This window comes from Ruditapes philippinarum, unplaced genomic scaffold (assembly GCF_026571515.1).
Source record: "Ruditapes philippinarum isolate M1 unplaced genomic scaffold, ASM2657151v2 ctg5364_1_1_1_1, whole genome shotgun sequence".
Classification (NCBI taxonomy): domain Eukaryota; kingdom Metazoa; phylum Mollusca; class Bivalvia; order Venerida; family Veneridae; genus Ruditapes; species Ruditapes philippinarum.
Window position 1 is genome coordinate 589 of NW_026852511.1, and position 72,089 is coordinate 72,677.

The 72,089-nt window shown below is 32.0% G+C and overlaps 3 protein-coding genes across 3 annotated transcripts in view; 2 read left to right on the forward strand and 1 right to left on the reverse strand.

The window, feature by feature from the left end:
* The window catches only part of LOC132715374 (E3 ubiquitin-protein ligase TRIM33-like), a 4,482-nt gene extending 478 nt beyond the window's left edge, over window positions 1-4,004 (forward strand). Inside the window, exon 2 of the mRNA XM_060698368.1 lies at window positions 2,216-4,004. Within this exon, the coding sequence (XP_060554351.1) occupies window positions 2,223-4,004 (1,782 nt within the window). The 5' untranslated portion in view covers window positions 2,216-2,222. The remainder of the gene's footprint in view (window positions 1-2,215) is intronic.
* Window positions 4,005-12,046: 8,042 nt separating this feature from the next.
* On the reverse strand, window positions 12,047-19,842 carry LOC132715352 (autophagy-related protein 13-like). The gene is given in 6 exon segments (XM_060698346.1): window positions 12,047-13,445; window positions 13,742-13,907; window positions 15,193-15,327; window positions 16,352-16,546; window positions 18,020-18,570; window positions 19,467-19,842. Coding segments are annotated over 6 exon segments (1,440 nt in total). The 5' UTR covers window positions 19,617-19,842; the 3' UTR covers window positions 12,047-13,202.
* Window positions 19,843-58,873: 39,031 nt separating this feature from the next.
* Window positions 58,874-72,089, forward strand: part of LOC132715362 (tripartite motif-containing protein 2-like) — a gene marked incomplete at its 3' end in the record, with an annotated part of 16,658 nt that continues 3,442 nt past the window's right edge. The window contains 1 exon segment of the mRNA XM_060698356.1: window positions 58,874-59,346. Within this exon segment, the coding sequence (XP_060554339.1) occupies window positions 59,263-59,346 (84 nt within the window).

Consider the following 72,089-nt stretch of genomic DNA (forward strand, 5'->3'; position numbering starts at 1 on the left):
AAAATGTGCCGTTTTAAACTTTTTATCTGTACATCTCATCTTTTAATTAACTCATAGTTTGAGATTTCTCACAAATACATTTTTATATAATGAACATTTCTTCTTTTATTTGTTTGTACAAACTTTCTCAAAGTATGATGGTAGGTGAGTAGGTAGGTAGACACAACACAGCACAACACAACACAAATTTCAATACTGCTTCGTTATTGCAGTATATGTTACCAAATGGTAAACAATGCAGACACTGTAGATTCTTTATTTTGGTAGTATTTAAATAAATATCCCTTTAGTTGGAAAATGTCACATCCCCGGGGTGTTTATTAGAGGATATACTTACCTACCTATCCTCTTCATGCCAGGTGGCACATAAGGCTGAAGTTGGTTTGTGTCTGGTTTGCAGTTTCCGTAACTTAAGTTGTTTTTACAGGGTGAAGCAGTTAACACCACGCATAACCTCCACACTGTTGGGCCGGGTTTTCTTTCAGGGTTTTCCTTCCCTTAGATGGCCGTAGTTCCCACTACGATAACATCCATCTCCCCAGATTTTCTGTTTGGATTTTCTTCCATAGCCTTTTACTTTCCCAAGTCATCTACAAGGCAGTGGGGCTATTTGACCCATAGTTGGGGTAAGAATGATGAGTGCTAGGGCATATCCACACGCCGGTGGGCCTACACACTGCATCTCTGGGGCCCTTTCTGCTCCGAGATTTCCTTCAATTTAGCCTGAGACACTAAGGCTGAGTTACCGTGCATTTCGACTAGGAGACATTGAAGGAGTCTTGGTAGTGTAGAGGCTATGTACTGGCAGGAAAATATTAACGCACTCGACTCTCCTTTTCACCTACAAGTAGGTTAGCCAGCGACAACAAAGATCTAGAGACGTTCGATCCATGCCGTACTAGACGCATATCACTAGCCTGTGGTGTTACCACCACCGATGCACATTAGAGGATATATAGTATTATTAATCGAAACATCAATGACAGTTAAAAATGTTCTATGCATTACAGATAATAAAATTATTAGCTTTGAACATCTCTGTGTATAATGCTCATTTCTACACAATATACACCTATTTTGCCGATCAAAGAGATTTTGTAATGAAGATATCCTGAAAACATGCCTTTTTTACAGCTGCTACATATAAATCATTTTAAATTTTATCATTTAAAACACAGCATGGATCTCAAAACTCAAAGAAACTATATGTACATTTTGTATATTATTCTTGTCATGTGATGAGCTATACAGCAAGGTTTTGAAAGGGTGGTGGTTCTACTCTTGTCTTGCAAAGATGGACGTTGATTTTGTTCTTGTATGGTAAAGCTGGAGGTTTTCCATGTGATATAAACCATTATGATATGATTTCAACTCACTCCATTGATATTATCACAGGCTAGCAAATGTTTGCATTTCCAAATAGTTTCTTATGGTTGCTGACATGTGCCATACGTGTTTTCGTCCAGCGACCCCGCCAAGCGAAAGTCGGGAATTAACAAGTTAAAATGGCGATGGCTCGAAGCAAAAACACGCTAATTAGCGGGTGCGCGAGGTGAAGTTAAAAAGATAAACTTCGCCCCGCGCTCCCGCTAATTAGTACGTTTTCGTCCCGCCACCCCGCCAAGTTTATTGCGGGGGCACGGAGGGAAAAGAAGCTAATTAGCCAGTCCGCGGCGCTACGTTAATAAGTTAATAAATAAAACGTCAACCCACAGGGGCGCAGAGCGAGATATAACAATTTAAAAGGCGCGGTCGCAGGTCGAAAACAAGGAAATTAGCGGGGTCCCGGGGAGAAGTTTAATAAATAAAACTTTGCCCCGGCCCCCACTAATTAGCGTGTTTTCGACTCAGAACCCTGTCGAGCGAAAACTCGAAAATTATCAAGTTAAAATGGAAGAAACGCATAGCGAGGGCGCTTATAAGCGTGTTTTCGCTCTGCGCCCACCTCCCTGGTTTAATTCTTTAATCTTGCTTCGCTTTCCCAATGGGGAGCAGTTTTATTTATTAAATTCGGCTCGCCTCCGCTAAAAAGCATGTTTTCGCTCCGCGCCCCCGCCATTTTAACTTGTTTATTCTGGACTTTTCGCTTGGCGGGGTCGCGGGGCGAAAATACGAATGACACAAATCAGCCACCATAGTTTCTTGTTTTTGTTCTTGACATACTAGTATCAAGAAACAAATATACAAATACTTAACTTGTTTATGCTACATTTAGGTAAAACATGGCAGTCCCAGGAAAGAAAGGATCAAAACAGTTTTCATCATCGACAACATCCATGGCATCAGATGAAGATCTTCAAGTGTACTGCCAGCCTTGTGATGAGGAAGGAACCCGACTCCCTGCCCATGGTTTCTGCACTGATTGCAAGGAACACCTTTGCAAGACATGTTTTGCAGTCCACAAAAAACTTAAATCTACCAAACATCATACAGTTCTAGACGCTTCAATTATGCCTAAAGCTTTGCAGCAACCCTCAACATCCATTCATACAAGCCAGTCTGATGATCTTACAACACCCTGTTGTAAACATCCACAAGAAATTATCAAGTTCTACTGCAATGACCATAAAAAATTACTTTGCAGTGTTTGTGTTACCCTTGAACACCAAGGCACTATCTGCAAAGTTGATTATATACCTGATATTTCTGGTAATATAATAGACAGCAAAGAATATCAAGTTATCTTAAAAGCACTAAATTCCACTTTTGATCATTATCAACAGACGGTAAAAGATGTCAAGGAAATGACGGCGAAATCCAACAGATCACTTAAAGATGCACTAGAAGATATTAAAAAGTTTCGGAAAGAAATTAACCAGAGACTTGATAAACTGGAGAGACATATTGTTCATTTAGTCAAGGTCACAGAACAAGAAAATAACTCAAATATCACATCAGTAGAAACAGCGTGTGAAGAAATTACCAAACCTTGGAAGATCTCTTCAGAAAAAATCAACCAGCTCAACACATCAAAACAAGCTAATGCACTCTTTATGGAGCTTAAGCTTGCAGAAAAAATGATGGAAGATGTTGAGAAAACTGCACCACAGCTTTCAACATATGATGTCAAAGAGCACCATTTTGAAGCAAATGAAACAATATTAACCAAGCTCAAAACAGAGAGGTCATTAGGTACATTGACACAGAAAACATTAAATAAAGAATGTCAACCTGTACAAATAAAGTCTAGACAATCTTCACATGAGGGAGAAATCTGTGTGAGGACATCAAAAGATCAATACAGCTGCTATATAACAGGAATGATTTTGCTGACTCCTGATCTTCTTATCATCACTGACTACCATAACAATGCTGTAAAGATGGTGGATACCAGCAGTCAATCTGTGTCTGATCAACTACAACTAGATGATAAACCATGGGATATCACCACAGTAGCCAGTACTGAACTTGCTGTCACACTTCCTGACATACAAACAATACAATTTATATCAATCTCATCAAACACACTCAAAATGAGACACACTGTGAAGGTTGGTGGGAAATGTTATGGTATAAGCTGTTATCAAGGTAAACTTGTTGTGTCATTCTACAATCCTGCAAAACTTCAGATCCTTGATATGAATGGCACTATACTGACAACAATTGATGGAAAAAATATTTTCAAAGATCCAGAGTATATCACATGTAACAGAAGTTCTATCTATGTATCTGACTGGAAGATGAAGACAGTAACAAGATTAAACTGGCAAGGTGATGTGATAGGTAGTTATAGTGGTATGAGTAAGTCTAGGGGAATGTCACTGTCAGATGATGGTACTGTCTTTGTGTGTGATAATGAGAGAAATGTTATAGAAGAGATATCAGAAGACTGTTCTACAGGAAAAGTTGTGTTGGAGAATCTGAATGATCCCTATACTGTTTGTTGGTGTGGTGAAACAAAGAAGCTGTATTACAGTTGTAACACAGTTATGAAAAAGATGCCAACTTTCTATACATTTATAAACTGTCATAAAACTTACACCAAGGTATTATATGAAAGGTGAAAAATCATGTTGTCCTGTAAAGTTTGCATTCAAGCTGCTGAAAACAGCCAATATGCATTTACCTTTTTCTACAAAAAGAAAAACTAAACTTGCAAACACTAAGCCATACACACTGAGTGAAAACAATGATTATTATCCTTCATATATCAAGAAAAATGTGTAGAACATGTCTCAAAACTGTAAATATGAAAGTGACAGATATTCCAAAATCACATTTGTATGGCAATTTGTATAATATTTCATATTTTAGTGCCATTTACACTGTAAATATGTAAATGTGTTTTATTTCATTCTTCTTTATTAAGTACATGTTGATTATTATTATTATTATTATTATAAATTTCATGCTGTTTTTTGTTGTTGTTTTTTTTATTGTTTTTTTTATATTAAAAAAATGTATTTATATATTTCCTCATCAAAATGCTTTATTTAAACTGTTCTTATTATTTAAGCATTTAGTCATTTTGTAAGACGTAAGTAATATTCATTCTTTAAATACTTAATTTTGATAAAAATGCATTTGTAAATACTTTATGAAATAAGTATCAAGTGACAATAAAAAAACAACATTAAAACTATATTAATCTGACTAAACTGCGGTAACTTTTGAGAAGATTTACATTTGAAATAAGCTATTTTGACACGTTTGAAAAAAGCTATTTTGACAATATTTGAACTTATTTTGGCATATTTTTGAGTGAAGTAAATTCATGTAGATATACATTCATTATTTGGTGTCCTTTCACACAGAAATGAGTTGTTATCTTTTGTACGTACCATAGAATTAAACAAATATTACCCATTTTATAAAAATGTATTATTTAAAGGCCCATTCAAACTCAGAAATGCTTTCATTTGTATTCTTCAAAAGCTTTATAATTTTGGTGTACTTTCATAGTATTCAAAATGTAATTCATCGGCCAATTACCTAAAACATCTTTTTTCATCTCTTGCTTTCTGACAACAAGAACAGCTAAAGTGATTTAGTGTTTTGTATGGAAGTCAAAATACATGAAGTTCTTTGGTTACATACAGCTACTTTTATCAAAAATTATTTCACTTTTTTTTCTCTGTTTTCTTCTAATATTCTCTAAAACCAATATATAAGTAATATGAAATCCATGTTTGACCTATCTTAAAAGGAACTATGTGTTCACCTTAATAAATGTTTTGTAAAATAATGAGATGATCTGATTATTAATAATATATTAATAATGATAGATTTTTAGTTAATTATTAATAATCTGTCATCATTTAAATAATGATCAAGCTCTGTTTATTGGATGAATGCAGCTAAAGTACAGCAAAACTTTCGATTAGACTCAAGTTCGTGATCTGTTTGCGTTTTTGCTTAGTCCATATTCAATTAAAAGCAAATGATAACAAAAAAGCGTCACAAATTAAAATTTGCATTCAAAATCCTACTAAAAATAGCAATAATAATATTTTGCTTTAGAACGTTTTAATTTGTTAACAAAATACATGCAATATTTATGTTTCTTAAATAGCAGAGATATTCTATGTTTCAAATGTTTCAAGAACCAACCACAACATTATGGAAACAACCTAACTTAAATGTTTATAAATTTTATAAAAAGAAACATTTTTATTAGATTTAGATTTATAACCTTTTTCAATTTTTTGCGTGGATTTGTGTTCATAAATGGTTATAAATCTGTTCTCTATTTTTGTTCAGCTAGGGTCTATTTTTGTTCAGCTAGGGAATTATATATCGGATTTGTTTTCAGATGAAAAAAACCAACATTGTAAAATTGATGCTAATTTTAAAAATCTATTATCTTGTACAGTTAATTGTTATGTATTAACTCGTATTTTTGAGTACTTATATCTGATGACTGTATATTCTCTGAATTTTGCCAAAACAAGCCATTGACAAGTGTGAACAATGCCCGACGTTTTCGTATTTCGAAAGTCAAACACATTGAGGGAAGAATATTGTAGGAAGAATTGTTCAAGGAAGCATAATGTCTTGTATAAAATAAGAATTCTATATTTAAGAAAAGGTTATTTATCCTTAAATTATTCTACATGTTGATGTTGTTATAAAATATGTTTAGACTCAGTATGTTTCACATTTTTCAAACAATATTCATTATTCATAATTAAGTTATGACTATTAAAGCAGCACGCCTCCAGATTCATGGTTATTTTCAGTAAATTATTTTGAGATTAACAAATAAAGCAATTTATTGGAAATGTATTTAAAAGTAAATTATTTTGAGATTAACAAATAAAGCAATTTACATATTGCAATCGGAACTTATAATCCAAGAAAATTACCAAAAAGTGGTCAACATATGCAAAAACAGTCCTTACTGCGTTAGTAACGCAGTAGAAATATGGTGATAAAATACTGCAAAAGCAGTCTTAAACCACATATAACATGTAAAATATCCATTGGATCTTTAATTTTTCTTATCTTTCTTTAAATTCTAGTACATTTTTCTCAATATCGTTTTTCTAGAAATGTTTTGGCTCATCTGGAGGTGTGCAGCTTTAAAGCTAAATTTAATAATTTGACCTTGATGATCAAGGTGGTTCAAAGGTCAAGGACACATTTAAGTAAATCATAATGTCAGTTGTGTCATAAGTAATCTTTTGTCTAAAAATGAAGCAAATATATTAACTTAGCAAAATGCAATGATTTTACTTTGTATGAATACGGTATGTTTCATTTACAGGTCGAGGTCATTTATTCGTTAAAGTATGAATCAAGTCCGTAAATTAAGTTATGGCAATTTCTGATGAATTTCATACATTGATAATCAATTTCATTTGAAGGACAAGGATTTATTTACAGAATTCAACATGTTGGTTTTATCATATTCTTATTTTTATAACTTTTGATTTTGATTTGGATCTATTATTTGGTCCGAATTACTCTCCTAAGGAATATTGAAATTACAAAAACAAAAATAACCGCCAGAATTTTTTAAAATATAACTGTTAAAACCAATTCTCCTAAAATGTGTTAAAACTGAAATGCTTATTTTTTTCCACCTAGATGTATATATTTTTTCGGGATTATGGTGTTTAAAGCAATGAATTAATTAAAACCAGTATATGTCAGATCTTATCCTGTTACTTCAGAATAAAACGTATTTACTAAGATCATCGCAGAATTAAAAACTCAATGCATAAACGACCTAAAACAAATCATTTGAAACATACTTATTATTATGCTTGTATGAAGTTCGAGAACAAATAAGAAATTTTTCAAGTCTACAATTGTTAAAAATAAAATATTGCATTATATATGTTTTCTTTGACGCTTTGATGTATTGTCTTAATAAGCTATACTTGTTAAATAAAGAGTATTATTATCATTTTTATTCTTATTTAAGCAAATTATTGCAAAGTCAAGCAAAATTAAAGAATTCTAACAAAAGCTGGTTTGTCGCCAAATGTTCTTCACTGTGTTAAGATCAACTCACTATAGAAAATTATGTGACATGTAAATGTTCAGCTTTATGTATGGTGGCTGATTTGTGCCATTCGTGTTTTCGCCCCGCGACCCCGCTAAGCGAAAAGTCGAGAATAACAAGTTAAAACGGCAGGGGTGCTGAACTTTTTGTACTGTTAAACAGTCACAATTGTCAAAAACTTCAAAGTCACTTGTCACTCGACATTTTGTAAATTTAACACAAAGGAATAACACATACCACAAGACTTTTATGCAAGTTTCATGTAATTTATTTACGAGAATAAACATGAGATTTTATCACATACAACAGCTCACAGGAATCATGCGAAGTAAATGAATGTAGCTGACTATAAGATATATGCAAGGCTTACTTTTACAAAGATTATCTTTCAACATATTTTAAACTCTTGTCTTTATAGACAGTACAGGAAAAAACAAAGTGTATATGAAGTGATGGGTTGTTAAAGAAATTTGTTGACAAATTCTGGATAAACAAAGCATGAATTTATGAAAATCAAGTTTCTAAAATGGAATAATTTAGATAAACCAATGAAAAAAATATGTGAAATAAAGGAAAGTTCTTGATCAAAATAGCTTGATAAATCTATCACTTTAAAAGCAACCCAGAATTAAGTAAATGAACACAAAAGAATATGTTAACTAAGTCTTAGTCATAATTAACATAGATTAAGAAGAAAATCTAGTTTAAAAATGATGAAGTAATTAACGGTGATCAAAACTTCATGACAAAATAACATTAATTTACTTAAGTATTATTTCAGGTGATGGAAAAAAATGAACCACTGCAATAACCTTTTCAGATATGTTTGTACGAGGGTTGTCCAAAAAATTTGTGCACTGCAGTTATTGTCGTGAGAGTTATCGATAGAAAACATGAATTATATATCACTTGAAGGTATAAAATTAAAAGGGCACGCGGGACAAGTTCAGTGTCACAAAGGCTGGTTTTTAAATTCTGGTTTAAAATTGCACAAACGCTCTGTAGAGGGACGAGAGTTGGTAGCCGATGACAACCGGTCAGGCAGACGTCCGGCTGTAATGCCGGTTGGGATGTCCAATATATTCGTGCATTGGTGGAATATGTTACATGGACGTTGCATAAGAACAATAAAAACTACAAATTTCTTTGCATCAATCATTCCTCTATTTACAGTAAACAAATAATAACATAAAAAGCAAATGCCACTTTACAAGCAACAAACAATTAATACAATTACAGTAATGAACTAACCCAATTCTTTTTCGTGCGCCGGTATTACTTTACTAAGTATATGTTAGTGTTCATCCGTGCTGTTCTACAGAAATTAGAAACTTCGACGGGAGCGATAGCGACAGGAGAATGTTTCTAATTTCTGTAGAACAGCACGGATGAATACTAACATATTTAGTGTCAAACTTTATTTGGCCTCATTATCATTCACTTTATTACGTCACTATGCGGTTTTATGAAGTACTATGAAAAAAAGAAGTCGACTATGGACGTAATTCGATATAGTATCGACTTTTGTACTTCTATGAAAATTAACGCACAAAATTTTGAAGAAGTACAGCGTTTTCATTGGATGACAAATAAAGTTGGACACTAAGGTAACTTAATGACCATTCTTTATCACGACACGCCGGTTACTCGGCTTTTTCTTTTGTTTTTTTATTTGAGATGGATTTTCCCTTCAAGTGATATATAATTCATATTTTTCTATCAATAACTCTCACAACAATAAATGCAGTGCATGAATTTTTTGGACAACCCTCGTAACTAATACATAATGATCAGAGGTTAACAAAACAATGTAATAATTATAACAAGAGCTGTCGGTAGGACAGCAACGCTCGACTATTCTTAGTGCTTGATAGTAAAAAAAATGCTTGATAGAGTTACCTCCTCCTGTCTACAGGTTGGGGTCATGATGGTGAACAAGTGTGCAAAGTTTCAAAGCCATATGTCAATGGACTTTGAAAATATTTGAACTATTACAAAAACTTTAACGTAAATTCTAAGTCGAAAAAGGGGCATAATTCTGTCAAAATGCTTGATAGAGTTACCTCCTCCTGTCTACAGGTTGGGGTCATGATGTTGAACAAGTGTGCAAAGTTTCAAAGCCATATGTCAATGGACTTTGAAAATATTTGAACTATTACAAAAACTTTAACGTAAATTCTAAGTCGAAAAAGGAGCATAATTCTGTCAAAATGCTTGATAGAGTTACCTCCTCTTGTCTACAAGTTGGGGTCATGATGGTGAACAAGTGTGCAAAGTTTCAAAGCCATATGTCAATGGACTTTGAAAATATTTGAACTATTACAAAAACTTTAACGTAAATTCTAAGTCGAAAAAGGAGCATAATTCTGTCAAAATGCTTGATAGAGTTACCTCCTCCTGTCTACAAGTTGGGGTCATGATGGTGAACAAGTGTGCAAAGTTTCAAAGCCATATGTCAATGGACTTTGAAAATATTTGAACTATTACAAAAACTTTAACGTAAATTCTAAGTCGAAAAAGGGGCATAATTCTGTCAAAATGCTTGATAGAGTTACCTCCTCTTGTCTACAGGTTGGGGTCATGATGGTGAACAAGTGTGCAAAGTTTCAAAGCTATATGTCAATGGACTTTGAAAATATTTGAACTATTACAAAAACTTTAACGTAAATTCTAAGTCGAAAAAGGGGCATAATTCTGTCAAAATGCTTGATAGAGTTACCTCCTCTTGTCTACAAGTTGGGGTCATGATGGTGAACAAGTGTGCAAAGTTTCAAAGCCATATGTCTATGGACTTTGAAAATATTTGAACTATTACAAAAACTTTAACATAAGTGGTTACGCCGACGCCGACGCTCGGGTGACTGCAATAGCTCTACTTATTCTTATCGAATAGTCGAGCTAAAAATGAATAAGATATATATTAAATTAAATTTCACAAATAACTAATACTAAAGGAGTATGAATAACTTTGTCAACTCCGAACTAAGATATTTATTACATTTCAAGTCTTATGTATAACAATATGGAATAAGGGAGATCACTCAAATTCAGTGAAACAAAATTATTTGATAATTGCAGACTTGGTTTGATATTATCTGTTCATAAGCTTGCATTAATTTCACAACCTCAAGGACTGGTTCTTTATAAAAAAAACATTAATTTACAAATATGGTAGCATTATAATAAATCATTATATAGTGTCATAAAAAATCTGATAAATGAAAAATCACTTGTACGAAAACAGTTAGTTTTATAATGCGCAAATTCTGTTTAACTTATTCTATCAAAGAAAAATTTAGACAGATGTTTTGCTATTCTTGATTATTTATTATATCTTATTTAAATTTTTACTATGAATTATAATAACCAAAGTGCCACATGGCAACCCTTAACCTTCAGAATTTTGAAATTGGTCATGTTATAGCATAAAATGTATTCAACAAAACCACTAATCTTGACGTTAGCCCCCTCTTTAACTGAAATTCTTTGAACCTACATCCCTAATTTTCACACATAAAACATATTTTACTTTAACAAAAAAAAAGTGTAAATGAAGAAACAGAATCTGGTCACACAGAGAAAATCTAGCAGTTCATTTAATACATGTGTACAACTCATTCATAATTTCTTCTGCACTTATCTTACAAATAATTATATTCTAACATGCACATTTCTACTTAAAGAGCTTTATTCAGTTCAACATTTTCATACGGAAGACATAACCAAGCAACATCTAAATGAAACCTTACTATTTTTTCATGTCGAATAAATTCTTCATGATGGTGTAGTACTTCCTCTTTTTATCACAGCTTCAAACGAAAACAGACAAAACTGTACATTAACTGTATATTTCATAAAACAGAATACAGTCAACTCCGCTTATAACGAACTCAATGGGACATTTAAATATCGTTCGCTATATCCAAAGTTCGCTATAAGCGAAGTAGCAACAACTTGCTGACTTGTTTAGGTGGGCGAATTTGCCGTGAAAAAGGCATACCTGTCGCTGGTTACCGGTTTAATCTGTATTTTAGGCAGCGGTAATTTAATGCGGGTCATTTAATTAAACAATGTATTATGAACATGGTGCATGTATTTAGACATGTAGTACTTGGCTATAAAGTGCTTACCATTTGTATTATTTTACTATTTGTTTGTTGTTGTTTGTTTAATATTGCAAACAAAAGATCTGTAATTTTGGTTATTATCGGGTATTTACAGCAATTTATCAACTGATGGTGCGAAATACAAATTTTCTGTAACAAGTAGGAAATTATGTTGTAAGAACATTTTAACAAAATCTTTATTCTTAACCTTGCTTACACCCGATTGAATAATTATCGGATAGCGGTATGCATGTACTGATCATAATCGACAGCATCCCGATATTTCAATTATAACAGTATGTTTTAACCGAGAAAATTTACATGTTTTTCGCCGTTTGGGACCTGAAAAATGGTTCGCTATAGCCGAAAATTCGTTATAAGCGAGTACGTATTAAGCGATGTTATTTAATATAAAATAAAGAAGGAATCGGCTGGGGATATCAGATTTAGTTCGCTATTTACGATAATTTGTTATAAGCGAGTTCGTTATAAGTGGAGTGGACTGTAAATTGATTCTGCCAAGACACCGTGAACTTATCCACATAAATCAACTAACTCGTATATAAAATGTTTAAGAGAGATCGAGCCAGCGATCTTTATCATAAAACATTTGCCGTTTTATTTTACTTAAAATGTTTCAAAGGTGAGACTTGTTTTTTATTGAGGAAATATAAAACACCCATAACACATGAAAGTACGATAATAATAATCTATAATCTGACTGAATAATCAACTGAGGATTTCTACAGAATGTGTTTGTTTTTATCAGATTTGCATTATATTGGTTCATGAAATAATAAATCTGACAACATGAAGTTTGCAAAATTAAATTAATAACGTACTGCAATTTTATGTACATTGTATTTTAAAACTATGCTTCGATAAGGAAAGAGTAAAACACAACATTTCAACTACAAAAAAGTCATTTTTGGATTCAAAACCAAAATAAAAAAGATCCCATAATAAACTTTTCTTTATCACATCAAACATAATGAACAGAAATACTGGATATGAGAAAAAGCTTTTTTCTTTATACAAAACAGAATGAAAAATACAATTGTTAACTAATGTAAGTTATGGGTCAAAAACTTTATTACATATGTCATGAGTTCCCTTTTTTATATTAAAATACTTCAACATTACAGCTCTAAAGGAACAAAAAAAGGAATCAATTTTTTTAATACAGAAGTGCAGAGCACCAAAATGTGTTCAATCCCTTTCAAATGCAGCACATATTCATCCATGTGGACTAAATAAAACACAACCTTACAGAGCTGTCTTTCCTTACATAAACTTTTCTATTGATTGCATGTATTATAAATAATCTTAATGTGGAAATGGACCAAAGATTTTGAAGTACATGTACAGGTGCTATATTATTTCTTAGAAGCAAATTTTGTGTAATGGAATTTTGAAATGTACTTATAAATATATAACCACTAAAGATTTTATCATACTGGTTAAAAACACAACCGTATATACCTGGTACCCAAAGTGTTTAATTATAAAAAATACTGTATTTTATGCTGTTATTTTACTTATTCCTTTCTCTCCCAGCAAAAGACATAAAAATAACACTACAAAAATGAAATGTAAGACAAAGCAACTCTGTATTACAAACCAGTAAACCCATATCTTTCACAGTTTCACGTTTCAAAAACAGCTTTAGCTTCAAAACCCATAGATTCATTGTCAATATTCAGTTCTGACACAAAGTTATCAAAGTCTTTCATATGAGTCTCAAATGATTCTAGCTGGTTAGTTAACTGCTCCAAAGCTTCCGGTACTGACTGCTCCTCGTCACAGTTTGTCAATGCCGGTGCACTCTGACATTCACGATAAAACCGTCCTAAATCACTATTGGCATCTGCTCCAGCAAATGGTGTTTTCTAAAGAATAAGAATGCAATATCTTTTTGTAACATCTATTTATATCAAAGAATGTATGGACTTTATTTTCATTTAAAAGGAAGACTGTTGAGTGATGAACAATCCATCAGATCTTATTTGAGAAAAGAAATCTTCTAAAAAAGCAAGATATTATTAATTGACGAAGCACACTTTTATTTTGTATATTTGTACATTTACAAGTAATATGTCATCAAGTGTGACAAAGAAAGTTTCCTCTCCCTAATCATTATTTTTTTCAGAAAGTAAAATTGTCTGAGAAACTTTAGATAACTTACCAACTCCACCATAACAAAGTCATCTGGTGCTGACACCTGGCTACTGGTACTTGTTTTTGACTCGCTTAGTGCAGATTCACTTGTTTCCCGTGAACTTTCAGTTTTCGAGCTGGACGTGCCTTTTGATGCCTCTAACTTTGTACCATCTGTCTTGTCCTTGTCTTGCCTGTAATTTAATTTTTTGTGTTTAATTTTCTTTTATCTTGTGCACAAGCTGATACCAGAATAGAACCACCAACCTTCCATACACTAGTTGGATAGCTTCATTATAACAATAGATTAGAAATCACAATTCTTTCAAGATTTAAATCCAAACCTATGTCAAGCGTTTAAACAAGCAAGCCTTATTAAGCAACTATATCCACTAGACCTCGGATGTTCCACTGAATACATGACTTAGTGCAACAATGCAGATTCCTTGATATAAGAAACTTCAGCAGTAAAAGTTTGTGGTTTTAATTGTACACCACCTTAAAGCAGTTTATAAATCAATACTTTGAGGAATAAAATACATATACATATATGTCTTCCTACAAAAGTAAAGCTCTGAGTACATGTACAAGGGCATAGAAAAGCAATTATTTCCAAGCATTCCATGGTAAAATTCTGTAAATGATTAACCTTTAGCAGGCTAGCGACAACTGAATCTTCCAATCATCATGAATGTGACCAGTGCACATTCTGTGCAATCTGATCATATTCTGCACGGTGCTTATTTTAAAATATTCTCTAAAACTGGTTTTGTTTGTTTGATTGGGTTTTATATCGCACAAACACAGTATAGGTCATATGGCAATGTTGCAGCTTAAAATGTGGAGGAACACCCCCAAGGTGCCCTTCTGTGCATTATTTCAGGCATGGACAGGCACCTGAGTAGAACCACCAACGTTCCTTCAGCTAGCCGGATAGCTTCCTCACATGATTGAATCCAAAGTCCCTATCAGGAAACGAAGCCACAGCCGTGAAGGGCAAGTGGTTTGAAGTCAATGACCATTGATTGATTGATTGATTTCTTTAGACCGGGTGGTCAAGGATAACCTCCGAAAGTGCAAGCACTTATTTCCAGTAGGGTCCTTACCTCAGCAGACTCTAGAGACAGCTATGAGATACAAGGGAGTCCGGGAACCAGTCCCTAGCTCTTATTGAATAGATCCCTTGGTTCTTTTACATGCCCAGTGTATAGCACTGATACATGTGAGGATTACCTGGGTTTCATACCAGTAAACCTCTAGGTAGGTGGGAAACACTGAAAGTGTCTCTGAAAAATCCCAAGGGTGTTACCCAGGATTGAACCCGGAACCTCAGGAGTGACAGTCAGTGGTCTAACCAATTGAGCTATCGCGCCACCTTAACCATTCTGCCACTGACACCCCTGAAATTGGTTGTTTTTGTTTAGATAAAAGGATTGAAAAGTTTATTTAAGACATTTAAAGTGGTCAGTGTAAGCATACCTATCAAGTTTGACCTGCTGTAAGAGAGATAGGAATGGCACATCATCATCGCTGTTGTGTTTATTGTCTGTAAAATGTTGAACAAATGCTCCAACTCTATGACAATCTTGGTATGTGAAAGGTTTTTCTGGAGCACTGTAATTGATATACATACATTTGTATACAATTAAAGAAATATTTTGATGATTATCAGAAATGTAAAAAGAAAGTAGAAAATTAATAAACAATGCATCTATGTAATATAATTTGATTGTGGTTGATAAAATGTCAGTCTGATGAACTTAGCTTTATCAATCACCTCAATATTTAATCTTTTAACATTTTGACCTTGACATCTCCTTTCATGGGTCACTACAATTTGTTTTGTTTACAATAAAATTGTAAATACTTTATACATGTATATATTTTTTTTAGGATTAACTAACTCATTTGGGACTTCAGTTTATTCACATATATAATAGTGTGAATTGAAACTTGCAAGGTTCTTATTAATAACAAGTCTTTTGTCTGATTTTAAATAAATAACATGGGAGAACTCAGAAGTTGGGGTTGGCTTTAAGTCAGGCACAGACACAGTAGAGGTCATATGACAACCTTCCAGCTTTAGTAGTGGAGGGAAGATCTCAGGTGCCCCTCAGCATATGCCGGCACTAGAGTAGAACCACGGAGCTGGTAATCTTCCTCACATGAAAGAAACCAAAGTCTCTGGCAGTATTGAAGCTAACAGTTGTGAGAGCCAAGTTATTTGAAGTGAAAAACCTTAACCACTTAGCAAAATGAATAACACAACATCACAGCTTATTTAGTGTTATTTTCAGATACAAATGTATGATATCAAGAATGTCAATACCAATTTCTTTATCTTATAACATGGAAATTATCTTGTTTGCAATTTATAGCCATAAATCATTTACCTGGTAGCTTGTAAAGAAAATTGTCTTAGAAATATGCATCATCATTGAAACTTCCCATTTCTAAGGATATCTGATCAAATTTAGTGAATCTAAGAAAAACATTCCTCAGCTATGAAATATGCAGCTTAAGCTAGTTTATATCCATAAAGAATTGATAAATTCTTATCATAATAATGAATTTTTATCAATAAAAAATAAGCGTCAATGAGAACCCTGTGTGTTTTTAATTCTTATAAAGTATGTACCTCTGTGGCCTTAAATCAGGGAACTTGTCAGTCACAGGAGAACTGCCCTGTATGTTGATCTTTATTGGCTGCGACTGATGATGAGAGGCGGGACTTCCTTTAGTTCTTAGGGGCTCACCACAGGGACTGGTAGAAAATGTTGTTGTACATGACTCCTCACTCTGACCTGTAGAGTCAGAATCACAAGTGCTTTGCCTGAAATACATAAACAATTATCAAATCAATGCAGTAAAGATAAATAAAGAAAGACTAGAACTCCGCGAGTCGGATGTGTCGCCTTGTGAACAATGTAGTTTAGGAGAAATGGCCAGGACAAAAATGAAATATGAAAAATAACAAAGGGCAATAACTAAAAAAATAATAAGTGCAGAGCAGCATATCTGTGCACTGCACTTCTTATCAATAAGATCTATCATTCTATAATGTTTCAAGTCCATAGCTTTCATACTTGAGGAGAAATGACCAGGACAAAAATAAAGTAAGAAAATCAACAAAGGGCAATAACTCAAAAAATAAGAAATGCTGCATTTCTTATTTTTATGCAGAGTATCAGTTCTTATGCACTGCACTTTTTCTTAATGAGATCTATCATCCTATGAAGTTTCAAGTCCATAACTTTTATACTTTCGGAAAAATGGCCTGGACAAAAATTAAGTATGAAAATTAACAAAGGGTCATAACTCAAAAATTAAGAAATGCAGAGTACCGATTCTTGTGCACTGCACTTCTTCTTAATGAGATCTATCATCCTATGAAGTTTCAAGTCCATAGCTTTTATACTTAAGGAGAAATGGCCCGGACAAAATTAAAGTATGAAAATAAAACAAAGGGCAATAACTCAAAAAATAAGAAATGCAGAGTACATGTTCTTGTGCACTGCACTTCTTCTTAATGAGACCTATCATCCTATGAAGTTTCAAGTCCATGGCTTTTATACATTAGGAGAAATGGCCCGGACAAAAAATAAAGTATGAAAATTAACAAAGGGCAATAACTCAAAAATTAGGAAGTGCAGAGTACCGATTCTTGTGCTCTGCACTTCTTCTTAATGAGATCTATCATCCTATGAAGTTTCAAGTCCATAGCTTTTTTAGTTGAAGAGAAATGGCCCGGACAAAATTAAAGTATGAAAATTAACAAAGGGCAATAACTCAAAAAATAAGAACTGCAGAGTACCGGTCCTTGTGCACTGCACTTGGGGTTATTGAAAGAAGCATGCATAGCAAGTTTGAAGTCAATCAGACTTATAGTGACTGAGTTATGCTCCGGACAAGCTTTAGGGGACGCCGACGCCGACAACGACACAGACGTCGCCGCCACACCGCCGACAAAAGTAACCCCTATATGTCACCTTTTCAAGGCGACACAATAAAATCACATAAAGAAGGGTAAAATCCCTTTCACTTGGGGGATATATGACTATGTATGGCTTATCAATTTATTTTGCATATCTTAAAAAAAATAAGTTTTTTTTTTAAAAAATGTTCAACTACATTTTCTACAAATAGGAAACTGTATTGCTATTTATTTAAATTTGCCTTATTAGTATACATTGCAAGTAAAGATATTGTATTGTAATGATTTTTAAATTATAGTTTATATGTATGTAATTTGATTTGAAAAATATATTTTCATTATTAACAGAAGGTTTTATGAAAATTATGCTACCTTCTGTAACCAGATACACAAGGTTTTGGTGTTGTTGGTCTTACAGGACTACTATCTTGTTTAAAATGATCATCCTTCACCTCAAATGGCACCTCTTTTGTAGTGTTCTGTGGAGATATCAACAACTTTGTTCTGTAGCCTAAATGAATTCCTATGGTCCCATATGGAGTTGGCACAGACCCTACTTTTGATTTTTGATGGTTCTCACCAAGAATATAAAACTGTGGTTCGCCAAGATATATTCTATAGCAAATTATGTAGTCACTGCTTGTCTGCCTTCGAGAACGTTTGTAAGCAGGTGTTTAAAAACATTTAATAATGATTTTAATGCTAAGCTCAACCAAATAACCTGTCTGTGACATTTTAGCACTTATATCACACAGATTTATATCAAGACTTATGTACCAAAGTTCAAGCACCATCGTATCACCATCGGCAGTCCTAAGTGAGATCTCCACACAGACATTCTGTGCAAGTGTTGATGTCTGATTTGACACAACTTTTTTGGCTTCTGTGTGAACTTCATTATTGTCTGTTATTGCTATGTTAAACTGAAATCATAAAACATTAATACACATTTTAATTGCCCTCTAAATACAAATTACAATATGTACTTCCTTTTTTTTACTTTCTAAATAATGGTATTTAAAACTTCTCATTTAATAGTCTGCCGAATTTTATAAACATTGCATGAATTCTTCAGACTTGATATGTCTCCTATACTAGCAGGTACATTATATTTTAAGATCTATCTACTGGTATGTCCCTGAACTAGCAGTAAAATATTTTTGTCGCCAAACATTGTAATACAGGAGGCGCTATTTAAAGTAACAAATTGAATATTTGGATTATCAGAATCAGCAACAAATTATGCAATTTGCTAAATTGGTTCCTAAATCATTTTATTTTCCTATAAACAGACTAGTTTACAACATTTATAATATACAACATAATGATGACTGTGCTGTGACTGTTCTCAGAATGAGGGGAATTTATAAATAATCCTTGTAATGAGAGGTAAGATCTTATAAAATTGTTTAAAAAAATAACTATTTGTATCAGTACCAAGTAATCATGTTGCTTTTCTTGTTTACTTAATATTATATTGATGTAAATGTAATTATTTTAATAATAACATGACTGTACAGTACTGTATTTTGGCAAATTTATTCTTATTATTGCTATGCTTTTACCATGGGACAGGGTTAAATTTCACAGAGCTCTGTGGCTATCAAAATACGGTCTACTTTGCTGGCCAACATCACTTTACAACTCTATTGTTCATTCACTTTAAAATACTTTCAGTAAAACAAAAAATGATTTGATAAACTGATGCAATATTGACATATTCACAATAATGTAAAATTTTAAAAGAATCTACATGTTAATTGTGATTACACATGTTTAGATTTAAAAACAGCTTGCAACTTGATCCTAACTTGCTTACCCAATCGGCACCAGAAGAAAATGGCTTTGATTTTGTTTTAATCTTCTCTCCAAGTCTGGACTGAACAATTATTTGAATACTTTTGTACACAAAAAATTTGGTAAATTTGTCAAAGTCTTTCCTGTCCTGAGCATTTGACTTGGCTGTCATTTTGAGATGTAGGTCAACTTTGTTTACATGTCTTTTAACCGCGTATTTTATGCTTAGTCATCTAAACTACACCAACTTATGTCGCATCAAATTAATTTGTCAAAATAAAAGAATGCTGCTGTCAATACAACACATCAAAACGATACTAATTTAGAAATAAACAGTAACACTTTGTCTTCCATCATGTTGGCAAGAAGCCGGAAGTACGTTGAACGTGGGTTAAGGATTAAATTCCGTTTGCTCCCGTGCCGTACCGTACATGACAAAGTTGGAGTGACAGATTGGCGGGAAAAAATATTTGTTAAAGTAAGTTTATTATTTTGGTGTAAGCAAGCAACAGATAGAAAAATAATACTTTTCATACAATATATTATTAACAGGAGAATTCCATATTCTTTTCCTTCTATATATACAAAATTTGTATCAAAAAATAAAAAATGCTGCTCTTATCCTGGTATGCACTGGGAGCTAGTCATTTCTTCTGGTCATTGGGACAAGTTCATGTCACTAGATATTTAGTGATGTTGTTAAGGATTGTTCATCTTGTCATTTAAATCTTTTAATGACTAATCAAAATCTCTAACATGAAATAAATGAGAGCATCTTGATTTTACTTAGGCCTGTATCTGGATTTTTCTAGGCCAGGATCTGGATTTTGCAGGCCTTGATCTGGATGTTGCTAGGCCTGGATCTGGATTTTGCTATGCCTTTATCTGGATGTTGCTAGGCCTGGTTCTGGATGTTGCTAGGCCTGGATCTGGATTTTGCTAGGCCTGGATCTGAATTTTGCTAGTCTAAGATCTGGATTTTGCTAGGCCAGGACCTGGATTTTGCCAGGCCAGGATTTCACAAAGTGAGAACAGACTAAGTGTGATACATTCTTGTGAGTAAATAAGTACCAACTTTATTAAATGTGGCTTATATTACACATTTAGGCTCTGAAATTCCTTGTGGGCCTGACAGCACATACAGGGCTTTTTTTCACAGTTTGGGGAAGCAGCCCAGCCCTTAATTTTGGGGAAAAAATACAAGGTATATTTGCAAAAGGGGAAGAAAAAACTTGATGTTAATTCAATTTTTGGGGAAAACTGCATGATTTTAAAGAAATTTTCTTTGGGGAAGCAGCCCTATACCGGCCCCTGTTATAGAAGGTAAAAAGGCCCTGACATACATAACATAATCAAAGTTAGCTGTTAGACAACAAATATGTACATGTAAGTAAAGCCTTTATTATTGAGGCTACACATTTGGTTACCGAAACTGCCATGTAGGCCTCAAAAACATAAATGAGCCGCGTCAAAACCAACATAATGGGTTTGCGACCAGCATGGATCCAGACCAGCCTGCGCATCCGCGCAGTCTGATCAGGATCCATGCTGTTCGCTATCTGAGTTTCTCTACTTGTAAAAGAGTTGGTAAGCGAACAGCATGGATCCTGATCAGACTGCGTGGATGCGCAGGCTGGTCTGGATCCATGCTGGTCGCAAACCCATTATGTTGGTTTTGTCGTGACACGGCTCAAATATACATAAAATATACATAATTTACATCATGGTTATACAGTGAAATTTTCAAAATACATATACATGAAAACACAAAATATAATAATATATTACTTTATAAAAACAATGCATAAATAATTAAAACACAATACATATTCAAGTACAATGCATGAACATACATTACTTTACACTAAATCTATGTAAGTTCAAGGCACTTAAAAGAGATTCCAACTGATATAGGATACTTGGAATTTTCCAACAGTTTCAGATTTACGAATTTATATGTACAATTTACATGTATATACACAAATAGTCATTCATGTAAATGAGCTGGGATAGAAAACAGAAACAATGACTTTTTAACAGAGAAGGTACTTGTTCACAATTAAGTTAATTAAAATCCAAGAAAATAGATTCTCTTAAAGTAACCCTTTTATTATAATAACCACTTTGACTTTACAACTATTTAGTAAATCAAAATTAATTTAATGACATTACTATACATACTTATGCTCTTTCTGTTCAATGTTATTTATGAATGAGATACAGCAAAATTTTAACATTTATTTTATTCTCTTTAATCCCCTTGATGCAAGCACAGTGTTGAGAGTGCATCAACAGAAGATTCAGAGCTTGGTGGAAATTTGTTTTACCAAGGACACCAACTGACTGATTACAGTTCAAACTTTATTTTGTACCCTAGAGATCAAACAATCACTTATAATTGGGTTGGAATTTAAGCTGCTCTCGCAATCTGCAATTCAGCTGCCAATGTCCTGAGTGAAACTAAGGGGTCCTTCAGTGTAGGCAGGGATGACAAGGAAGTTGTAATAGGCTACATGAGCACAAGGTATGAGTGACAGCTTGAAAGGTAGACCATTTGCTTGGCACCAAGAACCCTAAATGATATGGGATTCCTCTTTCATTATTGTCGATGGTTACTGTTTGTTGTAAGTCTTATTGGCCGTTGTACAATGACCTACATTTCAGCTCAAAATTCATCTCTTTGGCTAAATGCTATAGAAACTGCATGATGGTAAATATTACCACACTGACTGCTTCAAAATTAAACTTTTACAGATCCTATAACTCATTTTTTTTATGGTTTTATATCATAAAAATAATGGTCAAAATTAATGAAGATTTCTCAATATTGTAAGTTCCAAAAAGCATTATTTCTAAAGATACTACCGAATTTACATTTCATGTTAATGAAGGGAGGTAATTAGAAATTTATTTTCTATAAAGTCTAAGACAAATTTTTCAATAAGAAATAAATGCATATATTTCAATGATTACATATAGTGTGGACAAATATTTGCAGTACATATTTTACATATTCTTCGATGTTTGAAAATTGTTTTAGAAGCATAATTGTGGTAACAATCTTACTTACAAGTTACACACAGGATCTTTAAGGGCATAACTGGTGACATGTTTGGTGTCCGTGCTTGATAGGGAAAGCTACTTGTGTGCCCTAACAGGTGGATGGACCGTCATTAAACATGTACATGTACAACATACATGTACATGATAAATGATAAATGGCTTATATTGTAAGCGACTGTAAACTTTACCAAATAAAGACTTAAAATTTGGTAAAATTTTTTAAATGTCAAACACAAGATTTGTTTTGCATGAGGAAATGAGGAAACACTTTACACTTATCTTTTGGAATTCCTGAACTTGCCTCAACCATTCATACTTTTATGTGTTTAATATAATTTTCTGTTAAATGAAAACATAATATCATTTATTACAAGACATTTTGTGGCTATAGGACAATATAAGACGAGGATAGAAGGTATATACTTCAAGAAATAATAGATTTATATCTGGCATCAAAATGACTTTAAAAGAGTTGTTTACCTTTAGTCAAAAAATGAAGAGTTATCTACCTTGAGTCAAAACTTATAAATGCCTTTTACCATAAACATATACTAACTATTTGATATGTAAGAAAAGAGAATCTTTATAAACAATTAAGACTAAATTAACTTATTTTCGTGTTTAAATTTTGGGTTCTGTTTAAGCCGCTGCTTAGATGGCATGCATGGTATCTTACACTATCCAGTACCGCTGTGAACCGATGCCTGCAATATTTTCAATTTTGTCGTTTTGAGTGTTCTTTAAGGATTTTGTTTTTCTCTATTTTATACAGAGTAGATTTTGCTGTATTTTATAATAATAATCTTAATGACTATGTATGATTTTATCTCAATAGTTCATTTTTCTCTAAGCTCAAACCTTGATTGTGTTTGGTTTAGATTTTTTATTCAATTATTTAAACTGAGAGGCCTGCTTGTGACTGAAATATAATGTACAGAGGGAGGCATTAGGTCATTCGCAACTAGTAATGCTCCAGGGAAGTTGCAATATGTCTTTTACAATGTTGGGACTGACTTAGAATCAGAGAGTATAACTAATACAGTGTATATTATATTGAATCATGCCGTCAACATTATCTGTCATACAAATGGGAGCAAAATCATGTCATAATATACTGGTAAGATATTCATAATTTATTTAGTGTTATCCATAATTATCGTAGCTGTAGTCTCATAATATATTCACAACGTCAATTACAGTGCCATGTACATGATGAATATAATTGCCATGAATCATTTGTTATTGACTGTTCATTATACTAAGCCTATTGAAAACCACACTGTTTCTGGCAAATACTAAGAAATGGATAAATGACAATATTGCTTCTTAGATAATATTTTAGGCATTGTTGGGGACCGGCAAATATTGATACTTAAAGATCAAAATTAAATTGTTTTTATTTATATTCATCAGAAATGAAGTGTCAATTATCAGTAATGATATTTGTCTGGCAATGTTACACATTCCTCTTCCCAACCCTACACACTGCCAGCCCCTCCCCACAAAAAAAGAACAAAAAACAAATTAAAAACACACCTGTATGCTGAAAAAAAAAATCACTGATTTCTTATAGGTATTGTCAATATGTCAGGATTATTCCACCTGTTTAAAGCCATTTTTATATTGACACCAGCCTGTATATAAAACATCAATGTTGTCTGAACATAATTCACTTATGTATGGATAATTTTAGTATTTTTATCTTTAAATTATTTAAATTACCAATGGACAGCTGCTGAATATTCATTTTGATTCTCTAGCTCCTTGAATGTCATTAGCAATGTTGGCATGCCTACAAAGGCAGAAAAGGTCAGTTAAGTCTGTAGATCTGTGAAGTCTGATCAAACAGACTTTATAATACTACATGTTTGTAACGTCGCTTTTCGTTGTATAATCCTGACGTATATATAGTTTAATACACGACTGCTGTCAATTTATGGAGAAATTTCACTTATTTCTCTAAAAAAAGATGCTTGCATTATAAATTTGTTACAAATATTTGTGACAGAATATAATTATGGCTGTATATGAACGGTTGTTTGCAGTATTTCTTGCCTTAGCAACTCCGGTTATATTTCCAATCAACCATTAAAGGGCCATATTACCTGTCAAAAATCTTAATTTATAACAAATTTTATAACTGCTTGTTGCCCAATTTCAGTATTTTTAAGCTTAAATCTTGTATACTATAAGAACTGCTGAACAAGACAATATTGCAGAGTCAGCAGGTTCACAATTCTTTCATATTAGTTTATCATAATGTTTTCTTACGTATAACATGCACTGAGACTACATAAGTCTACAATGACCTAGTGAAGAGGTTGCTAATTCTGTATAGTCTGGCCACTGCAAGGGTGGTAAAATTCTTATTATCACCCTGTCTGGTCATTGTCGTCTTGTTACCATATTTAATTGGTGACTAATGGGCTATATTTTGAAAGAAACAATTCAATTTTGTGGAAGGATAGTCTAACGATTGATTTTTCTCTTGTTACAGTATGGCTGTACAAGAAGATGTCTGTACAAGGAGGCATTAGTTAGAAAATTCCAATACCGGCACTTTTTTTTATTCCACTGGATGAGTCATAACTGTGGTGATGGTGGTAGTGGTGGTGCGTAGGAAATGTATGTCTCACCATGACGCTGATCTTATGAACTTTTTGGACAAATTATTCAATGATTCTTGAATAGGATTAACGTGCATGGTAAATTGTTTTTTTTGTTTTGGATTTCTATAAAATTTTCAAATATTTGATGAATGCTGAATTATAAATTTATATTGATCATTTATGAAATCTTTCTGTTTCATTGACATTTAAAATCAAGCTTATAATGTTATTATTTAATATTGTATATATTGAGAAGATTAGACTTCACATTTGTTGACTAGTCACTAGAACTTCTGTTGAAATATTTATAGATAGAGTAACCTTGCATAAAATGTCATATGTTGTTGTTGTCTTTTTTATTATGTTAATGGAAGGTTTTCATTCAAAATATTGTAATGCAAAGATGCAATATTTGATGATATATATCAATTTCAGATATTTTCGGTGGTTAACAGGAAGATATTTTTCGTTCTTTACTATCATGTAGATGCAAAAAACAAGAGTTAAGAAAAATGTAAGTATTCACACTTCAACTGTATTCAGTATTTCTGCCAAAATATTTTATATTTGCTTCTGAAGGTTCTGGGTTTGATTCTCTGGGCATGCTGCACGTTTTATGCCCTCACTTAAATAATTTGATGTGAGAAAGCTTAGGTCAGTCAGCTTATTGAATATCTGTGGTTCTACTCAGGTGCTCGATTGTCCCTGAAATAATGCACGAAAGGGCACATGAGGTCTTCCTCCACCAGTAAAAACTGGAAAGTCACCATTTGATCTATATTGTGTTGGTGCGACTTATAAACTCAACAACAAAAAATAAAATAAAAAGTGTGTAGTCAAATGTAATTTACATTATACATGTATCCTGTTATCTTTGTCATCTTTGTCTGATCATTTGATCATTTACTTAAGAAAAAATAGCTGTGGTTTATGTAAATGTTTAGAACGAATATGGATTGAATATAGTAGTCAAATGAACCCTTTTGGTGCTAGCCTGCTAGTTGTAATTTACATGGACCCTCAGTAAGCCTAGAATACATACATTCCTACCATAATCAAAGTGGTCCGACCTGCAGACTCTAATGTGTGCAGGTCAATCATGGTGCTTTTACATTTACTAAACCTAATGTAATAAACTAATAGATGACATTTTCAAAACCAAAGCAGGACATGCCTATGTTATAAATTCAGCAAGGTAAGGGAAAATGTTTTATATACATTTTTAAATACTGCATAATTATGAAACTATGTAAATAAAATCTTGTGAGTATGAGTCTACGTAAATAAAATCTCGTGAGTATGAATCTACAATATGAGTCTACGTAAATGAAATCTTGTGAGAATGAATCTATGTAAATAAAATCTTGTGAGAATGAATCTATGTAAATAAAATCTTGTGAGTATGAGTCTACATAAATAAAGTTTTGTGAGTATGAGTCTACGTAAATAAAGTTTTGTGAGTATGAGTCTACGTAAATAAAGTTTTGTGAGTATGAGTCTATGTAAATAAAGTTTTGTGAGTATGAAACTACATAAATAAAGTTTTGTGAGTATGAATCTATGTAAATAAAATCTTGTGAGTATGAATCTACGTAAATAAAATCTTGTGAGTATGAATCTATGTAAATAAAATCTTGTGAGTATGAGTCTATGTAAATAAAATCTCATGAGTATGAATCTATGTAAATAAAATCTTGTGAGAATGAATCTATGTAAATAAAATCTTGTGAGAATGAATCTATGTAAATAAAATCTTGTGAGTATGAATCTATGTAAATAAAATCTTGTGAGTATGAGTCTACATAAATAAAGTTTTGTGAGTATGAGTCTACGTAAATAAAGTTTTGTGAGTATGAGTCTATGTAAATAAAGTTTTGTGAGTATGAAACTACATAAATAAAGTTTTGTGAGTATGAGTCTACGTAAATAAAATCTTGTGAGTATGAATCTACATAAATAAAGTTTTGTGAGTATGAGTCTACGTAAATAAAGTTTTGTGAACATGAGTCTACGTAAATAAAAGCTTGTGAGTATGAGTCTATGTAAATAAAGTTTTGTGAGTATGAGTCTACGTAAATAAAATCTAGTGAGTATGAATATACATAAATAAAATCTAGTTAGAATGAATCTACGTAAATAAAATATTGTGAGTATGATTTATAATCTATGTTAATAAAATATTGGGAAAATGTTGATAAAATTGAAGCATTCAATTATTTCCATGCAGACTATACGTTTATACTTTTCGCCTTATCAGCTGAACGGTTGCATTCACCTGTAAAATTGATGTTGAACGCGTTGTTTTATATGATAATCAATATATTTTCACAAGAAAATCTGTCTATCCCTATTGACTCTGTATTCAATACATGATGCCCATATTGATTGTGCAGAACATATCTTGTTTCCAATGCAGACAGTCCTGCACTGTTGTTGCATTATTTCAGTCATTTGTTACCTTAGGATAATCCAAGGACATTGACGCCACCCACACTTCAATATCCAGTTAAGAAATAATTAAATCTCTTATAAAGTTATAGTATAATGTAAGAGGTACATTTCATAGCATTGAATTATGGACTGACTCATTTAGATATTGTTGCATATAAATGTGACCTTCATCCTACTTAATTTCTAAAATGGACTTGTCCTGCTTTCATTTTTGGAACTTTCCATTGATTATTTTGGGGATATCAAGATGAAAACTTTAAGGATGTCTGACTATAGTACTGCTGGCTGGCTGACCTTAATATATTATTATCTTAATATCCCCAAAAATTGAAAATGGTGAGTGCCAAATATGGAAGCTGAACAAGTCCATTTTTAAAAAGTTCAGCAGATAAAGAATAAGTTTTACTTTATCAAAATGAGCAAAAATAGCTACATTTACTTTGACTGTCTTAATTTGTTATAACTGAGGGATTGCCTTTAAGGTTTTAGGCATCAGAAGTGGCCACTAAAAGTAAATGGCTTTGAATTACTGCAGTCTATGCATCTCTTAGCTCCAGCAGGTGAGGTGATTTTGTCCCTGCAGGTATTGCCTTAACTAAGTAATACCCAAGGTTAGCCAAAATAGTCTTTCCTTTAGTGTTATATGACCTAAATTGTGTTGGTGAGCTGTAAAACCAAATAAACAGAACAAAAAACTTTGACTGTCGGTTAATAAATACTGTTGAAATTTGGAAAATGATCTTGGCAGAAATACAGTTCAATTTAGTTAAAAGCCACTCTTTAATTAGTACAAAAAAAGACACAAGTTTTTGTTGAAATTGACATACTGACTTGAACTACTGATAATTATAATTTAAAACACAAAAATTAGAAATATAGCAATAAAACTCAATAGTAGATTGATTAGCAGTATAAGAATTTACTAAAATGGCATTGTGAAATATTGTGAATATTTTTTATATTAAAAAAAACTCAATGATTAAGTGACTAAAAAATTTGTGATGAAATTTAATATACAAATAAATAGAGGATATTCAAGTTTTTTCTATAAATACATGATTTATTTTCATCGAGTGGTATGAAAATAAATATTTCATGAGTGGTGGTAGCCACAAGTGAAATATGGTAATTTTCATGCCACAAGATGAAAATAAATCATGTATTTATAGAAAAAACTTGAATTTTCTGTTTATTATATACATTTTTCTCTTTTTTGACATTAAAATTTGAAAAATTTCCCTTAAATTTTGTGAACTAACAGAACTTAAAAGAAAGTAGTCCGGCAAGACATCAGTGAAAATACGGAAAATATGTTTCACTGCAGTGAAAATAAATTTTTACAGAGAAAATACGGAAAATAAAAATACGCATTTTATTTCATCAATATTTCTCAATATTTCATTAATAAGTATATAATAAAGCAGAATACTTTTTAATGCTTCCATATTAGTGAAATAAAGAGAATCATGATTTTGTGTGTATACCACCGGATCAGGTAGAGGCTTCATTTTATCACATCATACTACTGACGGTCTCAAATGAGATTCGCGCCGGACCAATTGTCGTATAAATCAGTGTGCCTGTCGTACGTGTAGAGTAAAGAATTGTTTAAGGTAAGAGATTCTTTAACCTCTGACCTCCTGGTGGCAGCAACAGATTCTACTCATACAACCAGTGCAGACCATTCTGATCTTGAAACAATGATATGTTAAACTAGAATGAAAGTGTTTTTTATGTGCTTAAATTGCCATTTTGCCAACTTATTCTTGTATTGATTTGTTTGTCATTTGTGGTATTCATATTTGTTTGTCATTAAATTGAGTTTATATAGATTATTATAAATGATTCATGATAAACAATAATTATGCTGATTCTGCAAATTGCATAAAAGGCATTGGTATTACATCACAAGAACAGAAAAGATGATATTGAATTTTAGTTTAAAGCTAATAATAGATATATATATATATATATATATATAGTCAGCATGTCTTGTCTATCCTGCTCTAAACTATTAATATGTTTTTGTGGTGAGAAATAATTTAAATCTATTTAATCTTCAAAGTGAACAGAATGGGAAACAGAAGGATACATGATGCAGGATTCTAAGGGTGAGGGATTGGGCCTTGGGGCAGGCGGGTCATGACCAGCAATATCATGACCCCCTCTGGAAACGAATATAATGTCAATCTATTTGAAGGGCTTTTTTATTAACTGCAAGTAGTAATTTAGCTGCCAAAGCTGGGCCTTAAGCTACAGGAAGACTGTAAAAAAGTCAAGTATATGGCATTGGCAAATATGTGGCATAGGTTGGTCTGTAACATAGGTTGGCAAGTATGTGGCATAGGATGGTCTTTGGCATAGGTTGGCAAGGATGTGGCATAGGTGGTAAGTATGTGGCATATGTTGGTCTGTGACATAGGTTGGTAAGTATGTGGCATATGATGGTCTGTGGCATAGGTCTGCAAGTATGTGGCATATGTTGGTATGTGGCATAGGTCGGCAAGTATGTGGCATAGGTTGGTCTGTGACATAGGTTGGTAAGTATGTGGCATATGTTGGTCTGTGACATAAATAGGTTGGCATGTATGTGCCATTATGGGTCTGTAACATTATGTTGGCAAGTATGCAAGAAGTAATTTAGCTGCCAAAGCTGGGCCTTAAGCCACAGGAAGACTGTAAAAAAAGTCAAGTATATGGCATTGGCAAATATGTGGCATAGGTTGGTCTGTAACATAGATTGGCAAGGATGTGGCATATGTTGGTATGTGGCATAGGTTGGCAAGTATGTGGCATATGTTGGTCTGTGACATAGGTTGGCAAGTATGTGGCATAGGTTGGTCTGTGGCATAGGTTGGCAAGTATGTGGCATAGGTTGGTCTGTGATACAGGTTGGCAAATATGTGGCATAGGTTGGTCTGTGACATAGTTTTGCAAGTATGTGGCATAGTTTGGTCTGTGACATAGCTAGGTTGGCATATGTGCCATTATGGGTCTGTAACATAGGTTGGCAAGTATGTGCCATAGGTTGGTCTGTAACATAGGTTGGTAAGTATGTGGTATAGGTTGGTCTGTGGCATAGGTTAGCAAGTATGTGGCATAGGTTGGTCTGTGACATAGACAAGTATGTGGCATTGGTTGGTCTGTGACAAAGCTAGGTTGGCAAGTATGTTGCAAAGGTTGGTCTGTGACATAGGCTAGCAAGTATGTTGCATAGGTTGATCTGTGACATAGACAGGTCTGTGGCATAGGCATTAGAATGTGGCATAGTCAAGTATGTGGCATTTAAGTCAGGTTGGTTGCATAGGCAAGTATGTGGTATAGGAAAGTATGTGGCATATGCAAATCTGGCATAGACAAGTATGTGGCATAGGCAAGTCTGGCGTAGGTAAGTCTGTAAGTCTGGTGGCAGCTAGGCAAGTCAGTATTTGGTAATCTGGAGATTTTTGTCTTGATCACCAAACAACTTAGTTTATTCATATTCTCATAGATTAGATGGCAGTAGCATTTAATTATCAAAATTAATATTAAAGTATTCATCATATAGTCTTTATGATATCTAAGCTTCTAGAAAATCAGGCAAAGGAATTATTTCTAAATCACATATTATGAGATCATTTAACAGACTTAGCATCCTTTGTAGATATAATCAGAATTTATATGTTATATTAACTTTGCTGACTCTTTCCAAAGATTGTATCTCAGTATTTTACATTATATAATCTGGAAATCTTGAATAATGGTAAACTGGAAAATGTTCTAGGATATGGTTCAAACAGTGTTTGCTATAACTACCTGTTGCTCTTCATCTATGATATGATCTTTTTATCAATTTTACAGATGAAATATTTAGGAGAAAAAATCAAGATACAATGCCCCCAAAAAGTAATTATTTAAGAAAAATACCACCTGTTTCAAACAGAGCTGGATGTGGTGCTATTTTATCTGGTTCTCTGGTTTTAAAACTATAAACTGGAGATATTTTGAAATTCAATAAAATTTGAGAAAATGTTTGATTAAGAAAATTGATTGGGGTTAGGAAAGAGCATTGTTTTGAGCAAGTTAAATGACATTTGTTTCCATTTTGATCATTAAATGAAAAATGACAATAACCATTTAGCTCTTCTTTCTGAAACATTCCTAATTTTGTTTGAAATAAAAGTCTACTATAGAAGAAAGTGAGAAAGGAGAGGGACATGAGAACACTTAACAACATTAATGTTAGAATTTGGAACATATTAGAAGCCTGGAAAACAGGGGAACATGTAGGTAACATTTAAGTGACGCAGGGGAACATTAGAGATCAAAGTGTTGGGAAAATATGGATGAGACAGAGCAATTTTTGTTAACATTTATGTGGGAAAATACAGGGAGGGGGCAATAAACATGAGTGAGAAAATTTGGGATAAAGACAGGGAAAATGCGGGAACATTGATGTGGAAAAGTAGGGGCACACAACTTAAATTTGGACAGCTGGGAAAGGGATGTAGGGAAATGTGGTAACTTTAATTAAAAGGGATGCAGGGGAACATGTGGTAACTTTAATTAAAAGGGATGCACTGGGGAACATGATTGTGGTGACTTAAATTAAAATGTATTCAGGGGAACATGTGGTAACTTTAATTAAAAGGGATGCAGCCGGGAACATATGATAATTTTAATTAAAAGGTATGCAGGGGAACATGACTTGTGGTAACTTAAATTAAAGGGATTCAGGGGAACATGTGGTAACTTTAATTAAAAGGGATGCAGGGGAACATGTGATAACTTTAATTAAAAGGTAAACAGGGGGAAATGTGGTAACTTTAATTAAAAGGGATGCTGGGAAATGTGGTATTACTAATTAAAAGGGATGCAGGGGAAATGTGGTAACTTTAATTGGGAAATTAATGTGGGACAGTAATAAATGGGTCGGTGGTTGGGCTTGGGAAAATGTGATCACATTTACAGAAATAGTGCAGGGAAACATTTTGGAAAAATAATGTGGGACAATGATAAAGGGGTTGGGGTGTTGGGCAGGGGAAAATGTGATCACTTTAATGGAAAAAGTGCAGGGAACATGTGGGAAATTAATGTGGGACAGTAATAAAGGGGTTCGGGTGTTAGGCAGTGGAAAATAAGATCACTTTAATGCAGGGAAGACATGGGAAATTAATGTAAGACAGTAATAAAGGGGTCGGGTGTTGGGCAGTGGAAAATGGGATGACATTGATACATGTAATGAGGTGTCAGCTGTAAATTGCTTTGTGATGTTAAATACATGTATAATAAGGACATGAGTTGTCATAAAGTGAACATAGTTAGTAACATCACAAGATAACATGACATGTCATGTTTGTACCAGTGCATTCCTGATTAACTCCTCTTATATTAACTAATTATAAAAGCTTTAAACTTTATATGACTTATATATACTTAGATAAGGAATAGGGAGGAATTATATCTACACTACACACATATACATGTATCTATGTATATTCAAATATTTTACAAATGTACTATACTTGAGAAGTGTGGTTTTTATATGAAACATTAAAAAAAATCCAACTGACGAGAAGGAAAACTTTGAATTTATAGCAATTATAAGCATGCATTTAAGTTTATCATACTTATGAATGGATATGTATTTGAGTGCAATTTGATGCTAAAAGGAAAAAATAAACTGTTCCTGTTATGTTAAGATAATGGATAGGAAATAAGTAGAATTTGAACTTAGATTAAATTAGAGGCACAGCAAAATTTTATCTTCAATACTTTAGAAGCATTGAATATTAATGTAGATAGCAATTTAAAAAAAAAACAGGTTTTAATGAATTTACATAAGATGTAAATTTGAACAAATGAAATGTGATCATCTGGTTTAAGCATTTTTTTATTATAAAACTCATAGTTTTCAAGTGGTGCCTGTAAGAGATGACATTCATCAGAATAAATGGTGACATTTTAAACTATGTGCACATGTGTGAAAATTCTGATCTGATTTTAATAAGCCATGATTTTCAGCTGAAATCTAAGGGGGTTTTTTCTCTCTCTCTCAGAGTTACAATTGTTTTGATGTCTGCTCTATGAATTGAGTTGGATTCTTGTAATGATTCCAGACAGTTTTTTGTATTGTGTTTTCCTCTAAATAACAGTGTAACATCTAAAAGCCATGGGAATTTCCAGGATAAACAACCATAGGTAAGCTGTTTTTTTACGGTGATCATGTTTTCGGATATTAATTTATAATATGAAACTTACTGTTCATATAAATTGTATTATTACATTTATCAAACATTGGAATTCCATTTGAAGGTATAGTAAATTAAAGTCGTTTTTTCTACATTTCTTTTACATTAGAATTATACATGCAGGTAAAGTAAACAAATATTTACTGCATGCACTTTGGAGAATGTTCAGTGCAAATGTTTTATGTGATCATTCAAGAGATTGATATATGAGACACTGTATTTACTTACGCTGTAATTATACATACTCTTATAATATGTACATGTTATTTATATATCAGAAAGGACTGAATTCATTTCTCTGCTTTTAATCGATATTACGTGTATTTTATTTGACAAAATAAAAGTATCATGGCATTATACACGTATTTTATAAGTACATTTTGGATTTTATCTTTATAATTATCTACTACGTATAGAAACATGTAAAATATACTCTGAAAAAGAAAGATTTATAAAGTTATCAATGTAATTTTTCATGCTGCCTTGAATTGCACTTAACCCGCTGGAATTAAAAGTGATATTAATTAAGCCTTTTCCACCAGTATAGAACCAGGCCAGCCTATACGTCAGTGCAGCCTGACCAGGCTCTATATTGTTGGTAGCTCAATTTTTTGTATTTTTTATATTAAAACACCTTAAACTTTGAATGGACTATTCCAAATTTATAGCAGGGCAAATCCATTATCAGATTATACAGCATGTCAATGATTATCACTTTGTGATGTATCACTTTTAGATAGAGATGAATTGATAGATATTCTGACATTTTATTTGAAAAAAAAACAACAACAATAGATTTAACCACAAACATTGACATGGTGTATATAAATTCCATACTATTTTATATGATGAAAAGTAGATGAGTCATGGTGACAAGTATTATAAAATGAACATGTTCATATGTATGGCACATTCTTGAACATTTTTACCAATATTTCCAATATAGTGTGATAAAAAAATTTAAGAACTGGTCTGGAAGAATTATATACCGGTATATCAAGAGATGAAAGGCCAACTTTAAAACTTATTAATTATTGAAGAGTTTTCTTTTATTCTTAAAGATATTAACAGTTGTCAGGCCAAAAATATATTACTTGTTTATCAGTCCCATAATATATATACTAGACCAATAATTTTCTTTGCAGCCTACCTTTTACATCTTTCAAAATATTTTGCACCTACAGGGTATAGCAATTTTCATAGTTTCATTCATACAAAAAATATATGTGATATAAAACAGTGCGAAAGCATGTTCATCAATTCATAAATTTCATGAACAGTTCATGAATATTCATGAACATCTTTCAATTGTTCACCATCTTGGCAGAAATGTTCATGAACAAATATTCATGAACATTCAAGTTCATGAATATGTATGTCTGTTCACGATCATGTTGATGTGTTCATGAACATTTTGGCATCATTCTTGCTCTGTTCATGAACATTTTGGTATGTTCATGAACAAGCTGACAATAATCATGAACTTTAAAAACAAATTTGTCTTTACAATTTTAACCCATGTGAATACTTTTTAGTGTTACAAACAATTTCAGTTCATGAACTCATGAACTGAAAAATTTCAGTTCATGAACTCTCGTGAGTTCATGAACTCACTGATCATCAACAAGAGTTGGCTGACCTTGGTAACACCCATAATGCAAAAGTCAACATGGCCACCAGAAACAAAGCTCTACATGTGTTTTAACAAACTTTCGGTGCAAACTTACTTAAAAATGGAATAAATAACAATGACTTAGCAAAATGAAGAAAAGGTGATGTATTTACATAATGGACTATATAAAATCTTATGGAAAATTGTGTCAAAGAAATAAATTGAAGAGCAAACTGGCAAGTCGTGAATTCTAATGACAATTCAATTTGTACATACTGGGAATCAATGAGCACAGTGTTTAACAAGTTTCATTACCTGTGTAATGGGGTTTTGTATTTGTACTAAAACACTGTCTATTGTGCATTTTATGGCTGGTACAAATCAGCAGTCTTAGAATTAAATGAAAATTGATTGTGATGTCACATTATTATGACCCCTGGGAGAAGTTTTTGAATTGTTCATGAACATATTCATGAACAATTTCATGAATGTGCATTTGAACAAGTTCATGAATGTGCATGAACAACAAATGAGACTTTTTTTCTTTCATGGACAATTCATGAATCGATATATTCATGAATGTTAATGAACATATATTCATGAACATGTTCATGAATATCTTGATTCATGAATTGTCCGTGAACGAAAAAAAGTCTCATTTGTTGTTCATGCACATTCATGAACTTGTCCATGAATATGTTCATGAACAGTTCATGAATTATTCATGGAATTCTCGCAGGGGTTTATAACAAGTCTGGAATTTCATAATATTGTGATTTATTATCTAAATTAACAACTGTTTTATACACATATTAGCAGGTAATAATCAGTTACATTCTGCAGGCATATGTAATGCTCTGATTTCTATGAAGGTGATATAATGAATGGTCTGTATAGCACCTGTATACTTAATTGAGTATTAATTCATTTATCATAGAATATTGACTTAGACAAAGAGTGATCTATGGCCAAATGGTTTCCAACTTCAAATCATTTAACACCCTAACTGCTGTGGGTTTGAATACCACCAGAGACTTAAGATTCATTCATGCTAGCTTATGGGAGGTCTGTGGTTCTGATCAGATCTTCATTCAATAGGTAAATCTTGCAAGTTCACCTTTTAAGTGTCTTAAAAGTACAACAAAATATAAATGAGTAAAAAAACAAAACACTTCAAATTGAAGAAGCATTTTGCACTCACAAGGTGTCATGTTTATTTGAGTGAAATGAACCCAAATTTCATTATTTGAGCGAAATGAACCCAAATTCCTTTATTTGAGTGGAATGAACCTAAATTTATTTATTTGAGTGAAATGAACCTATATTCCTTTATTTGAGTGAAATGAACCCAAATTCCTTTATTTGAGTGGTAAACATTTTCCTCACCACCTCTTTATTTGTTTATATTGAATTTATTATGTTAGAAAAAGTTTTTTTTCTCATTTTTAATGATTTCAATAAGACTTTAAAGCTACAGTATATTGCAGATGTATTATATTTACATGTATAATATACATGTATAATACTACAGTCATGCAGTATACATTTTCTTTGTTGTTTTAAAATGTGTATTAACAACACCTACATTTAATAAATGTAGAAAGAAACATTTAGTCAGAGCAAAAATAATGTGTAATTAACTTTGTAATGTGTTCCTTTTACATGTAGTTTGCATATGTGATTAATCCTTGTTCAGGGACTGCAGTTTGTTGCCAAAAAAAAGATCATACATTTAAATGTCCTTTATATGTCAATTATAGTATGCAAGAAATTGATTGTAAAAATTTAACAACATACAGTCTGTATTAAAGACCACCTCCAAATAAAGATCACCATGTGAATAAGACCAGTCTGCAGATCTTTGAAAAACCTTTAATGATAAAATTTAGCAATTTTACATCCAAATAATAACCACTTATCAATAAAGCCCATCTCTCCTTAAAAAATGGATGGCCTTAAATTTTATTCACAAGTTTGACTGTGTAAAGGTCATGTTCGGTCTCTTCTATGGGTGGCCTTTGTTCACTGGTTTGACTGTACATGCTAAGCATTGACTGATTCTCTATAAACATAAGTTATGACAATGTCCATGGAGTAAAATTTTGCCAGAAACTTTTGCGTGTCATTGTTAAATTAGTATGCCTGTAGATTGATTTCAAGTTTGGTGCTACATGTATGACATTATAAGAACAGAATGCTTTTCTTATATCAGATATATTTTTTGTGTTTAGAATTTTATATAAAGTGTGAAAATCAGTCTATTTAGACAGCAATTAGCTGATGATAAAAGTTCTCAGTAAATGTCTTAAAAAATTGGTAAATCATAATTTGTTTTCATGGTAACCAATTGAAAAATGATCCTGGAATGTTTTATTATGTTTTGTCATGGTATTAAAAGCCATTACTTGTACATCACTGGGGTTTACCAGAATACGGTACCATCTGTTCAATGAAAGTGCACAATAGGTGCAACACATTAACTTTGAGAGTTTTGCTCTGTCTTTTTTCTTTTTTTTTGCATTAGGAATGGAATCCCCAGAGTATTTTGTACTTAAAGCACACTTCTTTAGTACACAGATTTTTAAACTATTTTACACTTTTAAGAACATTCTGTATTTAATTTTGTATTCTTTTCTATTGTAAGATTTGTCAAATTTTAAATGTACGGCAGGTGTAAAAAGGGAGACTATACATGCAATTTTTAAAAAAAAAATTGAATTCAAAACAGTTGTCTCCCTTATAAGGTGAGTACAGAATAATTTGAAAGGCCTCTGAAATTATTTTGCTTAATTTGACAAAAAGTTATATTTTTTATTTGATTTCGAAATTAATTTTGAATTCTATTCATGAAAAAGGTCACATCAGCATGGCTCATGATAGCTAAGTAAGGCCAAAAAGGAAAAACGTTATTTTCTTGTGTCCTCATAATTTTACTAGTAATTATCCAGGTAATAAAAAAACAGCAACTACTCACTCAAGTGCTTCTTTATAAACAGTAAATGTTCATGTTTAGGTAAATCAGGAAAACAAGAAAGAGACCGGTTTTGTATTTTCTGATCATAGATCAGAAAATACAATGCTGACATCTAATATCTGGTTTTTCTTTGGCATTGATTGCTGTGATGATATCACAATTTATATTAAGATGTTGTTATTTATTAATTAAATTTTAGTAATCTGCATGATTTGATTAAAACCTGATTTTTTTTTCATTCTTATATTATTTTTTTTTGGGGGGGGGGGGGTGCGGGGGGGGGGTATTCAGTTTCAGTTTTATTAAATAGTTACTTGTAGCTGCTCAACTTTTACACACAAAACAATGAATTACTTAGTATTTTATCATTCTATGTAATTTTTATTCAAATTAAAACCCAATTAGAGCTTGGTAATTTAAACTAGTTCCTAATGTCAAATTTTATATTTCACTGAAAGATAAGAGCTGATAATTGATCATTCATCTTGGGAACAGTTTTAGCATTTTAAAATGAATTATGTAAATTGTAAAAGCTTCATTGTCAAGCCAATAACAAGTCAACATTCTGTCCTATTTTTAGACCATGAATCTGAGTCAGCAAGATGCTAAAATGTCACAAGGAAAGCTTCTGTTATTAATTGGATTCCTGTTTGAATCCCACCTTTTATTGATTAGCTTAAATGGTGATTGTATAGAAATAGAATAACCCTGTTATTCCTTTTCGAACTTTTATTGATCAAGGTAATTTATTGGAAACGAAAAAAGGCAGAAACCTGTAATTTTCTCTACAGTACATCACAAGCTAGTCTGAAATTCATTGATCCAGCTATTTACAGCAGACGTAAATTCATCAGCCATATTGATTATTGTTGTTGTCAACAGGCGGCATTGTACATGCACCTTAAGGTTTTCCCTACATGTATATAGTTGTGTGATGTGAATTAATTAATATCCACATAATTTATGATGCTCATGTTTATAATAATATTGTATAGTTATTCAAGTTTTTTGTGGGGAGGAATATAGAAATTTATATGATAAAGTGAAATTTTCTTGAATTTTGACATATTGTTCATCAAATGATTTTTTTTTTTTTTTTTTGCAATTCAATATTTTACATGATCGAAGGTAATAGACAAATACTGAGACACTGTCGTGACAGACTGGATATATCTGACAATATTAGCGTTTCTCGTCGAGACATACAGGATACTCGATGATCGTTACCAAGTGACAAATTTGATCGAAGGATTCTATTTGTTGATTGTTATTATCAATAATTAATGTTATTGTTCACAGTTTTCTATAGATGATTCATCGATGGTTTTTATAAATGGACAGTTTTTGGATTGAAGAAAAAGAATTTCTTAACATTGATGCAAGATTTTCTAAGCATAGGATAAAAATTGGGAATAAACTACTATTTGAATGCATTGAATGGATCATGGGAGATGATAGTATATTTGTATCCCATTGATTCAATGTAAGAGATCTCCTATTGAAACAGCAGCTCATCAATTATAGAAGCAATGTCATTCATATTGCATGCTGTATTCTTACAGATAATGAATTGCACCGCGTTAATTTTTGTACAATAACGCAGTACTAAAGTGTTCTGCTGGAATTACTTGACCTACTACCATATACACACAATTCCCTTGGTCACATGGGTGAGAAATAAATGTAGATATTACCCAGAAGTTTGGATCGCATTTTATTGATCTGTTTTGTGTGAAAGAGGAAAAACATTGTGAATACAAGTCCAAGATCAATATCAATTTACAGACTGGTAACTCTTTCGTTTTCACTGCTTTATCAACATTCTAGTTACATGCGTGAATAGGCAGATATATTCTCCATATTAGGAAAGTAGTCATCATATTTCTAGTTTTTGTGTGTTGACACAGGAAGTTATAGGAAGCATGTTGCACAGTTAAGTTTTGTTCTTATGTAAGAATTAGAGAAAACAGAAAATAGAGAAAAGACTGTGTTTATTTTAGAAGTAAATTGAGGTGTTTTTTATGATTGTAACTGTTTGAATTTAACAAAACTAACAAAAAATTTGCGGAGAGGAAAAGTGTGTAAAAAGTGGATTTAGACACTTACATGTAATTGAAGGAGAAGCAGAGTTTGTGGGGGATTCGGTCACGTCATTGATTTATAAAAGACGATAGACAGTCAGGCATTTATTTTCTCCATATTTGACGTCATTTAAGATGTTTTTATACAGAAGGAAAATGGCTAAATCAGGAAATATGGAAATTAGGTATGGAATTTAACAGTTTAATGATTTTTACAATATCTGATGTTTTGAATGGTAGAAAAGAGTATGGAAATTGAGTAAGAAGTGTCATGTTTTTATGGATTTTTCATTACTATTCATTTTGAGCTGATTTGAACATAAATGTTAATATGATATTTACTGATTTATACTGGTAAGTAAATTAAAAGAACAAAGATTTTATTTTCATTGTCTGAAGAATCATATAGAATAGAAATGCTGGGTAGGGAAGAACTATACATTTCTGTTTCTTTCTAAATTTATAACTCATGACCTTTGACCTACTGACCCAGTTTATATGTACGGTCGTTATAGTAACCACTGCCAATAATCCTCAAATTTGTTCATTTACAGAAAGCTCCTGTTTGTTATTGTATTATAGTCATAGATTGCAGACAGTTAGTTAGAGGCACATTATGCCTCAGAATCAAATGAATTTTTCCTTCTTTAGAATGGGCACACATTAGTTTTCTTACATTTATTATTGTAAACAAGAAATGAGCTGACCAACAAATATAGAGCCTTAAAAGGCTCTACACTGGTGGCAAAGGCTAGTCACTTTTGGTTCCAGCAGTATAAGGGTTAAATAAAAACAATTAGACCATTCTCTAAAAAAGTCGTTCTCTAAAATTGGCAATATTACTATGACAATCATGTGTCTAAGACTGTTGGCATATTATGATATGAAAGCTTTTAGATATTGTAATCTACCAGCAAAAGTAGAACCAGTAGTCATACATATCTCATTCCATGACAATGTAAATTTTGTTTATCTTTTTGTTCTTTTATTATGTTTTGGCATATTTATGGCATTATTGATCATGGCATTGAGAACTTTTTTATAGAAAGGGGAGTAACTCTTGACTTGAAAATTTAGATCAATAATGGGAGTTATATTTCCTTTTTTCTCCACAAGGTCATTGTATAAAGATTGAGAGAAATTTAGCATAAGAAATAATAGCATTGGTGAAATATAATTTCATTAGAGAATTAATTAGGGAGAGAGAGCCTAAATGACACACAAAGAGCATTAACAACACAGGGATCTTGAAAGCACTCTTGACAAAGGTGTTATGACACCTGTAAAGCATTGACGACAGCTGGAAAGATCTATTGCAAGGGGAGAGCATAAAAGGCGCATAATCATCACTAAAGACAATTAATTTTGTAAGACTTAAATTTATAACATATTTAGAGCACACATTCATGCCTCATGACATATGCTTTAAGTGCATTTGTGATACAGCAAGAGCATTCATGGCACAGAGAGAGTATTTATGACACAGGGAGAGCATTTATGACAATGATTTGAGGGCATTTGTGACAAGGGAGAGCATTTATGACAATGATTTGAGGGCATTTGTGACAAGGGAGAGCATTTATGACAATGATTTGAGGGCATTTGTGAAAAGGGAGAGCATTTATGACAATGATTTGAGGGCATTTGTGACAAGGGAGAGCATTTATGATAATGATTTGAGGGCATTTGTGACAAGGGAGAGCATTTATGGAACAGAAAGAGCATTTATGGCACAAGGAGAGCATTTATGGAACAAGGAGAGCATTTATGACACTTGATTTGTGGACATTTGTGGCAAGAGAGAGCATTTATGACACAGGGAGAGAATTTATGGCACATGCTTTGATGGCATTTATGACAGGGGAGATAATTTATGACACAGGGAGAACATTTATGGAAACAGGGAGAGCATTTATGACACATGCTTTGATGGCATTTGTGACACAGGAAAAGCATAAAAGACAGACAGGGAGTATTCATGACACAGGGAGAACATTTATGACACCGGGGAGCATTATTTATAGAGAAAATGTATTAATGACAGAGAAAAAGAGGGAATGAATTAATTGATTATACTACATGTATCCTACTCTTGTTTTGCAAATTGATTTGATTTTAAAATCAAAGTCAATATTTACAATCCTACATTTAATCAGGAATGAAAATAATAAGAATGCATGATATAGAGGATATTTGTTTAGTTCAGTGTAAGATCGGAATATATTTCACCGAGTGAGCACCAAAAGGTATATTTCACGAGTGGCGCAGCCACGACCCGTCCCTAGATTTGCCACTTAAATGCCACCCTTTTCAATGGTGGAGTATTTAGACAATTTTCCACCAATAATGCCACCTAAATGCCACCAAAACGCCACCCAAATCATGAAAATGGTGAAAAATTTGAGCAGGACTGATGGTATATAATTTTCCAGTTAATTCCACCTTTTTTACACTTAATGCCACCAATGAGTGGAAAGTTGGTGGAGTATTTAGACAAACTTTCACCATTATGCCACCTTAGGGTGGCAAACTCATTTTCCACTACATGCCACTTGTTTCCACTAATTGCCACCATCATGGTGGAAAAGATGGTGGAGTATTTAGACAAATTTCCACCATTATGCCACCATGAGTGGCAAACTCATTTTCCACCAAATGCCACTTATTTCCACCTTTTGCCACCATTAGGGTGGAAAGTTGGTGGAGTATTTAGACACTTTTCCACCATTTTTCCACCACAAAGTGGCAAATTCAGTTTCCACTAAATGCCACCTATTTTCACCCTTTCAGAAATTTTCCACCTTTTGGGTGGCAATAGCTGGAAACTGCTTAAAAGTCACCCTCTACCCTAAAAGAGAAACAAACAAATTTTAAAAAATAATCCTTTTTAATGTCTCCATATGAAATAATTGTCTCAAAAAATAGCAACACATTAGTCATTTATTATCTTCAGTTTATCTTTCTATTCCTGGACGGTTTGAGGAGGTGCAGAATCACCCTATGGATTTCAGTCCTTTGGGTTGTCAGCCACTTTTCCAGCGCACAATCTAAAACAAAAAAATATTATGGAATAATTGTTACAATAATGGAAAACATTTAGCTGACATTAATTTTTTACATGACTATTGGATATTTCTATATTCAAGTTGAGTGCATAGATATGATTAAAACCTTAACAAAACAGCATTGCAGACGTGGAAGAATCAAACTTTTCTTATTTATTAATACTTCAAGGCAGAAAATATACGCAGAATCAAAAATGATATTTTCATTCAGTTCAATAGTTACCTTTCAAGAACTTAAGTTTTGCCTTGTCTGCACAAGCAGGTCTGGCGTCAGACTCTCTGTTCCATTTTCTCATACCAAACAATGAGCCGCCTTTAATCTCCTCTATATTGAATAGCATTCTGAAGAGCCTTGTTGTACCTTTCTCATGTGAGGCATAGTGCCTCAGTTCTGCCATCACTTGGTCCTAAAATATAATTATCAATATCCCAATAAGTAAAGACAGAAAATGAAACATGGTATATGTATACAACTCCAAAATTTTAAAATAAGAAAGAAATTAAGAAATACAACACGTCAACATCAGTGCAGGTTAAGTAATTTAATAATCTTTCTTCCAGTTTCAAGTTCTTAACGAACCTTCATCAGGATAAATATTTGACAAAATTTTCAAACTTAGGTGTACAAAAACTCTAAAATTTGTAAAACTAAATGTAAATGCAAATTAAAGTGTCATAAAGAGTTTGAATAAAAGTAGGTTTGTAAATAGTGCATAATAGCTATATTTATTAAGAACTGAAAGGTGTCTTATTGGGTACTGTGACACTTCTTTCCTATCAATTCTAAAATAACTTTGAATTAACAAGATACCTTTGTAAAGCCACTGAAGAACAAGTGTGTTGCTCCTCATTGCTTTGTGTCTGCAAAAGAATAATTCTTATTTAATGCTGTTTCTGTTATGAACTGTCATTCTCCTAACAGCTTGTTACTTAAGACTGTTTAGTTATGGTTATATAATCTACTGCACAAAGAAAGCTGAATTACAACAATGAAGGAATGAAGCTTACTATTAGAACAGTTAATGTTGATCTGCTTCACATGTGACACACAAGGAAATATGTTTATAGCATGAAAGTTGTAGTAATAAGTACCTGGTTATCTATAGTTTGATTGATGTAATATTGTACATATTAATGATATTGTACTTACTGATTAATTTCTATAATTATTTTCTAAAACTTAAAATTTCTAACATACTGTATTTATGAAATGATGAAGCTCTTCCTACATTCTTTACATTCCTACATTCTTTATATGTAAATTCAGCTTTCTATTTTTAGTCAAGTTACAAACATAACAAATTTAAAACATAATTTTATACAATACCACTTCATATTTTTACTGTTAAAAAAACTTAATAGTTTCTGCAAAAATAATAATAAATATGTAAAAGTTGCTTACCTGAAACTTTTGACTTGGAATGATTCTGCTGTTTATCTTCTTGTCTAATGTTATAATCTACACAATTCACACTTCAGTTAAAACTTCTCATTCTAATAAGACTTTTAAATGTATTCTTTGAGAAATCAAAAATATGCACCCTTACATTTTAAACAAATAATATCTCCAGAATTGCTACAAATACCAATCATTTTCCTTTGTGTTTGCAAGCTTTAACTGACCTCAATTCCTTTGAATTCAAACTTTACAACCGTACAACTGGAAAGTTCCATTATAATTTTAAACTGTGAGGGATTATTCAAAAACCATAGCACCTATCATTTATTTTTTACATTCATTTGAATGTTAATAAACTATGTCTTAAATACCTAAATTAGATTTGAGTAGAAATAAGTTTTTGAAAGATAATTTAGCATGCTATTTTAACACAGATTCTACATATAACATGTATTAATGTTGCCTCTCCAAAATAATCAAATGGAACAGTCTGGTCAGCTTGAGTAAACTATTAACCCCATGCAGAGATTACAAGATAACAGGGCAGTAGTTTTATCAGATCTGTGCTTGTATGCCTTTGTTGTTTAAATCTTAGAGGATGCAGTATTTACTAGCTAGTATTTACTTATCCTGATTATAAGAAAATTATCAGGAATTATTAGCTATTTACTTTTCACACAATTATTTTTACAATAGATTTAAAGCTCTGAAAGGCATACTATATTGTGTATGTATAATAAGCAAGCACAGTGCTTCATTATCTTGAAGGCTGATCTATTTTTATGTATATTTATTAAATAGCATTTAAATATTATTTTTAACAAGTTTGATTCATGTTTTTTTTCTTCTTTAAAATACATAACTCTCTCCTGCAAAGTTATGGAGTTATTGCCCTTTGTAAGTTTTAATCTGCAAAGCATAGTACAAAAAATGTTTGATACAATAATTTTAAACTCCACATATAACTAAATCTCATTGATGAGAAGTACAAGGCCTAGGAACCATAACTCTTTATTGCATGATTTGGGGGTTAATTGCCATTTTGTACTTCTCCATGCTTAATTTTTGTTCTGATCATTAAGCTCAAAAAGTATTGGCGATATTAATTTGAAACTTCACAGATATAGATCTTTGTGAGTAATGTGCTGTGTTTAAGAACCATAACTCTTGCATACTTTTGGAGTTATTGCCCTTTGCATTTTTCACTTTAATTATTGTAAGCATTACATGAAAAGTGTAAAATTACTCACAGATATCAGTTTAAAATAATATTAAAGGAGAACCAATCTTAATTAGAAGAAAAGACCAAAGTCAAACTTTATTCAAGATTGACATTAAATATCATAGCAGATTTTAACAACAAACTTTATGCAGAAAAAATGCATTTTCTGGTCATTGAAGAACATTTCAAACTATTTAATTACAGATTGCAACTAAAAAAGCTAAGTACACTTTTACAGCCGTAATTTTATTTTACAAGCATAGAATGGAACATAGGCACTTTTGACTTTAAGTCAAACTTTACATCCCTAAAGAAAAGTACTGAAAAAAAGAAAGAAAAAATGGAAAATAAAGTAACCCCATACTTTTCTAATTTTTCTTGCTCTTAATTAATTATGTGTGTTTTACGCCTGGAAAAGTGATTTTATGACAAATTTCAGTGTCTTTTCCTGCTACTTTACAGCTGGAATTATCATACATGTACCATCATGGGCAGTGACTTTGTATCAGAATTGTGTTCATGGCATTCTAGTATTCAGCATATAAAAGATTTTTTAAAAATACGAGTTTCTGATAAATTTTCAAACTGTTCAACTTTAATTTATTCTATTTTTGATAAAAAAAAGTTCACTTGATGCTTTGATAAAGCCTAGAAACAGATTTATTTCAGTTTGGAGCTTTAACTTAAATAAATCTTTTAAACCCTGCAATGCACAATAAATTCTCAGTTTTCCCTTTCCCCTTTTGACTAAAAAAAATTATTCACGAAAATTTTCTAAGTTTTTTTTCCACTAATTTGCCACCCAGAAAATAGTTAGAGTTTCACTTTTCCACTAAAAGCACTCATTTTCCACCTTCAAAATAAACTAAGTTTCATTTTTTCACCAATTTCCACCTTTTTGCCACCATGAAAAAAAGTCTATGTTCAAATTTTTTCCACTCAATGCCACCTAAATGCCACCAAAGGATAGTGGAGTTTTGGTGGTAATTTTGCCACTACAGTGGAAAAAGAGTGGAATTTTGTCATTTCCCAGTTAATTTCACCCTTTTTACACTTAATGCCACCCTTTTCAGTGGAAATAGCTGGCAAGTAGTGGCAAATCTAGGGACGGGGAGTGAAATATGAACTTTTGGTGTTCACAAGGTGAAATATATTTCGATCTTACACCAAACTAAACAAATTTTCTTTTTATTATATGCAAAGAAACGTTTTAAAAAGACATAAAACCTAATACTGAATGAAAAGCACGCCAAATAATAATACAACGTGACGTCATTTACGACGTCACGTCATTAAGTTGGTACCCAGTACTGTGCACGCTGGCATTTCACTGAAACAACGTAATGGGCTTAAACTCAAAACAGTGAAATTATCAAAGTGGTAATTTCACTGTTTCAAACAGTGAAATTACCAGTTTTAAATCACTGATATATTTCTATAAACCACCGAAAAGCATGTAATAAAATACGTATAATTGTACAAATACTAAATGTTACTCTATATAATTAAAGATTAATATGATTTTAAATAAAGCAACATTTCAAAATTTAGGTCATATTTTAGGTTGAAGGAAATGTTCTACTTATACAAATGATTAGGACAAAAAAGAAGATCTCATATCCAACATTCATTCTAATGCATATCTACTTTGTGGTTTATTCATCAACACCTGTGATTAAAGAGAGAAGTGTATAGAATAATAAGATTTAATTAAATTTGTGCTATTTATAGTTTACAAAGAAATTAATGATTTTGCATGATGAAAATTTTAAATGGGTTAATGTCATTATGAAATGACAAACAAAAAAAGAAATTTATATTATAGAAAAAGGAAGGTTTTATGACTTGACATTGTGAATACACCCTCGCCTGTCATATTTTACATTTTAAGAAGTTATATCATGATGGGTTTTTTAGGTATTGTTGTGCCGAAAATGTAAAAAGAAACATGATAAAAGGTTGCATTGTTTAACTTGTTGAACAATTACATAGCAGTAACTGTGCTAGACTTTATGATCAGATAGACAGCTCTGTCTTGCTTTCATGGAGCATGTCCATCCCTTTACTTAGGGGTTTCTGTAGCTGAGCCTACTTAGGGGTTTAAGTAGCCAAGGCTATTTAGAGGTTTCAGTAGCTGAGGTTACTTAGGGGTTTCTGTAGCTGAGCCTTCTTAGGGGTTTAAGTAGCCAAGGTAATTTAAGGGCTTAAGTAGGAGCTTCAGTAGCCAAAGTTACTCATGGGTTTCAGTAGCTGATGTTACTTAGGGGTTTCAGTAGCTGAGCTTACATAGGGGCTTAAGTAGCCATGGTTATTTAGGAGCTTCAGTAGCCAAAGTTACTCAGGGGTTTCAGTAGCTGATGTTACTTATGGGTTTCTGTAGCTGAGCTTACATGGGGGCTTAAGTAGCCAAGGTTATTTAGGAGCTTCAGTAGTCAAAGTTACTTGGGGGTTTCAGTAGCTGATGTTACTCAGGGGTTTCAGTAGCTGATGTTACATAGGGGCTTAAGTAGCCAAGGTTATTTAGGAGCTTCAGTAGTCAAAGTTACTTAGGGATTTCAGTAGCCAAAGTTGCTTAGGGGCTTTAGTAGCCAATGTGTATATTTAAGTGTTTCAGTAGCTAAAGTTACTTAGGATCTTCAGTAGCCAAATTTGCTTAGCCGCTTCAGTAGCCAAGGTTTATATTTAAGTTCAGTAGCTGAGGTAACTTAGGGGCCTCAGTAGCAGAGGGATGAATGTCACTGGTTCAGATGACTTGCTCTTCATTTTTTTTTAACTTATATATTTTTTAAATATTATATGGAAAAGTAAAAAAAATGCTTCAGGTAACAAAGACAATTACAATGTTAGTCAAAAGACTTTGCTGACTCAGACCAGGAACTTTTGATTCTTCTATAGGTCTGGAAGTTTTTAGTGGCCAGTGGTTTTGCTTAAAGGTACTTTCTGTAACCTGCATTATTATTCTCGACAGTCAGCTGAGTTCTACCATCCTATGGCCATTTCTTAAATACATAATATCACTTCTGAAGAATACCTTTATTGTGGATAGACATATTTTTTATGTAAAATAGTGTGAAAAATGTTTATTCAAGGCTTAAAACGTCTATTGATATTTAGATGATGACATCTGAAAAATTTTAAACAAGTCCCTTAAGCATGTTACTTAAAATACGGTGAAAAGGCGAGAAGTTTTGAATTAGATTTAATAGGTAAACTGTTGATATAAGCTGATTTTATTGTAATAGATATTTATTCAGACTGGAGGCTATGGGAAAAAAACTGAGTGCAGACTGTACAACAAATAAACTAATCGGTGAAATTTATGAGTTTATAAAGTTCATTTTATAGTGTAATAGAAAAAGTCATTGTGTGTAATAGATTGTACTTAACACTATTAGCCCTTTCCATTTTAGACATGTTCTGCTTTGAATTTCAAATTACTAATTTTTGATATAAGGGGGATTTTTATTTGAAAATTACTTAAATTTAAAGCTTAGAGTCTGTTGATACTGTGCGGATTTGTGGACTCGCTCAACTGGCGGTATCGGAAAATTATTATTGCCACCTGCACACTGGTGTTCTGGGCGTTGATTGGTCACTAAGCTAAATGTATATTTACCTTTTTATTTTTATTTTTTTTGCTAAAGTGACCAATCAATGCCCCGAACATCTGTGAAAAGGTTTACACTTTTAAAAGTTAAATTTAGATTATGTCATTTGGTGACATTGATCTTTCATTTTCGGAGTCAATATTGTTAATCAACAGGTATTCAACAGTACAACAATATTTCGGAGAAAAAAAATTTAGTTGTTCCTGTGGGAGGTTATATTAATTTTATTGAGAAGTTTTAGTTTTGGAAGAAATGATTCTGTTGTTGATGGACCTCTATGCAGACGTTGTACTCTACAACTGCTTTGCAAAAGACTTCTTCTCTTCTACATAATGTTCCTAGTACTTTATCTAATTTTTACCAAACTTCATTTTTGACAAAACTGAGGAACTCCTCTAATTTTTTTAATTAAATAGTAATGTTTTAGTGATATACTAAGAACAAATTGTTGTTATTTAGGGGTGTATGATGGCTGTAAAGCTTCACTCAAGGTATTTCATCTGTACACAACTTTAATCATTGTCCAGGTCCAAAAATGAATACTGTTTAAACTTTAGTCATTGTCCAGGTTCAAAAATGAACACTGTTTAAACTTTAGTCATTGTCCAGGTTCAAAAATAAACACTGTTTAAACTTTAGTCATTGTCCTGGTCCAAAAAATGAACACTGTTTAAACTTTAGTCATTGTCCAGAACCAAAAATGAATACTGTTTAAACTTTAGTCATTGTCCAGGTCCAAAAATGAATACTGTTTAAACTTTAGTCATTGTCCAGAACCAAAAATGAATACTGTTTAAACTTAAGTCATTGTCCAGGTCCTAAAATGAATACTGTTTAAACTTTAGTCATTGTCCAGAACCAAAAATGAATACTGTTTAAACTTTAGTCATTGTCCAGAACCAAAAATGAATACTGTTTAAACTTTAGTCATTGTCCAGGTCCAAAAATGAATACTGTTTAAACTTTAGTCATTGTCCAGGTTCAAAAATAAACACTGTTTAAACTTTAGTCATTGTCCTGGTCCAAAAAATGAACACTGTTTAAACTTTAGTCACTGTCCAGAACCAAAAATGAATACTGTTTAAACTTTAATCATTGTCCAGGTCCTAAATTGAATACTGTTTAAACTTTAGTCAATGTTCAGAACCAAAAATGAATACTGTTTAAACTTTAGTCATTGTCCAGAACCAAAAATGAATACTGTTTAAACTTAAGTCATTGTCCAGGTCCTAAAATGAATACTGTTTAAACTTTAGTCATTGTCCAGAACCAAAAATGAATACTGTTTAAACTTTAGTCATTGTCCAGGTTGTCTAACTTTAGTTATTGTCCAGAACCAAAAATGAATACTGTTTAAACTTTATTTATTGTCCTGGTCCAAAAATGAATACTGTTTTTTTTAGTCATAGTCCAAGTCCAAAAAAAAATACAGTAAAGACTCTGTCCGGACTTGACCAAAAGTCCCGGACTTGACCAAAAGTCCGGTTTCAGAGGATTCCGGTTTTCAGAGGTTTTATACATTTATTGATAATTATATTGTGTGTTTGAATATTGACTTTAATTTTTCAAATCATTTTGAATCTACTTTTAAATCCTTTTGTATAAATCATATTTTAATTTCTTTTTTCAATAAACGTCCTGAGTTTTTTTATCATGCAAATTCATATATATTATTCAGAAAATTAGAAATTAAAACAAACAGTTTCTAAAATATAACTTTTTAATTGGCTTTTGAAATATGTCATTTATGGAATGAATTATTAATATTTTTGCATAAAATTTAAATGCCCAAATAAAGATAACTTTAAGATCAAAATTTTACAGCAAAACAGGAATCATTTAACAAAAGATTCACAATTCTATTCAACATTTTATTATATAAATAATACCATCAAATTTAAACATTTTGAGAAATCATACCTATACAGTCAGAAAAAGACACAATTATGACGAAAGACTTATAGTAAGAAATTAACAAACACAAGTGTTTTTCACACCTGCATAGATTAAAAGCAGATGACCATTAACTGGTAATTGATCACTTGTTATTGGAATATATCTTAGTCCACATTTAAATACACAGAAAGTTGACACTTAAATTGCTGTCCGGTTTTCAGAGGATTTTTTATGCATGTTTAGCATTAGTAGCCATAGAAAATCGTCCGGTTTTCGGAATTCAGAGGTTCCGGTATTTAGAGGATTTTTTTCAATGAACTTATAAGAAGAAAATATGGGACTTTAAAAATCGTCCGGTTTTCAGAGGATTCCGGTTTTCAGAGGGTCCGGTTTTCAGAGTTTTTACTGTACTCACAGTTTACAGCACTACTCATTGTAAAAGGTGTTACTTATGAATTTAATTATTATTGTACAGGACAACAATTTTCATTAAGCTGGGTATACCTCAGCTGTCATTGCTTATATAATTCAAACATAGTATGTATAAAGGTAAATACTATAAAATGTACATACGATAATAAAAAATAATGACGACTTAAAAATCAGAATTATTGTATTTAATCATGATTTTGATGACAATCCTTATGTTTATTTTAGTCTCAAAACGAGAAAGAAGTGTGATGTACGTACACTCCCTTGTGGCGTACACCTGATAATTTAATGTTTTGAAATTTTGATTAATTAGCAGTTACGTCTAAAATAAGGGACAATTTAGATTTTATCTTTGAAAACGGAACTGGGAACTTTGCTTGTTCGTGTTTAACTAGGGTGTAGATATATGATTTAAAAGATATCAAATTTATAATCTGAGGCGACTCACTAGAGAGCTGTTGATTATAATGTTTGCTTTTTTGTCTGAAATTTCACAAAAATATCGTAAATCCACTGTGTCTATGACCGCAGGGATAGGCTGGCTGGCTTTTGTGGTTATTGAACTACGTATGAAAAATCGTGTTTTATTAATACTTATCGAAAGTTTTTTAAGTTCAGATTAATTGATTATTGAGGTTCAGTTATTGGTAAAGATATAACAACAAGCTGAGTTTGATCTGGCAAATTGATTTCAGGTCACAAAGTTTCTTAAAAGGATCTTAAGTACATTTAAGTTTAATATTTTTCGGGAAATTAACCTTAATCTTTTTTTTCGCTATAACATTCAATCTCAAGCTAGCTAATTGCTTTAAAATTGATACAAAACATAATAAAATATGAAAAACCATTTGTAAACTTCTACTAATGATGTGAAATATTGAGTTTGTAAATGAAATAAAATCTTGTGAAAATCTGAAAGGGTATTAACGCAAAAATGAGTAATAGATTTGCTCCTATCCGATTAGTCAGAGGGGGTGATTTGAAAACTCCAGGCTATTGAATCCTTAGTCATCACTGTTATATTGTACCAAAATTTATATTCGGTTAATTGCATTATTTAGAAACAAATGAGAATATAGTTAAATTGTAACCTGTGCAGGAAAACCACCTCTGGAAAATGAAATATTATAACTTAATTAGGTAAGGATTTGGTGACAGGTTGTATTATGCAGGTGGTCCTTTAATTAATATAAGAAATCTGTGCTGAATATGTTGTGTTGAAGATTAGATGAGATGCATGGTATTTTCTAAAACAGGTTTTAAAAGATTGTCCTTTATTCAGAGGTGGTTTTTGGCACTAATATTAATATGAGTCTCGTCACGACAAAACCAACATAATGGGTTTGCGACCAGCATGGATCCAGACCAGCCTGCGCATCCGAACAGTCTGATCAGGATCCATGCTGTTTGCTTTCAGTTTCTCTACTTGTTATAGGGTTTGTAAGCGAACAGCATGGATCCTGATCAGACTGCGCGGATGCGCAGGCTGGTCTGGATCCATGCTGGTCACAAACCCATTATGTTTGTTTTGTCGTGACGCGGCTCATATGATGAAGAGGAAGTTTAAATTCTGATTTATTCATGGCATGCATTGAAATTAATTTAAATTGCACAGTTTTAATTGCGTTTCTTGCTAACCTAATTACTTAAAACTAGGTCAATATTTAGCTAGTCGTTGAATCATTACAAATGTCTAGAAAATATCATGTCAACTGTACGGATAAAGGACATTCATGTCAACTTACAGGTGAAATTCATGTGCATCTATTGTTATAATTGTTTCCTATAAAAAAACTATGGAAATTTGAAAAAAAAAACAAAAACCTCGCCAAATAAAACAGGCATTGGCATATTGCGTCAACAAAGGTTAGACTTCAGTTCAAACCAATTATACCTTCTTAATTAGAGCTATATTTAATGCTCTTTGTCAACATTTTGGATTGGAGAAGAAGCAATAATTTATAAACCAGTACATTCTTACAAACATTCAATAAAAGAGTAATAATTAAAAACTACTTTTTACGTCATGTCATTCGGTGTAAATTTTTAAAACCATGAAATTATTGTTTGATAAAAACAGGTAATTTAATGTTAAGATGTACTTTTTGCTTTGTTACTGAAATGTCGGGGATGTTACTTTAATATTCACGTACTGGAAAAGCACCGAATAATTTATTGACCCGTACAGTATCGTACAGTATTGTAATGTTAACACAACGTGATCATCTTTATAAGGTTTCTCATCGGTCTTATTTAATTGATATGTAAACAATATTTATTGTATAAATGCAAAGTGTAATGCATGTTTTCTTTATGTTAATATGATCAATCATTTACTTATGAGAGGCTGTTAAAATATGATTACAGTTTTACACCAAAAAAATTCTGTTTAAATAAGGTCCCCGATTGTTTTTTTTTTACTGTACTTGTACTGAAAAGTATTTTCATGTCATTGAGTTTGCACTTTATAATGTAAAAAAAAAATCATAATTTAACAATCACAATTTATCTAGATGTTATATTTTATTTGACAATTTTCATAATTTCCTAATCTGATTCTGTTTTGCATAATAATGCTTGCATAAAAATAGATTCTTAACAACGTTTATAGTGGTATTTTAAGGGTTGTGTATTGTTTGATTTTATTAACCTGTCTATTCCATACTGATTATATGGTCAATGCACAGAATATATTAATATTCGATAAATGTTCGGTGAATTCCGTGAAATTTAAGCAGTAAGATATGATTAAATTCATCTGGTTTCTATGCATTAGTTACACTGACCGTTATAGCGCAATAGGGTAAACTATGGGTATATAATTTCTAAATGTCCTATGTGTTGTAAGATCGAGACAGAGTATGTCCAGGTATTTTTTCTAATTTATAACTATTTTCAATATTTTTTAAGTTTGTTCTCTCTGTTTTAATAGGTTTTGCACTTTTTTGTTAATACTATCTTTTTGTATATAACATTGTTAAAGAATTAATATTCAAAATTCATTCGGATCAATAAATGTCATTTCAGTGCCGTAAAATACAATACAAAACGTGCATGACAAGTCAGTGTTTCTTAGTTGTTTCATATCTGTGTAGAAAATTCTGAAAGCGCTTGATCATTTTCATTATAATATGCTTAAAAATAAAGAAAAAATGAATCTAAAAATAAGTGACGTCTAAAAAAATGTCAAAAGAAGGGATCGAACCTCGGACCTCTCATACATAAGGTAATCACTTAACAGACTTTGCTATTGCGGATGTTACGAGAATCTACATTAAGCTAGTGGGAGTTTTCCAAACGTTAGCTATATACTCCATATTAATTCTCGTAAAATAAACGGACAAAACCGAAGTAGGATCGAATATTTAAATGAGTGCTATAATGTATTCATAATTGACAGGTCAATAAAATCAGACTATATAACTCAGATTTGCAAAGTTTGAGTGTTAGATGTGCATGCTTTTTTTGGTGGTGGGGGGTGTTGGGGTTTCTTTGCTGACAGTTTTGTTCACGACAATTTATTTGTTGCCATTTGTCTATTTCTGCAAGTTCAATTAATTCATCAATAAGTTAATATGTTTAAAATTAGTAAGTTCTCCAACACTTTTTATCTGTTAACTAAATTAAAAGCTACCAGATTATGACTGACTTATAAAGACCATAGCCAGTACTTAATACACATCTATCAGATGACCCGAGACTTTACTATAATTGGTTGTGCAATTTTAGAACTTTGATTCCCAACAAATGGACTGTTCCAAAATTATAATATAAGGTCAAGTCCATTATACAAGTTCACCAGATATTAAAATCAAAATTTTATTCAGAGTCTTAATTAAATAGGGCATTAAAGGTAAATGGTCTTAAACCAAATCATTCTGTATCTAGATACTAATGGTCTTCTAGTATTAAAGACCAAATTCATAATTATGATAATATAAGTTAATGAGGTGAGTGACTGCATGACTGTGATAATTTAAGGTTAAACATCCACCATTATTTAACCACTATCTGTGTGATATATAAGAGTGAAAATCAATTCTAACAGCTTCACACTTTTCCCCTATCAAAACAGATAGGGTATGTCATCATCAAACAGATACTAAGAGGCCATTTTAATATTATACAATATATGCACAGCATAAAAAAAGAATGTTTACACATCATAAGATGTCAGATGATGATGTCAGTGAACCAATGACATCAGGAAAATTACCTCTATGGCCTTATAATGCTCAATATAGTTCAACATATTTTTTATCAATTTTCCTGCATGTTTGAACTAGAACCATGCATTATTGTACAACAATGCCCTCAAAATTAAATAAAATTTTAGCTTCAGCCTTGTGTATGAAAATAGCTTGAAGTTTAATTTGAACCATTCTCTTGAGTCTGTTTAAGTGGAAACAATTGGTCAGCCTCATTAGAGTTAAGGACTCGAACCACACAAGTCTTGCCGAGGGGCAGATACCTTAACATTTAGTCAGGAAATTTGAAACATTTATTTGACCATTCACACAATAAAAAAATGTTTTTATTTAACTTAGATTCTGTTTTGAAGTAACTTTACTTAAGATAAAGCTGATTGTAAAGTTTTAAAATGTTAATATTTTTTTATGTTTAAGTTAATATTTTAAGTAAACATCTATTTATAGGAAATGATTAATAAAAAAAAGTTGCAAATTATCTTTGCAAAAAAAGTATATGGATCTTAAAATACTACAGATACATCCTGTTCCCATACAGTTTATCATTAATTTGTCAATTTTGAATCAATTAAGCTTTAAAAGCACTTGTGTATGATAATGATTTATATAAGTATGAAGATAACAACATTTGGACCCATGTCTTTTACAGAACTGACAGGTCTTAAATAGTCTTTTAGTTTCCTTGACCGTAACTTCAAATGATATCAAATATATATATATCGCCACTTTAATGCAGTAAGAGGTTAACTTCTAATATAATTTAACAGGAGTTAACCCATTACTGCACTAAGGTAATGATATGAAGTCTACATCAGTTATCGACCAAAAAAAATCCAGAAAATTAAGAGTTAACCAACATTTCTGGTATCCTAATTGAGTAGGAGATTTAAGAATTAACAACCAAGCTATGCTTTACATTTTTTTATGGATAATTTATCCAAGATTTAAATGTTTTTATGATATTCTTATTACCATGGTAACCATAAGCATTATGTTTTGATTTTAAATTTCCAGCAGGTAAAAAAACTTGGTCAGTTGGCAGACAGAGTAATCTCCAAAAGAATTCTTCAAGATTATTAATCTATTTAATCAGTCAAAAGCTTAAGGTTAATTTGGAATGACCACAGTTAGCAAGAAAAGGCTTAATTTCTAATCTTTCAATTAGTTTTAAGTTAAAGACCATTGATTTCCTTAATAGGGAATAAATTTAGTAATCTTTCTGAAATGCCTTACCTTATGTAATGTTTCAAATCATAATGTTTTTACCTTTGATTGTTGAACAGTGAAAATCTTTAATGATGGAAAATTCAGTCAAAGTAATACATAGTGTTAATGGTTTGATTGTGTGTCATGGATTGAGTTCATGGATAGCAGTGGTAAAAACGTCACCATTCCACAGCCCCCCACCCCAGGCATGATAAAAAAAATTCAACATTAAGATAATTATATAGAATGGTGTTTGGCGCATTGATTGGTCACTTCCCTGCCCCCCCCTCCTTATACCCACTCTTCAACCCTGTTAACTGAAGTATTTTTCATTTGAAATAATTATGTTTTAATATTTGATATATGCTTTTTTTTATTCAATTTCCTTCATTCCCTGCACAAATAAGAAATGATACTTCTATTGTGAGGGGGGCACGGGTTGGGGGGATAGTGACCAATCAAGGCACCAAACACCTGTGAGTACAATATAAGTTATAGAATTCAACATTTTAAAACATCTGCAGGTGATGCCAATGTACCTGTAGAAAAAGGCAAAATTCACATGACCTGTGAAATGAGTTTTATAATTTATGTCTTAATGTATGTTTAATTTGCCTAAGATTGAAAATCTATTTCAATTTGGTTTAACCTCTATAATTCTATTTAGTGTTTAAAATTAATTTTTTTGCCCAATAGGATTGCATTTATTCAAAGGAATTGTAACATTTTATTTTTGGTAAATCGGCTTTACTTAATCAGTCCAGTAAAATTGAAAAAAATTTCAAACACTGAAACGGTTACTGTTTACAAAATTGAATTGGTCAACTGGGTGGTTATAAGAACTTGACTTCAACCTTCTTGCCTCTTACCGCTGTGGGTGCAAATCCCAATAGGTTCTTTGGATTTTATGAAAGGAAGCTATCCATCTAGCTTACGGCTCAAGTGCCCTTCCGTGCATTATTTCAGACACAAAAGGGCACTTGAGGTCTTCATCCACAAGTTAAGTGCTTTATGACTCAATATACTGTGTTAGTGCAATATAAAATCCAAACCAAGAAATAAAAGATATAAAGATAAGGGGTTTAAACATCTTTGAAGGTTAAAATCACAGAAACTTTTATGTTTCATACAAAGACAATATTTTTCTTATGTTCATATTGTATTGTAAATTTAATCTTTCTTTAATTATTTTTTTTTTAAGTTTGGCTGTATGTCCCAGGATTAATATCAGATTAAAACTGACTGTTAAAATAGTACCATGAGTGGATTGCACGACTTAAGCGAGACTCGTAAAGTGTGCACGAGTACCTTAAGTTTTAAAATTGTACTCTATTCAGTATAGGTGAAAATAATTGGTATAAAATTGATAGGCGGTTGACTTGAGCTAACAGTTTGTCTAGTATCTACAGTCGACTAAAGATAAATGTTTACACGTCTACAGCTCTTTCTTAAATCCTTGTTGCGGTTAATTGTTCAAACATAAAATATATCAGGACGTAAATTAAATAAACCTGTATTTTAAAATGGAAATACACTCAAAATAGCATGTTCATTTTAAAATGCATTTAAATTTAAAGCTTTGATGGTTTAAACATTGACGTAACAGCGAAACATTTCGTAAAATGTAAACTGGTATTAAAGTAGAGTATTTTATAAAGGTGTCTTGAAAACTGTGGTAACATTGAAGGAAGTGCTGTGGTTTGTTTTTTTTTAAAGAAAAATTAATTATTTGAGCGAAAGGAAATTTTAAAAAAGCAACAACATGAATAAAACAATGGAGCATGGGAGTTATCAGGATTTGGCTGAATGCTGGAAAATTCAAATGTTCTTGGAGTCAACGGCCCAGGTACAAATTATACTTTAAAATATATATTTTTTTTTAAATACCTTTTAAGGAAAGTTAAGCAAACTTATGCCTATCAGTTTGTTGCATAAAACATATGGAAAATATTTAGAGAGTTGAAATTTAGAATAATAATTTTTTTTAATGCTTACTTTAAGAAAACAAAACTTTTAAGTATCAAAGGATTGGAAAAAGAAACCTCGACTATCTTACTCCTGAATATTTAGGTCTTTCACAATACACACCACCGACTAAAACATGCATTTTGAATAATATATTTTGTTAAAAATGAATTAGATTTAGTAATAGTAAAAGTATGTTGAATCCCTTACACCTGGGGTTAGCCAAAATCGTCTGTTTTGGTGCCTTATATGACCTACACCTATATTGGTGCATTGAAAAACCAAACAAACAAAAGCAATGAACTATGTAAGCAAAGTTTTTAATGCCTATGTTATAAGTTTGTAGACTCATGTGATAGTATTATCATTTTTCTGATTGAGACACAAAATTGACAAGTTTATAATAATTTTACAATATTTTACAGCATTCTAAAAACCTAAGGTGAACATTTGAAGAAATTCTATAATTTCCTAGAACAATTATTTGGTTGTATATAAACTTTAATTATTTTGAAATATCATTTGTGTGACTGTTAGGTTTGTTTACCCTTGGGAAGGGTACTGCACCAAAATAGTTACCATATGGGTCATTGGCATCCGCGCCAAAGCATGACGCCCTTTATGGAATGAGAAAGGGCAGTTGCAACTTCTTGGGCCTTTGAAAATTGTTGGTCATAATTTTGTTTCTGGAAAGATATATTTTAAGGGAGCTGCATGGTATGATTTTAACCAACCAATCAAAATTGTACGAATATAATTGATTGTAAGAATATTATCACACTTAAACATATATGATGTTATCACATTGTAACATATTCTGTTATCAGGCCATGCTTTTAAGTTTGATATGAGCGATATATATTTATGTGCAAGATGATAAATAATATGACATGATATTATAATATCATAAAATGCTATTGTAACTGCAGTTTATATCAAAATAAAACCCTGACAGGTTCACTTCTTCATTTTGTTCTTACTTTGCATTAAATGTAGGTTGACGGATAGTTTATATGTTTAGTAAAGATTGACGAAATTTTAGCCATTAAAAAGACAATTAAATGTAAATTTGAGAAATTTTAAGATTAAAGAGTTATGATGTTTATAGTTTGTATCAAAGAAAACACCATTTTATGTTAAATTCATTGTTACACTTAAGGCCATAGTAAAGATGATTATAATAGAAATGAGCGGTGTCATGACAAAACCGACATAGTGGGTTTGCAACCTGAGCATGGATCCAGACCAGCCTGTGCATCAGCGCAGTCTGATAAGGATCCATGCTGTTCGCTATCAGTTTCTGTACTTGTTATAGGGTTTGTAAGCGAACAGCATGGATCCTGATCAGACTGCACGGATGCGCAGGCTGGTCTGGATCCATGCTGGTCGCAAATGCACTATGTTGGTTTTGTCGTGACACGGCTCAATTATAACTACTAAAATTTCTGACATTTTAAACTAATTATACAATGTTTGAGACCGACTGGTTCTTGAGTTTCATCAATATATTATAAATTAACTTCAGACTTTGGTTAAACTCTAAGAAATTATCTTATAACCATAGAAGAATATTTAGTTTATATCCTAGGAAACACTCTTGAGTTTGTTCCTGGAACCAACCAGCTATGTAAGCAATATGAGAGTAAGTTTCTTGCTCAATTGGCTCAAGACATTAATGTTCATCATTTTGCTGTAGATTTATTCCAAAAACTAAATAAAACTTATTGCAGTGGAAAGAAAGAAAACATATTCCTTTTATAGAGTAGGATATGACTCAGAGATGTGCACTTTAAAAAAAAACAGATTTACCATCATAAAATCAGTTTTATGATGTGTTTAATTTATTCATTTCTTTATCAGTTTAGTGTCCTGTTGACTAGAAACGCATTTAAAGTTTGAATGTTTTATAGATGATGAAACACAGTTCACAATATTTTGAAATATTATAAATTAATAGTCCCAGCTTTCAGTGATCTATCACTAAACATGAGTGTAACCAAGGAAATTTACAAAACTACTTGTTGAATGAAGTTTATGATCCGTTTATTGTGCATCATGATCTATGTGGTTAAATATGGAAGACCACATAATTGTTCATTAAAGACAACTCGTTTGGCTTCAGCTGATTAATTGTGGGTTATGTATATGTTGATTAATACAATTATCTCTTTTACTCACTTTGTATGTCATTGTAATCTAATTTTTTTTAGGATTTAAAAAAAAAATTTTATCTTTTTTTCTTTTTACAATTTTCGAAACATAGATGTGGGGCATCTATTTAATTTCTTTTTTATTTATTATGAATTTATGAATCTACAGCTAGATTATTATAATGCTGATTATAAAGAGCTACATTTTAATGAATTGCATCATTTTTTTTCATTTGCTTGAAAAGGATTTAATGACTTGAATCATATAAATTCAAATTAATTTATCAGACATTAAACTTCTACATTTGTATAATTGATTTGCTCTTCTTTTAATTTAAAACATAACATTTTATAATGTCAAGTATTTCTACCCATGATGCAGCCAGTAAAGACCAAGATAAGCATATTTGCTAGTTTTGAAATTAAAAAAAAAATCCCTAAAAATTATGAATAGTTTTGTCCAGATTGTCCACTTAACAGTGAAGTTGAAGAACCTTGAAATTTGTATACTTGACTTGAAGAACCTTGAAATTTGACTTTTGCGACAAAATTTAATTTAAATATTGTGTGCCTAACTGTTAAAAATCATTTTTTTGTCTTGAAAATTTCAAGCATACATTGAATATATTAAGCTTTTCCAAATATTTTCATTTGATTATGTGCGTTTGAGTGTCGTCTTATGTGGGGTGAAAATTAAGCTCACTAATCAGTCATCCTTGCTATTGGCCAGTTATCGGCCAGTCAGGCAAATAAATCTGTATTGTTGGAGGCTCTCCGTACTTCAAGGTTGTTTTTCGGCTACTTTTAATTTAAGTCTGTTTACTACAGCTACCTACTTGAACTCACATTTGACCTCTTTACAATATTGTCATTATGTCTTTATGAGCCACACCATTTTATAAATACATTAAGTATACCTATGTCCATTATTTGGTGTCACTTTCCTACATTATGTCCAAAAACTGTTATACTTTTTTGTCATATAACTTTATATGTTGTCATTTTGTTGCACTTATATAAAACTTCAGATTTTCATCAGGAACAGTCATATTAGCAGTCTGCTGAAGAATTTGTTACTTTCTTAATAGCAGCATGTAATATATAACAATTTAGGCAATTTATTATCTAAATTCAGGCAATTTATTACCTATATTAAGGTAAATTATTGCCTGAATTCAGGTACTTTATTACTTTAGTTAAGGCAATTAATTACCTAAATTAAGGCAATTAATTTATTACCTAAATTATGTCAATTTATTACATAAATTAAGGCAATATATTACTTTTAGTCCATTTATTACCAAAATTAAAGCAATTTATTACCTAAATTAAGACCATTTATTACCTAAGTTAAAGCAATTTATGGCCTAAATTTAGGCAATTTATAACCTAAGTAATGGCATTTGTGACCTAAATTAAGGCAATTTATCTCCTAAATTAGGGCAATTGTTACCTAAATTAAGGCAATTTATTACCTAAATATAGGCAATTTATTATCTAAATTAAGTCAGTTTATTACCTAAATTAAGTTAATTTGTGAATTAAATATAAGAAATTTGTAACCTAAGTATAAGCAATTTGTGACCTAAGTAAAGGCAAGTTATTACCTAAATTAAGAGAATAATTACCTAATTTAAGACTTGCTTGTTATAAGACTGCTGATGGCAAGAGATTCCTTCCATATGCGACTAATCCTTGCGACCTGATCATGGCCTACTCTGTTTGTTATTCAGTCAGTACATATATCTTGGAAATTTCCCCTGAAATATTGAGTTTTGTCCAAATTGAAAAGTAGACAAATACATGTAAGTCTGTGTGGTTAGAGTTACTATATTACATAACACAAGTTTTCTGGTTTTTAGTGCAAGTCTAGGTATATTTTTTTGCAAAACTAGATTATTAGTACATGTAGATACACTGTATATGTTTTAACAAATCTAGACATATTTTTTGCGGCCTTAGAAGCTTACGGACTGGAGAAGAATTATGTAATAAAAAATAATGTAATAAATGAAGGAGTGGGCGTGAAACAGTTTTGCATCATGTTTTGCACAACAGTTTGACAAGTTTAATGACATTTACATTATATAATTGCAGAAACAAAATCTAACTTGAAACGAAATTACATGATGTTTTGTTATGTTGTACACGGCAGTTATTTGCGGGCAGCCGAGAAACATTGACAATTAAAACGGATAAGACATGACATTCTGTTGCATTGACAAAAAACATGTTTCACATGTTTACAAGATCAGGATATGTTTTTTGCTTCAATGCATGTCCCGAAACATTGCAAGTTAGACAAACTTTACATTCTGTAGTCTTTTGTTATCTGCTGCAAAAGAAGTGTTGTACATTTTTTTTATTTCATTGGATAAACTTTATTATTTAAAAACAAGATAAGCCTTCTGTGCCATGTTTCTTTAATCTTTATATCTTTTTTTACATTCTTTGATACATAGAAATGTTAATTGTGAAGAATCCTTCAATTACTAAGAAATACTCAATTCTTCAATGAATTGATTTGATACTGGGTTTATGAACGAGTTTCACTGGATTTTTACCAAATTTTGCTACAAGCATGCTGTCAGTTATTGCATTTGATGGACTAACCCACAATTCATCTAGTAAGTTTAAATGCATCCTATATATACAAGTATATATGTTGCTTTTATATTTTCTATGTATATGAAATATCGTAAGTTAATTTCATGGTTAACCCCTTGTAAGCTTCAGTTTTCGATTCCTACTACCTAATATGGTCAGCCAGTCTGTGTTGTAATTGTGCTGTCGGCACAGGGGAACAAGTTTTAAGTACCGTTGACTGCTTTGAGTTTTTGTACTTAAATGTTGATATTCCTAAATTTATAATGGATTAGGGCTCTTGCAAGTGGGCGATTTGAGCAACTGAATTGCCTCTAGTTCCTCTAGTTCGCCATATTTGAACATCAAAAGCGAAATGACCTTGCTAAGCTTTTTTACTTTTTTATATAATTTAAATGTAAATGTTACTACACAATGTATGAGTAAGTAGATAAAGCATCTTCTTTTTAGATTAAATTGATGCTCCTAGCACCTTTTCGCTTCTCCCTATGGCTTCAAACTTCTCCCTGATGGGAACTTTGGGAAAAGTCCCTTCGCTCTAAAATTTTGGTATAGCTAGATCGAGCCTTGTGGTTTAAAGTTCTGAATTAAAGCAGAATCAAATTTAGCAGAGTAAGAGTTAAATTGTAAAATTAGATTTCAGTGCAGTTGAAATTTCATTAATTTTTTTTTTTAACAATGAATTTGGCTTGATATTTGATCTGTATTATTGTATTAATTATCCAGTAGATCTAAGTTTATTCGATCAGAACTGATTTTTGGACTCGTTAATTTTTTGTATGAAATAAGATTTTTCAACAAACTCAATTAACGATATTCAAGACCTCCTTTGTGCTATGCTGGTGAGTTATTTCCCCTGTCTAGTACTCAGCAGGGAAAATGGTTCAACGTAATTATTATATTAATTTAAACAAGTGATTACTGTTATTAAAAAAGACATTAAAATATTTAATAAAAATTCGTTCAAGATGACTTTTCACTTAATCTGTTTGACCACATTTTTTCTCGCTGTAGGTCATGTTGTGTGATGCTGACATTTTAACGTATTATTTACTGGATTATCGGATTATTTACCACTTATTATCATAAAAATTTAAGTTAATGCCGTTTTTAAAGCCTTTTCGACTTTATTATTCGGCCTTTTGTGGTTTAAAATTTCCCCGTTTAAAAGAACCTTTAACAATTTCATCTTATTTGTTAGAGAACATTTGTGTGCTAGAAACTAAATCATGACCTTATATTTCATTTTAATTCCTTTTTTATTGCAAGGTAAACAATAATACAAAATTTAAATTTTAAATTTTCTGCATTACACTCCTACTATTATCTGTCTGAAGAAATGAACCAAAGTTGTGCAATTAAAGCAAAGGATATTCAGTTTGGTTATTTTTTCAATATATGAACATGGATATGTTTATTGTTATTATTGCAGGTGTTAGGAAGTATAATGATTTGATTTGTAATTAATAAAGAAGTCATTTCCCTGAATTAAAGCTGCTTTGATGAGATGTAACTTTATATACATGTATATTGTCAGCAAAAGTCCACATTTCAGTTTACTTTTTCATGTTACCGCTTGCCCCTTACTGCTGCGGGTTCAAATCCCAACAGGGCTTTGGATTCTTTCATGTGAAGAAGCTATGCAGCTAGTTTATGGAACATTGGTCGTTAATTCTACTCAGGTGCCCGTTCGCGCCTGAAATTATGCACAAAAAGGCACCTGAGGTCTTCTTTCACCAGTTAAAAAAAAACACAAAAAATATTGTAGTGCAATTTTAAATAAACAATGAATTTTGTTGCAATCTTAGAAAAAATACTTTGCTGCGATCTCAAGAACTGTGTTGCAATCTCAAATAAACAAAGAGTGTTGCATTCTCATTTTAGTAAGCAAATAATCTTGGTGCGAATGCACTTGAACAAGAGTCTTTGGCAGCATCTAATGGTCACTTTTCACATATCTAATACTGTTTAAATTGCATTTTGTTCGAAATAAAGAAGGGTTTTTTTTTTTGTGAATAATATACTTTTTTTAAAATTGTCTTGTATATTTTGTACCTGTATTTGTTGAACAATGTTTACTTTTGTGAACTAAAAGTCTTACTCTGGCAATTTAATTACCTATAAATAGTGACATTTCATCATTTAAAAGGCCAATTGACAATACATTACACCTGTGTAAACAACTCATAGGGTTGTAAATCTTACAAGTTCAAATTAAATATGACAGTAAATTATCTCTTTGTCTTTAAGTGAAAGGTAATTTATTTTTAACATCATCTAAACTGTTTAATAAAATGATCAATGATCAGGGATAGGCTTTAATAGGTTAACAGTCATTTATCAACATGTTTAAGACATCATGGACTAATGATATATAATCAAGTTTTACAAATTTAATCAATCACCCATCTGTTGAATCGTATTGATGGATGTAAATCATGATGTAATGAAGGGAATGGTGGTCCTATGCTTTGACCATTAATTCTAGGGTGACAATATCTTTAATATATTTACTGTGCAAGCCTGCAATCCATGGAATATGCTATCTTTCATTCCATGGTACAGTTGACTCTCAATAAGTCAAAATCGCTTTACTCAAAATTCCGCGTTAGTCGAAGAATTTCTAAAGTCCCGTCAAATTTCCTTCTTTATCTTTGTATTTTAACTCCGCTTAGGTCAAATTTTGACTTACCGAGACTCCTGTTTAGTCGAAAAGAAAATTTGGTCCTGTCAATTAAAGTCCAACATATTTTCATTTCAATTAGTCGAAGTGTGAAAACAGACGACTGATCAAAGGTCGGCGACATCAAGGTGAGATGTTGTCACTCGTGATTTACACGTTTCATAGTATTTTTTAATTGGTCATCATGTATTATTAACACGTCGTATAAGTGGCTTTAATCCGTTTCAGCACTTAATTGGTTTTAACAGTTAGATAACTAAATTAAAATTTAATTACATTTCTTTAAGAAAGGTGACTCGTGCCAGTATGACGGGTGTTAGTCAAATAACAGCCAAGGTATTGATGTGTGTTATCAACGTAAATGACATTTGTATAATTAATGTTCCGTCATTTTGCATACATTTATTTGTACTTCCGGTTCACGATAGTTGCTACTTTCGTTTTCGTCCGATGATCAATTAAATCAAATATAATTGTATGTTTATGTTTCACTATTTATATACTGTATTAAAATTTTGAATGATATATTTTTGTTCATTATGATTTGTAGTTGTAAGTAATTTACCGTCATTTCAACGGTTAAATATTGCAGCATTGCCGCTAACAACAATAACAAACCTACTTCTTTGCACATTTAATCAGGCACATGTATATATACATGTACGACTGTCAACGTAATTGCGGCAGTTCCACGTTACTCGAATTCCGTTTCTCTCGAAGTAAAATGCCCAGTCCCTTGGATTTCGAGTAACCGAGAGTCAACTGTATATCCTATCCTTCACTCAATGATATATGCTGTCTTTCATTCCATGGAATATGCTGTCCTTCACTCTATGGCATATACTATCCTTCCCTCCATGGCATAGGCTATCCTTCATTCCATAGTATATGGTATCCTTCACTCCTTGGAATATGCTATCCCCCACTCCATGGTATATGGTATCCTTCACTCCATGGTATATGGTATCCTTCACTGTGTGGAATATGCTATCCTTCACTCCATGGCATATGCTATCCTTCATTCAGTATATGCTATCCTTCACTCCATGTAATATGCTCTCCTTCACTCCATGGTATATGGTATCCTTCACTGCTTGGAATATGCTATCTTTTACTCCTTGGCATATGCTATCCTTCTTTACATATTATATGCTATCCTTCACTCCATGTAATATGCTCTTCTTCACTTTATGGTATATGCTATCCTTCAGTCCTTGGCATATGCTATACCTAACTCCTTGGAATAAGCTATCCTTCACTCCATGAAATATGCTATCCTTCACTCATTTGATTATGGTATCCTGCACTCCTTGGAATATGCTGTCTTTCCCATGGAATATGCTGTTTTTCACTCTATGCATTACACCTCCATGGAATCTTTCATCCTGCATCTCTATGGAAGCAGCTGTCCAACACTTAACTCCTCCATGGAATATGCTATTCATTACCTGTGTGCTGTCCTGTACCTCCAGAAGCTGTAGACCATGCTGTTTGGCTACTCTTCATTCAAACATTTTTGAAAATTCCTTAAATCAACAATGGGCAATTCTAATTTAAAGTTTTGCAAGCCCATAACACGTAAATGTTCATTCATACATCCTAAATATTGATCTAATATTATCTTGTATAATACTATTTCTATAGCTTGTTCTCTGTTTGTACTCAGTTTCTGATCTTTTATTATTTCCTCCACAGTTTATAACACACAACTTGCAAATTATTAAAGCATTCATAATGACCTAAGGCATACAGTGTCCTCCTTTTAGTCTATTGTATTCCATTTATGACATTTAGTTTGTCTTACATTGAAGACATTCTTTCGGTTGATTCCATTTCCAATGTAGGTAGTGTGTATGTTAATGTCTGTAACCCTATCATGCTAACTTGTTGTGCTTTGATGGTTTGATCTCTTTTTTCCCCACTATATTTAATGTTTTCATTTTTTGTTTACTATTTTTGACATTTTGTTACTATTTCTGACCATGTCTGTTATTTCTGATATTACTGTCTTATATTTAGTTTTCTATTTTTAACCTTGCAGACTGGTCTTTGGTCTCTTGTACACAGTTTTATTCACTTAAATTCATTATTTGAACTTTTGTACACATTTTCTGATCTGTTGTACATGGTTTGTAAGCAGTAAAATACCTTTTTTGACCTGATGTACACATTTTCTGATCTTTTGTACATGGTTTGTAAGCACTTTAATAAGCTTGATCTAAATTATAGACATTTTCCAATATTTTGCACACAGTTACATAACTATTGTATTCTACTTTCCTATTTTTTCATTATTAAAAGCTCCACTCTTTGTCTTTATTCCATATTCTGGATTTTAGCTCACCTGGTGGCAGATGTTTGTGCATTTGTCTGAAAATGTTTGGCTTTAGAGGACAGATATTTAGTAGGAAGCATTTCCTAATTTATATCTACTGAATCTTTAAAAATAATTTAATAACGCCCTTTGTGTAAAATATGGCCGTGCCCTCATGGGGATCACCTTGTTAACAGACTTATATAGGAAAACACTTTTATATCCTGTCTTGTGTAACTACATAGCCTGGAACTTAGATATTTGTATAATTAACCTCTACCCTCTATAAAATTTAAACAATAAATGTCCCTTTGGTGAAAGTTCACTTTCATTGATCATGGTTATGAACAAGGAACCTCCTTTGAAAAATTTAGCTTCAGTTTTCAAATTTGGCTCACCTGTTTGTTTCAGCAGAAATCCTATGAGCTTTCTAAATTGAAGAAAAAAATGATTAAGATCTTAGGTGAGCAGGCTAGGGTCATCATGGATTTCTTGTTTTACTTTTTGAACCTTGTTAAGCCAAAATATGTTTTGTTTTTACTCACTTTGTCATAATATTATATAAATTATATAAGTAAAAGATCATTGCCCTTTTATAGAAGTAATAAACCTCAAAAATTATGTGGTGATAATTGGCTGACTGTAACGGCTGAGAGACATATAGATAACAGTTATCTACATTTCTGCTGCTGCCTGGAGTTAAAGAATTTCCATATTGACAATCCTTTGATGAATAATGTACGCTTCATAACTCATAGCTTGACAAGTATTCTATTCCTAGGCAGAGGTTTAAGGGTTAGATCTTCATATATAGATATATTTTTGTTTTTCAACCAACACCAGTTGACACCAAGATTAATGAAAACCAACACTAAGTTTAAAAGTGTATCAGTAGTGTTTACTTTTAAAAAAAAATATAACCCAACAGGTGTCCTCACAAGGGAAAAAAATGGTCTACTGTTGAGAAGTAATGAATGACAAAAATACAGGCAAACAAAACTTTTGACTGCTAGGGTATTTGTATTGTTAATTCCTTCATTGTGTGCATGTCAGAGTTTTGCTTTCTGAAGAGATAGGGTGTCTTGTGAAAAACTTTGTGTGAGGTTAAATTTTGTTCAAGTTGGCCTTCGATCACTGTTGAAATGTTAAAACTTAGTTGGATACAGGCAACTTATAGGTAAATTGGCACTCTCTAAAGTTTAGAACATGCTGTGATTATATCTATAAGTGCTTCTATGGGAGATAATTATAAACATCTTGGCTATTTGACATTGATAAAGGTGACACCTTGTGGTGCTGGTATTAAAGGAATAAAGGGTAATCAATATTGTAAGTTTATCTTAGGAAAAGAAAATGTTTGAAATGTTATATAACTGCATATGATTGTACATGTATATGTGCTTATAAATTTTATATGTCTGTGCAGCTTTGTACAAAAATGTTGTACATGTTTTGCAGCATGCTAACCTTTTCTTAAAGCAATTGTTTTTTAATTTTCCTAACATTTCTCTTGATTTGGTATTGCTAGTATAGTATGGCATTAATTCCCTTTTTTTTTAATTTTAAATATTTATTAACTCCCTTTATTGGAAAGAATGTCAATCATTTATTAACTCCCTTTATTGGACTGAAATTTTAAGATGATAAGAAACACTGACCAGATATATGTATGGAAATTTAAAAATTATAAAGATAAGTTTAATGCAAGTGCTTAGATTGCAAGGGGGCACAACTCTTCTGTATTTTAGTTAATGCACTTTATGTTATTCTTTTGCCATAAATGCTAATCTTGTACCATATTTCTCTATCTAAAATATTTATAGATGCGCTATCTTTGGCCAAAGGCCACCAAATATAGTAAAGTGTAATAAAATGGCAGCAATAAAAAAAGATAATAAAAAGGTTATCAGTAAATAGTTCATGCATAAAATTGAACATTTTAGTTTAGCAGTATAAATCAACAGTAAATAAAGATCATTATCAAATGTCATAAATCTGTCAGTCACTGTAACCCTGGCACCATTAAAACTTTAATGATGAACATAACAAATTGCTTGCATGTATGAATGTATGTATGTATTAATGTAGTCTATTTTTAATGAGGGTCCATCTGCCCGTTAAGGCACAAAAAGCAGCTTTCTCGGCCAAGTACGGACCCCAGACATGTCACCAGCCATGCCCTTAAAGATTTAATTTTGAAGCCCAAAGTGGTGATAATTTACCTCCATGCAATTTCCACTGAGTATAAGCCAAATATATGAAATTGGAGCCAAAAGTAGGTTACTGTACGGTGGTCAACCTAAATATACAGTAAACAGAAACAATATGATCAAAGGATGTAGCATTGGTGCCAAGCAAAGGGCCTGTCTTTCAAGCCATCATTTGTATCAAATTGCTCTATCCTAGCCCTGTGATATAGTGGAAAATCAGATTGGATAGATTGTCTTCTGTATGTTGCATAACTGTCCTTTAGATTGAGTATTGAACATGATAATCATTACAAATAGTTCTACGATAGTTATTTAAAGGAACGCCACTGAGTTCCAAAATTTAAATTACTAACATAGATCAGCTGGGACACTTAAAACAGGAAGATATGCTAAAGTTATTGAAGAAATATGCTCTGAAATAAATGGAAACTCTTATTTTTTTGTTATTCTATGTCCGAATTGAGTGAAAAATGTTGCAAAGCTTTTCAGGTTTAGGGTTATTTTTCACAACTTGAATAATTATTGTGGCAAAATGGAGTGAGCGAATGATTTGATATTTTGGGCACACATTATTGGTTTAGCATTCCATCAAATTGAATACTAATCTCGAAAAATGATTTCCAGTCCCGCCATGTCAAAAAGACTGAGTGGAGTCTCTTTAAT